The following is a 72089-nucleotide window of genomic DNA, read 5'->3' on the forward strand; positions in this document are numbered from 1 at the left end:
TAGTAGAACCTAAAATATTACTAAGCAGATGATGAATTAAGTTATAACATGTTAATGCGCTCATCTATTTCTCTAAAAAATTTATAAATACCATATAAAATTAAATAGTATTACATATGGATTCGGATATTTAGTACAGATGGGAGAGCTATCTATTAATATCCATACCTATTTTTCTAATAAACATAGATATGATATGGATATTAGTCGGATGCTCAAATTTTTATCCATATCTGGATAGATTCAGATACGAAAATAAATTCGAACGGATATTATCTGATCTATTTTCACCTTAATGAATAGAAACTCAAACAAATGATAAATTAAAAAAAAAAGGTTGAGATATGTTTATATTCCTTATTTCCTATCATTAATTAATAAACTTTTTAAAATTTGTTCTAGTAGTTGATCACTTATGTTATTCTCTTTATTTTGATGGAAGCATACCTACCCATTAGCAAACACTTAATTGGTTGCAACAGCCAATACACGTTTTCCGATCTCTCTTCAAAGATAGAAATTTGAGTATAATTTGTCAATATTTTAAATTACAAGGGTCACTAATCTTTCTTTCTCCACCATATCTCTCCTCGATGAATTTGATGTCTTATGTTTCTAGCTTAAAATAAACATTGGCTATTTGTGCACCAATATAATTTGCCAACAATTTTAGACTTTTCATTACTGAGATAGTTAAAATTTATGCATTCTAAAATTAATTTTGTTAACGAATAACTAACATTATAATGCATTATTTATAACCTATTGGGGCATATAATTTTATGTTACACAATATTGTTTATATGGTCTTCATAGCATCCCTAGGAAATTTACTAATTTATTGAGAAAGGTGGTTCATCAGACACACATTTTCTTTCAAAAGTACTTTCTTAAAAAAAAAAAAAAAAAGACTACTTCTATTAACAAGACTTTACCAAACATATTTTACTACTAGAGTCTTTATTTACGTAAGTACTGCCGTAGATCATGAGCTATTCATTAAGTACTTTTTTATAAGCTGAAGCAACATCAAATGCACCAGCACCTTTTTTTCACCCTTCGTCAATTTTTTTTGATAATATAAAATTATAACTATTTTTTAACTCACATAATTCAGTTATTTTTGCTCTTTTCCATCTGGGATGGGATGTGAAGGAGAATAGGCCTAGATCAATGCGCATGTGTGCTACTGGTGGGTACGGTAGAAAAGATGGAGGGAAGCAAGTTTTACTTTCTTGACCTTCAAGAATTGTACTGTTAGAGTGATGCCTTCTTACTAGGAAATGGTAACTATGGAATTATGATATAAAGCAAAAGATTAAAAGATAAATAAAGATAACAAAGGAGAAGCAGAATGATAAAATGAGATTTCTGGTATTCAATTGGCAAAGGATTTTTCCTAGAGTTATGGATTATGTTAGGGATAATTTGGAATGGATCGATGATATATGAAGATTTTAGTCCATTTTGACCCTTCGGATCTATATCAGTATTTCTCAAGCGGTCTAATTATTGCTGTTTGTTCGACCTCCTGTCGGCAAATATCTATCTCGGCTCTTGGTCGGAGGCTATTCTGTCTGATCTCTCATCGATATATTCTTGATTCGAATCCTGGGTGGAAAAGATTTGATCCGATCCATGGTCGGAAAACTATCAATTCCAACTCCTAGTCGGCATGCTTCGCTCTCTGATCTCTCTTCGAAAGCAGATTGATCGGATTTAGATTTAAAAGGCAGGCACCAACTAGCCATAGCTATCAATACTATCCAGCCATAGCTGTTCATACCATCTGGTCATAGCTGTCAATACTATCTAGGTGTAACCGTCTGATCCCGAGAATCTTTCAAGTGTAACCACCTGATCTTGAGAATCACAACCAAATAACCACATCAGATTTGAATAGCCTATCTACCAAAAATGGTTACACAGTCGTCTCCTCTATAAATACTCAAATCCTGAGGATCCAAGTAATAATCTATCTCAGAGAGCTAAAACTCCGCTTCTCTGTTTGCGTGTTTTGACTTGAGCATTGGAGGATCCTCATCGGAGTACAATCTTCTGGTCCAAACCTTTTTGCAGATTGCTCCAGCACTACATTTTTTAATTTTTCGATGTCAACTAGAAACAAGCCGCAACAAAATAAAGGAAGGACGGCTCAGCAATGTTCTCCTTCTCGAAAATGGACAGCTTGGAGACAATGTGAACTTCCTCATCATCTTCATCTTCATCTTCATAGTCCAAGGAAGTGAGATCAAGCTCCAAATGTTCCTCCTCTATTGACTTTCGACAGTCGACCCAATCTTCTTTGTGAGCTTGATGAAAAATCTTCTTGCTGAAGGTCAGATGGCTATTACGGTATTCTTCAGATGTCTTAAATGCCTCAACCGCTCGAACCATCTCCTCGACGAAGGCAGGTGATGCCTTGAAGTCCTCGACGGAGGAGCACTTGGCATCTTGAATGTGCTCCTCAGTCCTTCTCTCTGCCTCTTTCTCCCTCTCCAGGATAAGGGTGAGATTGGACTCCACCTGCCCAAGGACCCCTTGGAGATTCTTAGCCTCAGCCTCTAGTTCTTTAATTTTCACCAGAGCTATCTGGGCATCCGTCTCGGCTTTCTTCTCGACCTCTCATACCTGTGCCTCTCTAGTCGAGCGGTCCAATAGATTGATGAGAATATAGAGCAGCTGCATCTCAAATCGACTGAGTTAGAGAAAATATGATGATTAAAAGGGGGAGGGATGACAGAATAAAAGCTATATCTGGTGACCCATGGTCAAAGATAGTTTTCTCAGATTGAAAATGCTCATTCTATCCATCTGCTCCAACTCTACTAGAATTACGAAGTTCTCGATAGTTTTTTGAACGGCCTTTCAGTCTTGAAAAAATAGATCCTTCGAAATATTATCGAGAAAAGCCTCATCATCGTCAGCCTCCTTAAAAGATTCGACCCGAGCAGAGATCTTAGAAGGCTGAGGTTGCTCGATGATTTCTTCTCGGGAGTCGACGATCAGGGTCAGAATAGGTGCAGATATCGCCAAAATTACTCCAATCTCGAAAGAGACTGCTTGGTCGACAGTGGTAAACTTTTGGCTGAGTTCAAAAGATTTTAGCATTTTTTTCTCTCGATTCCGACGGCCTGAATCTTTCTCTTCTGTGGAAGAGAGGTCTTCAATTTCGCAATATCCTTTGCCGAGAGTTCTATTTCTACGATTATTAAAAAAATATCAGGTTAGAGAGCTATATATATACATATATATATATACATATATACATACATACATACATACATACATATATATATATATATATATATATACACATACATACATATATATATATATATATATATATATATATATATAAAAGAAGCAAGAAAGCATGAACGACCCTACTCACTCTTGGGGTCACTAAAGGAAAGCTCTATCGAGAAAAGAGATTCATCGAATAAAAGCTCATCCAGATGAGGAGTATTGTAATCCAGGAGATCCCTAAGCTCTTTTTTTTTCTTGGCGCTTAACTATACGGGCTTCAAGGATGAAGCTTCGATCCGACCCCAGTCTGGAAGCTCTCAGTCATCTATCAAAGCACAAGAAACAAAAAAGAAATGGCTCTTCGATTCATGAATGGATGAAGGAACGCCAAAGACCAAAGAAGAGATACCCCTTTGGGAGGAAACATATAGTCAGTCGGCGTATGGATGTTTTTTTAATGTGAAGAGAGCTCAAAAAAGAGGAATTAAAGGTCGGACTCCCATCTGAGAGCAAAGTATAAGAAGCCCTATGATGTATCTAAAGGAGTTTGGGGATACAGCATAGAAAGCAATCCTATAGAACCTCAAAAGCTCAAAGATGAAAGAAAAAATAGGAAATCTAAGATCTGTCCAAAGATTTTTCTCATACACTGCTAATCGACCTGGAGGTGAACTGTGAACTCGAGCATTGGAATCAGAAAGTTCAAGACAGAACTCATTCAGAATATAGTATTGGGTTCGGAGCAACTCCAAATCATTGAAGGTCAACTCGATTTGGACCTCTCCAGGTTTGATCGAAGAATTGATTTTAGACCTAGGGCTTTTTGGATCCTTCACTTTCTTTCTCACGGGGCTCTCACTCATAAAGTTTTCGAAACCCACTATGAAAACAGAAGCCTAAGGGAAAATGAAAGGAAGAAAAAATCAAGAAGAAGGTAAGAGGGACTTACCTTCGAGTAAGAAATCAAAAGGAAGTAATTATCTTTCGAAAGCTCTTCACACGATGGAGAAAGAAGGAAATTTGATTGTGGGAGCTTTGGAGTAAGAAAAATGATAAAGAAAGAAAAGATTTTATCAGAATCAGTAGAAGGAAAAATAAAACAAAGAAAACCGTCCCTTTAAATAGAAGGACGCATGTCTCTCGGAGGACGTCAAATCAGTATAAATTTCTGAAATGGACCATGCGTCAAGCCTTCATTAGCTCAAACTGGCCGATAGTCTTTACATTTAATGCATCTTAGCAGAGAAGAGTAGTGTATGCATAGATTTTAAAATTTTATCATTAGTTCAATAATTTTTTTGTCTGAAAAACTACGCACAGAAATTGGGTTTAAAAAAAGCTCTTTACATCTCTGATCATTTAGAATGCCAAGATAAATACTCCCATAGTCCGACCAAAGCTTGGACTAGGGAGTAGGAGGATATATGTTAGAAGTAATTTAGAATGGACTGATGATGTATGAAAATTCAAGCCCATTTTGACCCATCGAGTCCATATAAGCGCCTCTCAAGCGGCCTAATTGTTACGATTTGTCCGACCTCCGGTTGGCAAATGTCTATCTCAATCCTTGGTCGAAGGCTATTCTGTCCGATCTCTCGTCGGCATGATCTTGATCCGAATTCTAGGCAAAAAAAATTTGGTTCGATCCGTGATCGGAAAACTATCAGTCCCAACTTATAGTCGGCATGCTTCGCTCTCTGATCTCTCCTCGAAAGTAGATTGATCGGACTCAAATTCAAAAGACCGACGCCAACTAGCCATAGCTGTAAATACTATCTTGCCATAGCTATCAATACCATCTAGCCATAGTTGTCAATACTATCTGGGTATAACCGTCTGATCCTGAGAATCTTTCAGATGTAACCATCTGATCCTAAGAATCACAATCAAATAACCACACCAGATTCGGCCAATCTGTCTATCAAAAATGATTACACAGCCGTCTCCTCTATAAATACTTAAATCCAGAGGATCTAGATAAATAATCCATCTCGGAGAGCTAAAACTCTAATTCTCTGTTTGTGCGTTCTGATTTGAACGTCGGAGGATGTTCGCTAGAGTACAATCCTCCGACCTTAATTTTTTTGCAGATTGTTTCAGTACTGTATTTCTCAATTTTTTGACGTCAATCAAAAATAAATCATAATAAATTATTTATACAACTTTTCATTAACTTTCTAGCAACCATCTATTCTTAATATTAGTACTTATCATTTTCAGTTACTATTCTTTTTTCCACTTTCTTTTGGTGGTGGACACCGTCAAATCTAACTCCGCATCCCACTTCCCATATATATATATATATTTTTTGGTAAATGTCTCACGCGCTATTCCCACATCTTTGTCTTGTTCCAGAACAATCGCCAGAGTCATATGGAGAAGCCGCAGAACGTAAGTTGTCTTTTCAGTTTATGCTTCTCGGGTAAATCATATGTATAATCAAATAATTACTTAATCCGGTTCGTCCAACTGTTCTTATATGTCACTTAGCCTATCTCATTTTATACCACCATATCATATTATATCAAATTATCATATATATATATATATATATATATATATATATATATATATATATATATATATATATATATTATATAAAAAAATATTAAAATATTACCAATTTAGCTTCTTAAATAAATTTTATTTTATCATCTGAAAAAAAATCTCTTCATATTAAATTATATTATTAATATATAATATTATTATATTCTAACAATTAAAATATATTTACATAAGTAGTTGAAAATATTAAACGATCATAAAAATTTGAATAAATATTATTTTATTATTTATATATATATATTTTTTAATCTCATCAGATCTAAAAAAAATATTCATACATCCGATCCCATACAACATGCGGATCTTCGACTACTTAAGAAAAATAAGAGATCTCCCACTCAATTTAGTAACACTTCTTGGAGCACCATTTTTATTAATTAAATATAAAAGGCTATTCAAAATTTTTTTTCCATCACACCCTCAGGAAAGCAACGTTTGCATCTGACCAAGTTTTTTAGATATTCCATGCATGATTAAACCTCTTAGCAGCACTTTGGAGATGCCGCCTTTGTTTATTGGTGATTCAATTATAGGGATGGCAAAATTAACCCGACCCGATGGGTATACACCCTACCCGAACCCGGTTAAACCCGAAAAATAGGGTTTGACTGGGTTTGGGTTCGGGTTTGGGTAAAACCCGAAAACTATAGTACGGGTATGGGTAGGGTATGGGTAGTGCTATTTTCTACCCGAACCCGACCCGAACCTATGGATATGGGTAATATCCGAACCCATATCCGAATATATATATATATATATATATATATATATATATATATCTATATACACACATGCATATATACATATCTGAATATATATATACATATACATATACATATACATATACATATACATATACATATATATATATATATATATATATATATATATATATATATATATATATATATATATATATATATTCGGATATGTATATATGTATGTGTATATATATATATATATATATATATATATATATATATATACACATACATATATATATATATATATATATATATATATATATATATATATATATATATATATATATATATATATATATATATATATATATATATATATACACACACACACAAATACACACACATATATATGATCTCTCTCTCTTTCTCTCTCTCTCTCTATATATATATAATTATATATATGTATGTATGTATATGTATGCATGCATATATGTATGCATGTCTGTATGTGTGTGTGTTAGAAGTGTGTATGTGCGTATGTATGTATGTATATATATATAATTGATAATTTTATTTTTGATTGATAATATGCATAAAATTATTTTACTTTTTTTTTGGTATAGAATGGATGGGTATAGGTTGGGTATGGGGCGGGTATGGATTGGGTATGGGAAACTGGGTTACCCACGGATATCTCCGAACCCGTTGGGTATGGGGATGGGTATCTCTTTTCTTACCCGATTGGGTATCGGGTAGGGTTTGGGTATAGGGTATTAAGTTCGGGTTTGGGGATGGGTAGTATACTATCCGACCCAAACCCTACCCATTGCCATCCCTATTCAATTGGCCGACTCAGTGTTTGGTCTATCCTTCTAACTCTTTCGCCCTTCCAAATTGCTGACCATGCGGCATAAATCAAGTTGAGCTCTGACACTAATGAGGGTAACGGTGTAAGCAATCTTGTCCAATACTTCTGTTAGTGGCCTCCATGTTTGTCCTATTTAATCAAATTCAAAAGCTCAACCTATTTTTCATTACCGAGGCAAGAGCTTTTAGTTATTGCTCAATTTTTAGGATTGTCATGTGGCTATAATTCAATCAGACTTTAAGCATCATCATAGATTCTACTGTGGTGTAAAAAAAATATGTTAAGACTAAAAATTAAACGCTTTTGAAGTCTATGTAAACTGCCTCTTATGATTGAACTCAAATTTGAAATAATATTATAGCACGAATGCAGCTACATTTTGCAAAACTTATTTTTCTTAGAAAGGTGAAGGACCTACCAACCTTCCAATCAAAAAAGCGAATGAAACAAATAGATCAACAACAGTTATTTTGTTGAAAAAGAAAGTGTGTGAGGAAAAAGCAAGTTTATCCATATAGTTTACCCTTGTTTGAAGTTTGTCCATTATCTCATTTACTTGAGGCTAGATATATGGATGTTCTATATTTAACATCCTTCTCTTCTCGAGCTCATGTTGTATCAAAAATGATTGATATTTTTTCGTAATATCAATCATTGGATCATGCTCTGCATAGATTTCAAATTATGATTTCCACTTCATGATTTATGCTATGAATGGATGGAAGAAATTAGAGTGACTTTAAAAATTATGTAAAATATGATCTAATAATTAATATTATGAAAGAAGTTAATCAATATTTTGTGCAAAAGATACAACCTGAACACTCCCTTCCCTCAATGGAGAGTTCAATTCTCTCCCTATTATATATGATAAGAAGAATGATGCAAGTGGAAGACTGACCATGCGGGCATGGCGATACGTACTTTTGTCACGGTTTGTTCCAACTCGAGCCAACAGACTGTACTTTAGCTTGACGTTGTGGCCCACCTTGAACCTGGCCCAGTCTGGATACCACGGCATGCCTGAACCCTAAGACATCAATTCAGGTACAAAGCTATGACCCAAAGCAATCTATCTTGGCTTGTGGTATCAATACTAACTAGCTAATCTGCTGATAGATTACCCTTATGCAATACATGAGAGACTTGATAAGCATGCTAGTACCAACGAATCGAAATAATAAGTATGCATGATCGAGATAGATCATCGGAGGAGATCCAATATAACCATTGAAGAATCGTTACCGGTCTATTTTATTATATTAGAAGGGAATTCAATGATTGTGATTAGTTGGCTAACCAGACCAATGGCTCAAATTGATGTTGCTCATTTTGATGCAGTGTTGACAAATAAAAATAAGAATTCACATAATATGAAATCCTTCGAGGTATCAAGAAAAAATCTTAAATTTTTATTGGAGAAATAATCATGAGATTTTATTGATAAGAACGGAATAAATACAAAATAAAGCTATTTATAATGTTTTAATCTTAACAAAGGTAGTTCCATAAATAGTAAAATATTTGATAACATTAAAATAAAATCAATGATCTAACTAAAAATTAAATAAAAATTAAAAATATGAAACTAAATCAAAGATGGACTCCTGGATATAAAACATCCCCGAAACCCATTAAAATGATGAAATTTAGGTTTGAAAACCGACATGAATGGGTAAATACATTCATAATTATAGAGCTTGAAACAATCTTTTCGTTGACATTATGAGTTTCGTAATTTTTTTCAGATCAAAAGTAATGATCATTTTGAAATTTAGATTCCTATTTTGATGTTCCAACTTATTTATTTGGATTTTTATTGTTTTCTGTGCCCTATGGTTTCCAAACAACTTTCAGCTAAAAGTTTCGCATCACATCTTTTTCTTTAAAAAATTTAGAATATAAATTTTATCATTATTACTATTTGTGCATGTAGAACTAGACGATGCTTGATTTGCAATCAGAATCGAAATCGAAATGGCCCGATTCTCCTAAAGCATTTGATTCACGATCAGAATTAGAATCGAAATCAAAATTAAAATTAAAAATTAAAATTTAAAAAAAAATAAAAATTAAATTTTAGATATATTGAATCATTTCTATTCTATCTTAAAATCGAAATCAAAATAAAATTAATTTTAATTAAATAATTAAAATAAAAATCATCCATCTTTATTCTGAATCTGAATTTTAATTTTTCTCAACCAAGCATCTCCTGGATTCTATCCTCTGGAAATCCATCTGCGTGGCTTTGCTCAAGTCAACCGTGGTCTCTGCCTCTATTTTTTTTTTTCTTTTCATAGCATGGAATCGTATTTATGGAAGGTTGTTTAAATCAATCGTGTGGGGCCCGACATGGTTTGCATGTCAAAGCCATGCTCAAGAAAAGGCCACTTAAGAGGTCCCACCGGTTGGCTCCACGGATTTTAGGCCACACACCAGTCCTCTGGATGCCGGCTATCCCACGCCAACCAGTCACTGCCTGCCACGAGGACGAAGGGGTCCCCCACCAAACCCCTGTTCCTCCAATCCAGATGGCACTGTCAGTGACCATAGACCGGCACGTACCCCCAAATGTCAAAGTGCCAAAACAAACGGGAATATAGGGATTGCAATATTTCTTACATGGCACGCCCCCATTGGCGCAATTGCCGAGGAGTTGGGCTTGGCTATGGGATTCCCTGCAAACCACAACGACTACTACAGCTGTTTTTATTTTTCTCAAACTATATTATTTACAAATAAATTATAAAATTTTTTATAATTTTTATGTTTATCACACTTACATTTAATAATTGAAAAAGTCTAAATTTGCATCCAATTAAATTGACTGTATCAGTGTTAGATGAGAAAAAAAATGCACGTATCTTCCTATGTTTTATGTTTTTGGATAACTGTATGTCATTTAAAATTATTTTTATTTTTTAAATTTTTTTTTAATGCAGTTGTTAATATTTTGATAACTATTTGATTAAATTATGAGTTAAAATATTGGATGAAAATAAATCTTGACAAAGGTAGGTTCTTTAAAGTATTGAATATAAGTATAATTTATTTTTAATATTAAAAAATATTTATTAACTTTTAGTCTAAATAATTCTTATAATAAAAATTAAATAATAAATTGTTATTTTTCAACCGAGCAATTGTTCAAACAATAACTGCTATTTATGTTACAGCCAACCAATATAACATTAATCAATATTTCTCTCTTTATTGTGAATAATAATAACATAATAGTGGGGCTGAAACCACTACAGTAGCCACTATAATATTGTATCAGCTGTTATTTCAAACCATAGACCCCATGAGTCCTTGACAGGGTGCGACCCTTGGTGTAGTTAAGAAAGTATAATTTACATCTCATCCACGGGATCAAAAAGCGACTCCCTGTAGTTTCCATCTGTGACCTAAGTCTTTGTCAGTTCCTACACATCAGTTGGAGGGTCTAGATTTGGGTTTGTCAGAGCGAGTACATCTAAAATTTTGCCGTCTGGAGGACAACGTCACCCCTCTATTTCGGTATTTTCCCATGCCTCATCTCCTACCCTCCTCTTGTTTTTTTTAATCTCTCCCTCTATAATCGTCTCTTCTCCAGATACAAATTTCTTTTCAGATTCTTCTCTTTAACCAAGCTTTCAGTAGTTTATATATATTCCTACTGTCAGTATATCCGGTATATATTAATCCTCCTCCTTTCTCCTTCGTCTCGTTGTTGGTATTAGAGTGGTGGATAGTGGTCGTAGATGGATGGTTCAGGGGGAGGTTCGTGGTTGCGGGGGCGGCGGCTGGAGAGCTGCTTGGAAGCGAGCGTCTGGTCGAGGGGACCGGCGAAGCCCCGACCGGAAGATGCGGTCGGGCAGCGGAGTCCCAGGCCAGCTGCCGCGGCTGACTTCGTGGATGATGATAGATGGATAACTGTGATCCTGTCGGTGGTTAGGATTGTCGTTTGCTTTCTGTCGATGGCGGTTACCACGGCCTTGTGGGCCGTGATCATGCTGCTGCTGCTCCCTTGGCCGTATGCTCGGATTAGGCAGGGGAACTTGTATGGGCATGTTACGGGGAGGATGCTGGTAAAGAATCTTAGCTGTTGTTTTCTTTTTTTATTAAAAAAAAATCTTCCCTTTTTTTTTTGTGTGTGTGTGTGTGTGTTTTGTGTATTTTGTTGTGCCTTGTTATTGTCTGATCGGTTTATTTAGTGATTTATATCATATTTTGGTTTACTTTCGTGATTCTGTGGATAGATTTGTCTGGGCTCTAGCTTTGGATATACTTGTCTGAGTTCGGGCTGTAGGACGAGAAAAAGATATGATATCAGTATGTACTTTTGGATATGTGGATAATTCATCAGATTTTGATAGCAGCAAATAGATATAAATTGATTTGTTTTGTTGGCTGATTATTGCCTCGCAAGCATGAAGTATCTTACTTTCAAATGCCTTAAATTATTGATGTTTATCTACTTGTTTTGAGAATAAAATCTGGATGTTTCTTCTTCAGAATTGTGGTTGGTTGGTAATCTTATGTTCATGTGATGAGTTGTTTTTCTCTTTTCATTTTTTGATGCTACCAAGTCCTGAGCATATTGCTGTACATGCTGGCTTCGTAAATATTATGTGATCATCCTTAGTTGATTTTCTTATTGCTTGTGGAAGAATTGCTAGAAAGACCCTAATCTGGTTGTATCCTTGGTTTGCATTGTAATGATGGGTATTCTTCTGTGTGGCTATGTTGTTTGGCACTTATTTGTAAACACATGGTGAAGGGCAAAACTCTGCTTGTTAATTATTTCTGAACTTTTCCTAATTGGCCATTTCTTTTATATAATTGTAGTTATCATTTAGTTGATTTTCTTTGAGTTGAATCGGCTATGCAGGCTAGTCTCATTTAACTAATTCGCTTGCAGGACTTTCCTGCTCTATTTAACTTTCTCTTCATTTATCAATGAGAATGAAAAATGGCTTGTGTTGTGGTGTAGGAGGGAGGACATCATTAATCCCACATTGGTTGTGAGTCAAGGGAGACTCTAGCTTATATGGGATGGGACCTTCTCTTTCTGGTGAGGCGCCTTTTGAAGGGCAAAACCGTGAGGCCCCGTGCCATAGTGGCCAGAGGCTGAAGCGAACAATACCTCACATATGCAGGAGTGGAGACCAACCCACCTGAGCCACGAGCCCTTGACCACAACAGCTCGCAAACTGTTTTAATTGGTATTTGGCATAATTTTGGTGCAAATAAGTACACTTGAAGATTTTTTCATGAAAATTATTCTGTTGATTATCTGAAACTATTAGACATAAACATTAAGATATCCTTGTAGAGGACTTCACCTCTGTTTTGTACACTATGCCTGCAATATCTCTTCCAAAATGTTGCCTAAATTTTTGCATTTCTGAATTTATGGAATTTGGTCATGGATAATATTTACATGAATAGAGAATTATGTAATAGTTTCGAACTTCGGTACATAAGTTGTGCCTCAAAGATGAATTTGATTCCATCCATTTAACATGCCTTATTTTCTCTATGTATTGGCTCTTTCGGAGTCAATAAGAACCCTAGAGGGTTCCTCTTTTGTTCTTTGATGAGCTTAAACTATGTCTTGTTCATCTACTAATCTTTTAGCTTTCATAGTAGGCCCCACTTCTTCCTAGAGTTGTATTAGCTTGAAATTTGTCTCTACTTTAGAGGGTTCACATCAAGCTAAGAGCTGCCCATAGAACTTTCTTTAATTTTGATTAATCATTCCTTGGATCATAAAGTAATCCTGTATAGAGGTGATTGTGCTTGCTTATCAAGGTTAAGGCTATTTTTGACACCCATATCACATCATGTCATCTGATCTCACACTAAGATATATGTAAATGAACTTACATGCTTTTTCTTGGCTGCCACAATTATATGTGGGAAAGTGTAGTGTAGTGTAAATTTCTTTCCACATTACTCGAAAAATAAATATTAATGGAAGTTTGATGCCATCAACTTCTTTGAGGCTGTGGTCTACTTAAAGTCACCATGAATGTGTTTTCCTAGAGATGCTGGTGGTCTTGGTAGGATTTTACATTTTTTTTTTGTACCTAGGGTTTGTTATTTCAAAAGAGAGATATTATATTCCTATTGTATGATTATTTTTTCTGTAATAGTTGCTAATGCTGCGTGGAAATATGTAGCAAATATGAAAATAATGACAAAAAAATGATGGTTGATATTTGGTACAACAAAGGTTGGCTTCCTAGTCAAAACATGGACACACTGTAAGAGTCTTACCCTAGCATTCTATGTTTTGATGTAGTTTTTTTAGCCGTAAATGTTATTTCTTATTTCAAGCTTGAAGTCCTGCATATCCTTTGTTTTTAAGAAAATTTAGTTTGTTGTTTCTAACATGAAATTTGTTCATCAATGGTCACTTTATATAAAGAAGCGATTTTTTTCATCCTTATTTAGCTATGAATAGTGCAAGCACGTATGGAATTGCTCTAAATTTGAAAATTAAAGTTAGTTAACTTAGTGCAGGATTACATGTATCATTGTCCAGTATACACTTATACATTTTGTTTTATCTTCAAGATCACATGGAAGATATCATCATCTAGATCGGATAGAGTGTGTCTTGGCAAGAAGGTCAGCAGTTGATTTCCTCATATCCAAACATGTGAGACTTTAGAATCATCCAAGAAAGAAGCAATGCTCTAAACTTTCATAGAAGATTTTTTAAAATCCCACAGTGGTTTTAAATCTTATATTTATCAACCTGCCACATTCTGCTGCATTTACTCATCAATTGAACAGAATGAAAAGGCAATGTTGCTCCTCTTAGAAGTCCTTAGCTAGCTGTTTAATTCTATCCAACCATGAAAAGAGATAAGGAGCCGGTTGATGGAACAATTGCTAATTTTTTTTCATCAATTCCATCTGAAATCTCTGTTTTGAATTTATGTGCATCCAATAGATTGGAACAGCTGTAACACTTCTTTGAAAGGAATCTATATGTTAACTTCTTACCTGTGATATGCTCTTAAATTTGCTCATTCCAAAACTACCAAGCAGGAGATGAGAGAACAAATCCAGATGGGATTAAATCCAATCCCTGCATCTAAAATGATGTGTTCATTCTCTTGTAGATGATCTCTAGAACATCTTGGCCTTAAACCCATCTTTGAACAGCATAGCTTCCAATTATGTCTTTCTAGACCATTTCTCTATAGGATCAGTATCGGGCAAGTTAAATATGAATGCTTCATAAGATAAAAGGAGTTCTTTTTTGTCTCAACTGGCAGCTGCCTTATCTGTAGCTAATGAAAAAACGACCTCTATAGGGGGGAATCTATTGTATGGTCAATGTACTCTACTAAATTTAACTAAAAAGAACATCATGCCTCTTCTGGCCTTATCTTCTTCTTTCCACTTTTTCCTCTTAGGTTTGATTCTTTCCTACGAAGGTGCAATGCTTCTGCAGGAACTTTTCATGTTATACCTTTAACTCTGTTGTAGACACATAAAAATAGAGGTAAAGCTGATCTTAAGCAAAGAGATGGACAGCATCTGAAATGATGGCCCTGGAGAAAATACTGAGGTTTTTCTCACAGTCATTAACTCTTTTTTTCCTGATTCTAGCTTACATGCTATTTGATACAGTTAAAGATAAAGATAATTCAATATTGATTTATATCATGAGAACTTTAAAGAAAAGTCTGGAAAAGGATGCTCCATCTATTCGTGAAATCAAAAGAAAAACAAATAAAAGGACTAATCTCAAGTCCGATAAAATGATCATGAAATGTTTTTGAAGTAGGAGATGGGCTCTCCTTATGGCATCAATCTCCTTAAATAGGCTTCCTGTAGTAATTCATTTCCAATAACCAACTAAAGTCATTTTGGTTCGGTTTCCAAAATCATCCACCTTCTCATGGTAGTTAACATAAGAAGTTTCAATGCTTCTAAGACTGCTGGATGCTAGATTCGCAAGTCATCTCAAACTATTTAGTTTTAAAATTCCATGAAGCAGGATGTCAGCATAGTCAAATGTTTTTTTTCCTGAGCAAAAGCGTAATCAAATGGTCACCATGATACGTGTATATATAGAGAGGCTCTGTACACGCAGACCTATACATATGTATGTGTATATGTTTGTTTGTGTATGTGCAAGCACAGATGCATATACATATGCCAATGGTGGAATTTGAGATCATGACCATTGGTTCGAAATTATGGTTATGTTTTTCTTAGTCTAATTTCCACATTATGGTGGTATATAGTTGAAATTATGGTTATGTTTTGTTAGTCTAATTTCCACATTATGGAGGTATATAGACTTTATTAGTTTCTTCTCATTGTATAAGAGTATGATTTTGTCTAGCTACTGTATCTCTTTTTATTATTAGCATTTCTTATTTAATTTGTTGATAATTATTGTGCATCTTCTATTGTGACTTTGATCCATCTTATATCTACAGATGTGGATTTTAGGGAACCCAATAACAATAGAAGGCTCTGAATTCTCTAACACAAGGGCTATCTACATCTGTAATCATGCATCACCTTTAGACATTTTTCTTGTTATGTGGTTGACTCCAACGGGTACTGTTGGCATAGCTAAAAAAGAGGTCAGTTACATACATTCACTCAACTGCTATAATTTCATAACCCATCTGCTTTTGAAGAATGTATTGTCTGGTATATCAGGCTGTCTTCAATCCCTTATTTGTAATTTTCAAAGGAAACTTAAAAAATAACTCTTCTCCAAGCATCATTAGCTTCTATTGGGATACTGTGAACAAAAGTGGTTTTAATTTCCCCAGATCATTTGGTATCCACTCTTTGGACAGCTCTATGTGTTGGCAAACCATCTCCGAATAGATCGTTCCAACCCCACTGCTGCCATTGAATCAATTAAAGAGGTTACATTTCACATTGAATAGTCCAATTTTTTACCATGTCTTTCGCTATATTTCTAGCAAAATTTTTGTTCTTGAGCTCAGGTAGCTCGTGCGGTAGTCCAGAAAAATTTATCGCTGATCATTTTTCCAGAGGGTACTCGATCAAAAACAGGAAGGCTGCTCCCATTTAAGAAGGCAATGACTATAATGTGCTTGTTCATTTATATGTTCATCCATTTTATTTTGTCTGCTTGTTCTTCTGATTTCTTCATTCTCTGTTGCAGGGTTTTGTTCACATAGCACTTCAGACAAGGTTGCCGATAGTTCCAATGGTGCTGACAGGTACTCACCTAGCTTGGAGGAAGAACAGTTTGCGAGTCAGACCAGCACCTCTCACTGTGAAATACCTCCCACCCATAAAAACTGACGATTGGGAAGCAGAAAAGATGGACGATTATGTAGAAATGATACATGCCTTGTTTGTGGATCACCTGCCTGAGTCTCAAAAACCTTTGGTATCAGATGGGAGAGATGTCAGCAGAAGGTCAAATTCATAAATATTGGTCTCCTCCATGAATTATGTTGGTTATTATATGCTGTAAAGTAATAAACATTGTTGTAAATTTAGAAATATATCTGCGCCTTCCTTTTTTTCCTGGGTATTGAAATTTGAATACTTCATTGTGTACGGTTGGCAGCCAGCAGCAATAAATGTGATCCAGATCAAAGCTTCCATTTGAAGGTAAATTATGTTAAGCTTTCATGCTAACAATCAGAGTAGCTGACATTTTAAGATCGATAAGAAATGGTAAATTTGCAGTTCCAGGACAGCTGATCCGTGTACAATTATTGCAGGAGAAGACCATGCGATCATGTTTCTTGTGGAGGTTGGGTTAGCATCTTGGATAGAATTTTCAATGTAAGAGATCGCATGAGACTCATCATTCTCTTTTATAGCATAGGTGCAACTTAACCATGATGTCTTGTCTTCAGCCATGGAGCCATCTTTATGCGCCAATCTGTGTCTTTGCAACTTGTAAGCTTTTCATAGTTCTGATCAATGTTATTGAACACAAGATACGGTAAAACATTAGGTATTCCTGCTGACTTCTTTATCAGCATGAATATCATAATTTTATAAGCTTTTCCTATTAGAAAGAATCTTAAGTAGGATGGCAATTGAACAAAAATAGGCGATGGTTTGCTTGCAAGAAATGCCAGATGCATCCAATGTCCTCAAAAGGATGAGGTCGTAGCTCGCAAGAACGCCCCAAGGTGTGTTTGATTTGTGACCAGAATAGAAAATGGAAGGGGCATAAAAAATATCCATCTCTTTCGATACGTTTGGTTTGTAATTGAAACCAGAATCAAATCCGTATGAAATTTGAGTATTAGGAGAGATAAGGATTCGATTTTGGGATGTTTTCTTGGAATGAGAATAAGATTTGTCCCAATTTAAAATGAAAGTCATTCATTTTGATTTTGAAATCCAACTCCTCTCAACCAACCAGACGTGCCCTGACTATGGACAAAATGTTGTTAGAACTCTTTAAAAGAGTTTTGTATGGTTCCTAATATTAATTTAATAATGACCCTTGCTGAATTATTACTTCTAAAAATTTATCAAAATAAAAATAAAATTTGAACTGTAAGTTTCCATCGACCATATGAAGTGCTATCTTTTGATCACTTGTGCAAGAATGTTCTTTATGCATGCTTTGGATCTACTCTCAGCTTCTAAATTACGGATCTGATAGGAAGCATTAATGGCAAATCCGGCACGGAGGTGGCTTTGAATCAGCTTGAAACTATAGAATTAGTAATTGCCTTTTCATTTGTTACCTTTTGTACTTACATGTTTAGTGTTAGAGATTATTTCAGGCTTTAACATATTTTTTGATAGCAGTAATTTCTCATCTTTTCCAATATTTGAAATTTAACATAGAATATTTTTATGGACAACTGATAGATGTTAAATGTCACTTTGCATCACTTTGGAAATATTATCCATGTCAAGGCTATTGCTCGGTCCTTGCTTAGTGAACTATAACATATCTTAGCATATGCTTGTTGAAATGGAATATCAGTCGCAAAGCTGGACTTTATTCGAGAGCCTTTAGGATTAGTTAATCCTCTAATCCAATAAGATCAGGAAAAGTGAAAACCTGTTGACTGGAAAATTGAAAGGAACTCACAAGCAAACTTGCTCAAAACTGATTATTTAATTGAAAGCCAGATTTTTAACATTGAAGACCGCATAGTTTAAATCCAAGGGTTTAGGGTTTAGGACAATTTCTTTAAAGCTCCATCTGCAGGAGAAAAAGGATTAGCTAGAGAGGATAAAAAAAGTTGCAAATTGCACGTCCAATACCAAAGGATGTTTTGCAAAAGCAACCATCTACATCCTGTTACAAGAAAGTCATTTTTACTGGTTTTGCAGCAAAGGCCAGAACCCAATTTCTCTCGCCTTCCACCGCCTACCTATCTATCAACATTCAACCATCCAGAGAGGAGGGAGAGAGAGAACCTACAAACAAGGGAAAAAAAAAAAAAAAAGGCAGTAACATATCCAAGGTAGGCAAGCAGAAGCTGGCAGGCACCACTCAAACTAAACATCACACAAATTCTATATCAAACTTCAAGATACGAAATGGTCATACACGGCATAACATATGTTTCAATCTAAACTTCAACAAAACAGCCATCACAACACTGAATACATGGTCATTCCACTAACTAAAGCCCCCAGAGGTTCAGCCAGAATTACAAAGTTGAAAACTGAAACAAAGGAACCAAATCTCCTAGGGATTTGGACAAAGAGTAGAATCGGTTGCATTCGTATATGAGAATCCTCATAAACTGAGAATACCAAACAGCGGGGTAGAATAACAAGCCTATCCGATTGCTACCATCGAGACCAGAACTCAGCTTCATGTCTCTGAAGTTCACTGCACAGTCCGAATATATAGATTGGTTAGCTCCAACATGTGCGCCCCCCCCCCCCCACCAGAACAAAAAAAAAAAAAAAAAATCATATAGACAAGGATGCAATAAAGAATATATGTATTATATATAAAATAACAGAATAAGGACAATATGTGAAAATGTAAAATAACAAATCATTAAAACTTTATAGTCCCTGTTGGTTAGAAGTTCCCTAATATATATATATATATACATATATGCATATCTACACGCGCGCGCGCACCCACACATACATACATATATATACATACGCATATATATATACATACATACATATGTATGTATATGGTGCCCCTTTAAGAATTATAACGGCTGTCAATTTGGTTTTGTTCGTTAGTGAATGACATTATCCAGAAAATAGCATTCCTTCTCCATGCACCTCTTCATTTCCTGTCTAAATAACAGAATAGGAATTGCAGTTCCGATCTCCAACTTCCAATAACCATTCTGATTTTTTTTGATTCCTACGAACCAAACATAGCGCAAGTACTATCTTACACGCATCACTGTTGGAAAAATTCTGGGAGGGAATACAGAAATTGAGTTCCTAAATATCATGAAATGCAATTCCAGAACATTGAGATAGCATTCCTCATCAATTTATGCATAGGAAGCATTAAACCATGATTCTGAAATGGGTGTGCTGCTGCACATGGGGCATGCATGTGCGTGCGGTGCATGAATGTGAAGGACAATCTAAAGTGGGTGCATGCATACTTGATAGAAATCCAGATAAGGCATCACACAAGTATCAAGCAGGAAAAGACAATACGCATTAAAAAAACATTCAAAATATAGCCATCTGAAAACAGGTCAGGAAAGTAGGCGGCAAGGAGCATTGTTACCTGTTGTTGCTGATAGTTCCCGTAGCCTGGATAGGTTCCATAAGCATACATGTTAGGATCTTGTGGTGGTTGGGCATAACTGTACGCTTCATAGCCTTGCCCATAGCCATAATAGCTACCATTCCATTGGTTGGGGTCCGGTTGTGGCTGAAAACATCCACAAGACATGTTTTAAAACCTGTTAGACTCACTGGAACCAAAAGAAACAAATATGCTTGGAGGTGAGTAGCACTTAACCTGTTTGTTAGTAGGGCTTCGACCCCATGAAAGCCGTATATTTTGTCCCCCCAACTGGGTTCCCTGCAGCATTAGCAACGCCTCCTCCGCACAAGCCCTGAAAAGCATCATAGAATATATGAAAATGTAAAAAAAAAGGTAGTTCTGATATTTCTAGCATAAAGTTAGGTACAATTTGAATATTGCAAACCTGTTAGCGAATTGGACGAACCCGCAATGCTTGCCAACAGGTATCTTTACATGGACCAACTCACCATATGGGCTAAAAACCTGCCGCAAAACTTCTTCAGTAACATTTGAATCAAGCCCACCAACAAAAATCTGCACTCAGCATGGCACCTTATCAGAATACAGGGAATAAGTCACTGTTATCACATTAATAATTAAAAAGAAAGAAGCAAAAAGTACGCACAGTTGTATTATTTGGATCATTCTCGGACTGAGTTCCAGTAGCAGTCTGAAAAGAAGCTGCAGAAATGATATAAAAAAAAAAAATGCCTACTGTAAGACTTACAGAGAAAAGGTAAAGGTAGAATCTAATTTGCACCTGATGGGTTCAGTATACAGTCTCCTTCCAAAAGGTGTTACAAAATTTACCACACAGACAACAAAAATTGTTGCAGATACAGAATATAAGAGTTACATACTAGACATACTTCATTATAGAGAGGTCAGAAATATGGAAGAAGCATAAAAACTTCGAATATAAGAGCCACCACATGCTAATCTATTTTGATGATTCCATTAACACCAATGCAACCAAATGCAATACCATAGGCCACAAAATTTGAAGATAGCTGTAAATCACTTTGCAACCATGATAATTTACTCACAAGTTCAAGGAAAATGGCACTTCTCCATGAAACATCTTTTCTTCATCTCAAAATATCAATTTACAGCACAATAAGATTTTTTCTTCCACCTTCATTAGCCTCAAGAAGCAAATAAAGATAAACCAGTATGACAAAGAATGCAGGTAATGGAGGGAAATATTTTGCAGTATTACAATAATCTGAATAAGAAAGCTATGAGCAAATCAGGTGTAACCTGAAGTTAGGCTTCCAACACAAATGATGCTGAAAACATTCAATAATGCTATCATCCAGGACACATTCTAGCTAAGTTCCTCATCTTTGCATGGGTGCCCAACATGCTTAATTTATCAGCCATTGCATTGATAGTCATTCCATCTTAAGATGTACAAAGCTCTATATAGAGAGCTCAATAAAAGATGAGGTAGACGCATATAGATCATCAAAAATAACTGTCTAGTCCCATGGAACAAGACTTAGTACAGCTGACACAAATAACGAGACTGCTAGTGGAAAGATCATGAAAAACAAAGAATTTGTAAAGGAATGCATAAACATGACACTAATTAAAAAGGACTAAATATCACATATTAGTCACTCTGAAGACGACATAAAATCGATCATCAATCTTGAAAAGGAACTCCCATAAAACCAAAACCTAAAACATGAACCCAATCAACTATAAAAAAAAAAAACAAAGGAAACAGCTTCCTGCACAGACATGGAGTAAATCAAAGGAATTTTCTAAAAGATCCAGAGCAGCATCTCGAATGAATTAATTCAAAAATTAGAAGGAGATTGAAATTGGAATATATATACATATATATAACTTGGCCGGGAGCTCTTTAAACGTAAGAAACTGGGAAAAGAAGATCAAATGAGGAGCAGACAACTCTTTAATTCTAAGGAACTGACACAGAATTGAAAGTATAGAAGCACTAAAAATGTAACGAACTCAAAAGTTTAAGAAGAATGAGCAGCATAGGTTGCCACGAAATAGCTAACAACAAAATTATGACATAAACAATAACACTGACCTAACCGAGTCCACGCACTAAAGAAGATATGCATCTCAGCTGAATTCAGTTCCAGGCCCCTAAATGAAGAGAGCCTCTTGGCATCCTGCTTCGAGACAACATGAGTTTTTATAAGTTTTTTTAAGTTTTATTACTTACAACTGCATTAAATTAGCCCAATTCACAAAGGAAATGGGCTAGGAAGGAAATGACTTTGTACATGCCGCTTATCTTGAAGTGTATAACTGGGAAATAATATATCTTGGAGAAAGAAACCCCCCTGTTCGCCGCCTCTTTCCTCTGATTTTCCGGTGCCGACGGTCACGCCGACCGCCGGCCCTGATCTCTCCGAACCCAGGAGAGTCGGCCGTTGCCGCCGGCCACCTCCGGCCATGAGATGGCCGTGATCGGCCGATCAAGGCACGGGGACCTCTAGGTCCCCTGTTTCGGCCCAATGAAAGCCCGGGAAGAAAAGAAGAAGAAGAAAAAGAAAAGAAAAGAAAAAAGAAAAAGAAAAAGAAAAGAAAAAGGAAAAAGAAAAAGAAAGAAAAAAAAAGAAAAAGAGAAAAAGAAAAATAAAAATAAAATAAAAAAAAAGAAGAAGAGAGAAAATTTTCTCTCTCCTCTCTCTACCTTCTCTCTATATTTTCTCTCTCTAGATTCTCTCTCTATTTTCTCTCTCTAAATCTTTTTCTCTTTTTGTGAATTTTATCTCTCTAGAATCTTTCTACTCTCTCTCTGACTGCATCACGGACCCTAGGATAAATTTGAAATAAAAATATGATGATTTGAGATTGCTCCGAAATTCGTACGGTAGATCTGATCCCAGTCCGATCCTATTCGAAATTTGTAACACTTGATTCATATTGAGTCACCCTGATAGGACCTCTGATGATCTCGATCATGAATGCCTCATCGGAAGGATACAAAGATTTCTCTCTCCACTTTCTCTCTACTTTCTCTCTAGAATTTTCTCTCTCTTCATGAATTTTCTCTCTCTAGAAGTCTTATGGATCAGTGGAGGATCCAGATACTTAGGTAAATCCTAATTTTGGTTAATCCTAAGAGAGATCCTCGATCTGTGTTATTAGGATCGATTAGCAGTAATTTTCTCCATATATGATTTTTATATTGATCAGGATTATGAAGAGATGATTGTTTGCATATGATATCGAGTGGAATATTTTGTTAAAGAAATTCATAAATCAAAGAAGAACATTGATTTTTGTGCTTGGATCAGTCATCGGTAAAGGTAAGAATCTCTGTACATGATCACTATTATATATATGCTATTTTACTGTTGGTCTTGCATTATTGGTTTTGCATTGTCGGATTTGAGATCGATGAATTTATTATATCTGAGCTTAGAGCTTAGGTTATGTTCATTTGGAGACAATGATACAAGTGATTAGGATATGATAGAATAGTACTAGGGCCCAAGTCTAAGGTCACTAGGGATTGTCATATAAATGATATCAAAACTTGAGATTATAATCGATAGAGTCAGAGTTTAAGGTTATAATCATTAAGGATGTAGTAGAATGATATTATAGTTCAGGTTATGATCATTAAAAAATATGATTTAAGTGGTATTTAAGCTTAAGATTATAATTATTTGAAATTACGACTTTAGTGGTATTTAAACCTAGGTTATGATCATAAGGAACATGATTGACATAAAAGAAAGGAATCAATATTTGGATTTTGAATCAATAAATACTATGATGAAACTTTATATATAAATGGTATATGATGTCTATAATAAGTCTGATCTGATTCTAATGAAGAATCCTGATCCATGATTGTCAGACAGCGTACTGGCAACCACCTTAATCAGACCATGAATCTTTAGATTTGATCATCCATGATTTTCGATCTAGCCATGACTTGATTTGATCACATTGATTTCACCAATCGAGATATTGGACCCATCGTAATGTTGGATTGTGTCACCTGATCAATTCGAATTGTACCTCATGAATTCTCTCTCCTCTGATTTTCTCTCTCCACTTGATTTTTATGAAATCGATGAAGAAACCTTGATCCTATCACTTCGAATCCGATTTGATCTGATAGTCAAACTTTGGATCGTTTAGGTCCTAATTAAATTTTGATTAGATGAAATTAGATGATCGGACCCAATCTAAACCGTTGAAATATAGAATTCGTATTCTTTCTAATTATTCAAATTGATTCTGTATAGGATTGTGGATATTTGATCATGGGATATCGTGATATGATCTATGAACAGAATTTTTGGAAGAAAATTTATAAAATTTTATGGATTTATTGGAATGCGTTCGAGGTAAGTAATGTTTCACCTTTTCTAGATTCATCGGCAAATTATAGTGTATTCTTCTGATATGATTTATGAAACGATGCATGAATTGGATGAATGGTATTTTTGTTATGAAAATATCTTATTTGAAATGTTATGATGAAGCATGATTGAATATATTGATTTCATGATGCATTATATTGATTGATTTCGATACTACATGATTATATGTTTTATTATCGAAATTAGAATATGAAACATGATTTATGAAGAATTATGATATAAGAAACAATAAGAATTGATAACCTGACTGTGTTGAGGACCCCGCCAACGGGGGCATATACGTTGGCAATTGACTGTCCTGAGGATTTATGTCGCCAGTAAGACCAGCGACATGTCGCCAGATAGACCAGCGACAAAACCGCCAGTTAGACCAGCGGTTCCAAAGGACTTGGCTGCCAGATGATTCGCAGCCCACCGCAAGCAGATACGCGGTATTATGACCCTGCCACAGGGATAATGTGGTCATAGCTCATGGTTGACGAAAAAGAAATCGAAGAACAAAAGAAATTGAAATCCCGAAAGAAACTTAAAATTTCGAAAAAAAAGAAATGAATTTGGCATGAATTATATTGCATAATTGAAATTGATTTCGAATTGATGAACTCTATATGCTTATTTTCTATAAATGATTATTTACTTATATGCCTGATGAAATCTGTTGAGAAGTGATCGTTGCTTACTGGGTTGTCTAGCTCATTACCTCTTATTTTACTATTTTTACAGATGTTGAGGAATTAAGATGATACAAGATATGAATAGAAGAGTGATCAGAAGCAGAATCTTCGTACTTTTATTTTAGGTTGGAAGGCTTATTGAATTTGATGCAAAGCCTTTGAATTATTGTTGAATTTATTGAGATATTAAAAAAAAAATTATTTAACTGTTTGTGAAGATATCATGATGAGATGCCTTGCATGCTTATGGGAAAAGTATTCTATAAGTATGCGGCGGTTGCCATGACCCTCGACTCACAATCTCGAGTCGGGGGCGTGACAATTAATATGGTATCAGAGCATAAGTGGATGAATTATGAAACATAAAATCAAATATTGAATGGGTGTTAGTGGATAGACACCAGAGACATTATAGTGTAGATCTTTGATAATTGTAGTGGGAAAAATATTTATAAATTTTGATTAAAGATTTAAATTATGTATGAAAGGATCACAAGAGATTATGACATATGGAGTTTGAAATATGATGGATAATCTATAGATCATGATATGATTAGTTAGATCTTGATCGAAAGTAATTACAAAAGGATTGACATAAAATTTTATTATGCATTGTGGTTATTAATTTGATCATTGGTTATTCAAAGTGAATCGTAAGTTCAAATTCGATGTGAAAATAATACTATGATATTACTTCTAGTTGAGAAGTTGACTATTATTGGCAAGATAAAGATTTGATTTTTGAAGCTTGTATGATTGTTATGAAAGGATATTTGATAAATATTGAAGATTCTGATGATAGAAATTTTAGAAAAAAAAAATAATAACAATAATAATGATTTGAAATTCATATATATTCAGATTATGTCCAAATTTGATGGAGTATCGAAGAATTTTCTCATTGATTTGACTTATAAAGATTTTTGGTTTGAAAATTATCGAATTGAATTGATATGAGAATTGAGATTTGATTCATATTGATTATAGTAAATCTATATGATGGTTTAAATATGATATTGGACTCAAGGGTTAATCAAGATTATTGTACACCAGTAAAGGTATGAATGAGAATCGAAAGTTAATCTTTGATTTCAATTGAAATTTTAAATTTTCGGATAAAGAAATAATTTGATCAAATTTTTTTTTGGTGAACCTAAGAAATTTTGATTGTTAGATCAAAGTGCGCAGCGGAAGCATGGTAATCTGGATTACTTTGAGTAAGTCAGAAATGTTGACCCTTTGAGTTAAAGAATTATGATAGATGATATGGTTTGATACGAGAAATTTATTGATATTAGAAAGAATAATATTAAAAAAAATAATACAATAATAATTTGATAATGAATCGATTAATTAAGAGTTGTTAATGTTTAGATAAAGAAAATTGATATACTTACTTAGAATAGAGACATTGAAAAATATAGTTTTGATTTAGATCAATTTTTGAGTTATTGATTTTTATTATGGAATGACTTAATGATAAAATTTGCTTCAAGAATTAGAATATTTAAGAGTTTGAGGGTTTGAGTAAGAAAATTTCGATGACTAGAAAATAGTGATATTGATTCAATCAACAATGGTGATACTGATCTTTATGAAATGACATAATGATGAAGTTGTATCAAGAATTAAAATATCAAAAGTTCGAGAATGAGATGATAAATCTTCAACCTTTGAAAGTACGAATAAGAGAAAATATTTTTGAATTTTGATTGATTGGGATGTCATCATATGATTCATAGAAGTATGTTTTCCTATCTTATGATGGGTTGAAATTAAGAATGATTAATATTTTAAAATAAATAAATAAATAAATGAATGATGATGAATGAAGTTCTTATGCAAGAATAGAGATATTGACCTTTTTCTATTCACAAGAGATAGATTTGATTTTAATTTGAGTCATGAGATATTGAATATTAATTTTTACAGAAAATAAGATCATAATTTTGAAATCTTGAAACATTGAAAATCTTTGAGATGGTGATCTTGATAAATAAGAAAAAGGATGGTTCCGTTCAGATCAATATTTGATGTACCAACTTTTTCTTATGAAATGATTTAAGAATGAATTTATATCAAGAATTAGAATATTTGTGGATGAGATTCAAGTAAGAAACTATGAAGACTCAAGCAAGAAAAATTTCGAGGACGAAATTTCTTTTAGAGGGGAAGAATGTGATAGCCCGCTAGCCCAAACAAACCAAAAAAAAAAAAAAATGATGAAGACTCCCACAAGGAGTCTTCTTCTCCCGACCGGCTCCTAATCGGAGTCGGAAACCTCACCGGAGAGGAGTCAAACTCCTCTCCTTTGGTTCTATTTAAAGGGGAGACCCTTCTCCCTTCTTCCTACCAAAGAATCTCGGGGCAAAACGGCGGCAATCGTCGGAAATTTCTTCACGGAGACCCGTCCTTGTGCCATCCAATTTCTCATCGGAAAAGCCTCGCCGGCGACGGAGGTAAGCCTCCTCCCCTTCCTCTCTCCTCCCCCTTCCTTCCCGTGCCGATGTGCACACTCGCCGGCGACCGGAGTCGCCGGATTTTGTTGCGGTAGAATCTTCTTTTTGCCGTTTTTCCGTTGCCGGTGGTCACCGTCGACCACCGGTTTGGCCGCCCCTTGCCGTCGGAACGTCCCTCTCCTGTCGATGGTCGTCCCACGCCGGCTGCGCTGCCGGCCGACCACCCAACGAGGGGACCGTGAGGTCCCCTGTTTCAGCCCAAAATAAGTCCACGGGAAGAAGAAAAGAAAAAGAAGAAGAAGAAGAAGGAAAAGAAAAAGAAAAAGAAAAGAAGAAGAAGGAAAAGAAAAGAAAAAGAAAAGAAAAAGAAGAAAAAGAAAAGAAAAAAAAAAGAAAGAAAGAAGAAAAATAATATGATAATAATATAATAATTATAAATAGGATTTTCTCTCCTCTCTCTTCCGTGAAGAAAAAGAAAAAAAAAGAGAAAGAAAGAAAAGAAGAAAGAGAAAAATAAAATTAATTAATAAATAATGAGATAAATAATAGAATATGAGAAAGAGAGTTTCTCTCTCTTCCCTCTCTCTCTTCAGCTTGAATTAGTATTTTCTCTCTCTAGAATTGGACTTTCTCTCTCTACTTTCTCTCTCTAAAAATCAAGTTTATTCTAGGATTCATGATGCAATCAAAGAGAAAGAAAAAATCCTAGAGAGACAAAATTCGTAAAGAGAGGAAAAAGAGAAAGAAAGAAGAGAGAAAGGAGAGAGGAAAATTCTCTCCTTCTTCTTCTTTTTTATTTTATTTTATTTTATTTTTATTTTTATTTTTATTTTATATTAATTGTCACCCCCCGACTCGAGATTGTGAGTCGAGGGTCATGGCAACCGCCGCATACTTATAGAATACTTTTTCCATAAGCATGCAAGGCATCTCATCATGATATCTTCACAAACAGTTAAATAATTTTTTTTTTAATATCTTAATAAATTCAACAATAATTCAAAGGCTTTGCATCAAATTCAATAAGCCTTCCAACCTAAAATAAAAGTACGAAGATTCTGCTTCTGATCACTCTTCTATTCATATCTTGTATCATCTTAATTCCTCAACATCTTAAAAATAGTAAAATAAGAGGTAATGAGCTAGACAGCCCAGTAAGCAACGATCACTTCTCAACAGATTTCATCAGGCATATAAGTAAATAATCATTTATAGAAAATAAGCATATAGAGTTCATCAATTCGAAATCAATTTCAATTATGCAATATAATTCATGCCAAATTCATTTCTTTTTTTCGAAATTTCAAGTTTCTTTCGGGATTTCAATTTCTTTTGTTCTTCGATTTCTTTTCGTCAACCATGAGCTATGACCACATTATCCCTGTGGTAGGGTCATAATACCGCGTATCTGCTTGCGGTGGGCTGCGAATCATCTGGCAGCCAAGTCCTTTGGAACCGCTGGTCTAACTGGCGGTTTTGTCGCTAGTCTATCTGGCGACATGTCGCTGATCTTACTGGCGACATAAATCCTCAGGACAGTCAATTGCCAACGTATATGCCCCCGTTGGCGGGGTCCTCAACACAGTCAGGTTGTCAATTCTTATTGTTTCTTATATCATAATTCTTCATAAATCATGTTTCATATTCTAATTTCGATAATAAAACATATAATCATGTAGTATCGAAATCAATCAATATAATGCATCATGAAATCAATATATTCAATCATGCTTCATCATAACATTTCAAATAAGATATTTTCATAACAAAAATACCATTCATCCAATCCATGCATCGTTTCATAAATCATATCAGAAGAATACACTATAATTTGCCGATGAATCTAGAAAAGGTGAAACATTACTTACCTCGAACGCATTCCAATAAATCCATAAAATTTTATAAATTTTCTTCCAAAAATTCTGTTCATAGATCATATCGCGATATCCCATGATCAAATATCCACAATCCTATACAGAATCAATTTGAATAATTAGAAAGAATACGAATTCTATATTTCAACGGTTTAGATTGGGTCCGATCATCTAATTTCATCTAATCAAAATCTAATTAGGACCTAAACGATCCAAAGTTTGACTATCAGATCAAATCGGATTCGAAGTGATAGGACCAAGGTTTCTTCATCGATTTCATAAAATCAAGTGGAGAGAGAAAATCAGAGGAGAGAGAATTCATGAGGTACAATTCGAATTGATCAGGTGACACAATCCAACATTACGATGGGTTCAATATCTCGATTGGTGAAATCAATGTGATCAAATCAAGTCATGGCTAGATCGAAAATCATGGATGATCAAATCTAAAGATTCATGGTCTGATTAAGGTGGTTGCCAGTACGCTGTCTGACAATCATGGATCAGGATTCTTCATTAGAATCAGATCAGACTTATTAAAAGAAATATTCTTCATTCACTAACCTTTTTTTAGAGAGAGAATCAATCAAGAGAGAAAATATTTTAGAGAGAGAAAATTCTAGAGAGAGAAAACTCATCTTGAATTCTTCAGACAATATGATTCAACAAATTCTGATCGATCAGATCAAATCATGCTAAAATTATCATGTGGACAATTCAATAAGATCATGAGAAATAAAATCTAAAAATACTTGATCTGATCAAAGTGGATGTCGGTGTACCGTCCGACGATCACGGATCAAAAATCTATCACGAGGATCATTTAAATTCATCATCATTCTTCTCAAAATTCTAAAAATCTTAGGAGAGATAATCTAGAGAGAGAATTCTAGAGAGAGAAAGTAGAGAGAGAAAGTCCAATTCTAGAGAGAGAAAATACTAGTTCAGGCTGAAGAGAGAGGGGGAAGAGAGAGAAACTCTCTTTCTCATATTTTATTATTTATATCATTATTTATTAATTAATTTAATAATTTTTCTTTTCTTTTCTTTTCTCTCTCTTTTTTTTTTTCACGGAAGAGAGAGGAGAGAAAATCTTATTTATTATTATTATTATTATTATTATTTTATTTTTCTTTTTTTTTTTTCCTTTTCTTTTTTTTTCTTTTCTTTTTCTTCTTTTTCTTTTCTTTTTCTTTTCTTTTCCTTCTTCTTTTCTTTTTCTTTTTCTTTTCCTTCTTCTTCTTCTTCTTTTCTTCCCGGGCTTTCATTGGGCCGAAACAGGGGACCTAGAGGTCCCCGTGCCTTGATCGGCCGATCACGGCCATCTCATGGCCGGAGGTGGCCGGCGGCAACGGCCGACTCTCCCGGGTTCGGAGAGATCAGGGCCGGCGGTCGGCGTGACCGTCGGCGCCGGAAAATCAGAGGAAAGAGGCGGCGAACAGGGGGGTTTCTTTCTCCAACTAAATCCGGCGACATCCGTCGCCGGCCATCGTGCACACAGGCACGGGAAAGAAGGGAGAGAAGAGAGGGAGAGGAGGGAGACCTTACCACAACCTCCGGTGACCCCCACCGGCGAGAAATCGCGGCGAACACGGGTCGAGGAGTCGCGGCTTCAAACGGGAAAATCGGAGAAAAATCTCCGGCAATCGACGGCGACGGAAGGGTCTACCCATAGAGGAGAGGGGAAGGGTTCTTATAGAGCTCGTCCTAGGGTCTTTCAATGGCCCTAGGACTCCGATTCTTGATCGGAGAAGAGGAAGACTCCGATCGGGAGTCTTCCTGCTCTGTTTTTCTTTTCTTTCTTTTTTTTTTTTTGTTTTGGGCTTAGGATTCGTTGCTTGGGCCAGGCCTCACATTCTTTCCCTCTAAAAGAAATTTTGTCCTCGAAATTTTTCCTTGCTTGAGTCTTCATAGTTTCTTATTTGAATCTCATCCACAAATATTTTAATTCTTGATATAAATTCATTCTTAAATCATTTCATAAGAAAAAAAAATCGGTACATCAAATATCGATCTGAACGGAACCATCCATTTTCTTATTTATCAAGATCAACATCTCAAAGATTTTCGATATTTCAAGATTTCAAAATTATGATCTCATTTCCTGTAAAAAAATCATATTCAATATCTCATGACTCAAATTAAAATCAAATCTATCTTTTGTGAATAGAAGAAGATCAATGTCTCTATTCTTGCATAAGAACTTCATTCATCATCATCATTCATTTTATTTCAAAATATTAATCACTCTTAATTTCAACCCATCATAAGATAGGAAATCATACTTCTATGAGTCATATGATGACATCCCAATCAATCAAAAATTCAAAAATATTTTCTCTTATTCGTACTTTCAAAGGTTGAAGATTTATCATTTCAATCTCATTCTCGAGCTTTTGATATTTTAATTCTCGATACAACTTCATCATTAAGTTATTTCATAAAGATCAATATCACCATTGTTGATTGAATCAATATCATTATTTCTAGTCATCGAAATTTTCTTACTCAAACCCTCAAACTCTTAAATATTCTAATTCTTGAAGCAAATTTTATCATTAAGTCATTCCATAATAAAATCAATAACTCAAAAATTGATCTAAATCAAAACTATATTTTTCTTATAATCAAAATCAATGTCTCTATTCTAAGTAAGCATATCAATTTTCTTTATCTAAACATTAACAACTCTTAATTAATCAATTCATTATCAAATTATGAATAACTCCAATCCATCTTTTGTAGAACAATCGTCAATATCAATAGATAACCTTAATCTTTTTCATTCAGTCGGAGAAATAATAATAATCAAAAGAGTTCAAACTTCAAATTTCATTATACTCTGGAGATAATTATTTGAGTATACTAATCTAAGATCAAAATCATCATTCGATAAACAATCTCAAATTCTTCTTAATAAATAAAGAATTATAAAATTTAATTCTAGAATAGAGAAAATTTATCTCTAAATATTCTAAATCAAAAATCAAAAATCAAAGGTCCACTCATCCTAGAATTAGGATGCTAATTATTTTTGTAGCATAGTAGGTGGAAGCACTACTTTTAAAAGTCACATTAGGATATCTAAAATGATTCAAAATTTTAAGATATTATTCTTTCTAATGTCAATAAATTTTCTTGCATCAAACCATATCATCTATCACAATTCTTTGACTCAAAGAATCAAGATTCCTGACTTACTCAAAGTAATCCAAATTACCATGCTTCCGCTGCGCACTCTGATCTAACAGTCAAAATTTCTTAGCTTCACCAAAAAAGTTTGATCAAATTATTTCTTTACCTTATCAATAGAAAAGATCTAAATTTCAAATTTCAATTGAAGTCAAAGATTAACTTTCGATTCTCATTCATACTTTTACTGGTGTACAAAAATTTTGATTAACCCTTGAGTCCAATATCATATTTAAAACCATCATATAGATTTACTATAATCAATATGAATCAAATCTTAATTCTCATATCACTTCAATTCGATAATTTTCAAACCAAAAATCTTTATAAGTCAAATCAACGAGAAAATCCTTCGATGCTCCACCAAATTTGGACACATTCAGAATATATATGGATTTCAAATCATTATATTTTTTTTTTCTTCCTAAAATTTCTATCATCAGGATCTTCAATATCTATTAAATATCCTTTCATAACAATTATACAAGCTTCAAAAAAATCAAATCTCCATTTAATAGTAGATTCAATTAGGAACCTCGTTAACAAAAGCAAAGGAACTCCATATCAATTCTTAAATCCAAAATTTTTAAATTGTAAATTCACATGGATCTCTTAATCTGAGATAAATATAAATCATATCTTTTATCTTAATCTGAAGATATCAATTTTTTCATTAACAACCTCAACAATAATATCAGAAAATCTCTTGATCAACTTAGATACGAAATCTTTAAATTAAAATTTCATACACATTATGTAGTCTCTAAGAGACATAATAAGATCTATTATCTAGATCTAAGGATGATGATTAAAGATTCCGGTACGATGAATATTCTACAACCTCATAATCGATTTCATCAATAAAAAAATAGGTTTCTTTGCAATATCTCCAAATACGCCTTCATCCTAATATGCCATTTTATATATGATCCACATACCAAGTTCACTTTCGATAAATATTCCAATCAAGGACCATAAAAAAAAATTTTTCTTAGCCCATTCTGGAACAACATTTTATCGTCAAATCTTTATCTTGCCAATAATAGTCAACTTCTCAACTAGAAGTAATATCATAGTATTATTTTCACATCGAATTTGAACTTACGATTCACTTGAATAACCAATGATCAAATTAATAACCACAATGCATAATAAAATTTTATGTCAATCCTTTTGTGATTACTTTCGATCAAGATCTAACTAATCATATCATGATCAATAGATCATCCATCATATTTTAAATTCTATATGTCATAATCTCTTGCGATCTTTTTATACATAATCTCAATGTTTAATCAAAATTTTTAAATATTTCTCCCACTATAATCATTAAAGATCTACACTATAATGTCCCTGGTGTCTATCCACTTACACCCATTCTATATCTGATTCTATGTTTCATAATTCATCTACTTATGCTCTGATACCATATTAATTGTCACGCCCCCGACTCGAGATTGTGAGTCGAGGGTCATGGCAACCGCCGCATACTTATAGAATACTTTTTCCATAAGCATGCAAGGCATCTCATCATGATATCTTCACAAACAGTTAAATAATTTTTCTTTTAATATCTCAATAAATTCAACAATAATTCAAAGGCTTTGCATCAAATTCAATAAGCCTTCCAACCTAAAATAAAAGTACGAAGATTCTGCTTCTGATCACTCTTCTATTCATATCTTGTATCATCTTAATTCCTCAACATCTGTAAAAATAGTAAAATAAGAGGTAATGAGCTAGACAGCCCAGTAAGCAACGATCACTTCTCAACAGATTTCATCAGGCATATAAGTAAATAATCATTTATAGAAAATAAGCATATAGAGTTCATCAATTCGAAATCAATTTCAATTATGCAATATAATTCATGCCAAATTCATTTCTTTTTTTCGAAATTTCAAGTTTCTTTCGGGATTTCAATTTCTTTTGTTCTTCGATTTCTTTTCGTCAACCATGAGCTATGACCACATTATCCCTGTGGTAGGGTCATAATACCGCGTATCTGCTTGCGGTGGGCTGCGAATCATCTGGCAGCCAAGTCCTTTGGAACCGCTGGTCTAACTGGCGGTTTTGTCGCTGGTCTATCTGGCGACATGTCGCTGGTCTTACTGGCGACATAAATCCTCAGGACAGTCAATTGCCAACGTATATGCCCCCGTTGGCGGGGTCCTCAACACAGTCAGGTTGTCAATTCTTATTGTTTCTTATATCATAATTCTTCATAAATCATGTTTCATATTCTAATTTCGATAATAAAACATATAATCATGTAGTATCGAAATCAATCAATATAATGCATCATGAAATCAATATATTCAATCATGCTTCATCATAACATTTCAAATAAGATATTTTCATAACAAAAATACCATTCATCCAATTCATGCATCGTTTCATAAATCATATCAGAAGAATACACTATAATTTGCCGATGAATCTAGAAAAGGTGAAACATTACTTACCTCGAACGCATTCCAATAAATCCATAAAATTTTATAAATTTTCTTCCAAAAATTCTGTTCATAGATCATATCGCGATATCCCATGATCAAATATCCACAATCCTATACAGAATCAATTTGAATAATTAGAAAGAATAAGAATTCTATATTTCAACTGTTTAGATTGGGTCCGATCATCTAATTTCATCTAATCAAAATCTAATTAGGACCTAAACGATCCAAAGTTTGACTATCAAATCAAATCGGATTCGAAGTGATAGGACCAAGGTTTCTTCATCGATTTCATAAAATCAAGTGGAGAGAGAAAATCAGAGGAGAGAGAATTCATGAGGTACAATTCGAATTGATCAGGTGACACAATCCAACATTACGATGGGTCCAATATCTCGATTGGTGAAATCAATGTGATCAAATCAAGTCATGGCTAGATCGAAAATCATGGATGATCAAATCTAAAGATTCATGGTCTGATTAAGGTGGTTGCCAGTACGCTGTCTGACAATCATGGATCAGGATTCTTCATTAGAATCAGATCAGACTTATTAAAAGAAATATTCTTCATTCACTAACCTTTTTTTAGAGAGAGAATCAATCAAGAGAGAAAATATTTTAGAGAGAGAAAATTCTAGAGAGAGAAAATTCTAGAGAGAGAAAACTCATCTTGAATTCTTCAGACAATATGATTCAACAAATTCTGATCGATCAGATCAAATCATGCTAAAATTATCATGTGGACAATTCAATAAGATCATGAGAAATAAAATCTAAAAATACTTGATCTGATCAAAGTGGATGTCGGTGTACCGTCCGACGATCATGGATCAAAAATCCATCACGAGGATCATTTAAATTCATCATCATTCTTCTCAAAATTCTAGAAATCTTAGGAGAGATAATCTAGAGAGAGAATTATAGAGAGAGAAAGTAGAGAGAGAAAGTCCAATTCTAGAGAGAGAAAATACTAGTTCAGGCTGAAGAGAGAGAGGGAAGAGAGAGAAACTCTCTTTCTCATATTTTATTATTTATATCATTATTTATTAATTAATTTAATAAAAAAAATTTTCTTTTCTTTTCTCTCTCTTTTTTTTTTTTCACGGAAGAGAGAGGAGAGAAAATCTTATTTATTATTATTATTATTATTTTATTTTTCTTTTTTTTTTCCCTTTTCTTTTTTTTTCTTTTCTTTTTCTTCTTTTTCTTTTCTTTTTCTTTTCTTTTCCTTCTTCTTTTCTTTTTCTTTTTCTTTTCCTTCTTCTTCTTCTTCTTTTCTTCCCGGGCTTTCATTGGGCCGAAACAGGGGACCTAGAGGTCCCCGTGCCTTGATCGGCCGATCACGGCCATCTCATGGCCGGAGGTGGCCGGCGGCAACGGCCGACTCTCCCGGGTTCGGAGAGATCAGGGCCGGCGGTCGGCGTGACCGTCGGCGTCGGAAAATCAGAGGAAAGAGGCGGTGAACAGGGGGGTTTCTTTCTCCAACTAAATCCGGCGACACCCGTCGCCGGCCATCGTGCACACAGGCACGGGAAAGAAGGGAGAGAAGAGAGGGAGAGGAGGGAGACCTTACCACAACCTCCGGTGACCCCCACCGGCGAGAAATCGCGGCGAATACGGGTCGAGGAGTCGCGGCTTCAAACGGGAAAATCGGAGAAAAATCTCCGGCAATCGACGGCGACGGAAGGGTCTACCCATAGAGGAGAGGGGAAGGGTTCTTATAGAGCTCGTCCTAGGGTCTTTCAATGGCCCTAGGACTCCGATTCTTGATCGGAGAAGAGGAAGACTCCGATCGGGAGTCTTTCTGCTCTGTTTTTCTTTTCTTTCTTTTTTTTTTTTTTTGTTTTGGGCTTAGGATTCGTTGCTTGGGCCAGGCCTCACATTTAATAAACGTGAAAAAAAGAAAAACATCTTTGCCTACCTTTTTGTGGGGCTCCCACAGTTTTCTTGGATGTGGCAGGACCAATCCTCATAGGCCTTGTCGAACAGAACATCCCATTCAAGCAGTGTGTAACGAAAGACACATATGGGAATGATATATTCCAAAACCGGCAGTCCGGACCCCACTCCTTGCATGCAAAATTTCCAGTCAAATCAACAGAGGAGAAATGAGAATGCTTATCCCACCTCCTCCACACATTCAAATCTGGAGCCTTCTCCAACGGTCACCACATCCACTTTAACTCCAAAACACAACCACACCAAGCTCTATCCCATGGCTTCACCTCACCTCCTTCCCAAATCCCTCTCTTCCTTCCTCCCCTCTCGCCCTCCAATCCCACCAACCCACCTCTCCAACCCCCTTTTCACCCCACCCCACAAAGCTCCCCATCCCAATAGGCCCACCTTCTCCACCTTCGCCAAGAAGAAGAACCCGTGGCTCGATCCCTTCGACGACGGCGAGGACCCGGGCGCAGAATACACCTCCCTCTTCGCCGATGGCAAGCAGGAAGAGGACCCGAGGCCGCCCGACGATCCCGGAAACCCATATGGCTTCCTCAAGTTCCCTTCTGGGTTCAACGTGGAGCTCGCCTCTCTGGCCTCCAAGGTGCGGGGGGATGTCCGGAGGTGCTGCTGTATCATCTCAGGAGGGGTTTATGAGAACCTCCTCTTCTTCCCTGCCATCCAACTGATCAAGGATCGGTACCCGGGCGTTCTGATCGATGTCGTCGCATCGCCGAGGGGGAAGCAGACCTACGAGTTGAACAAGAATGTGAGATATGCCAATGCTTATGATCCTGATGATGACTTCCCCGAGCCAGCCGAGTATGCTGACATGGTCGGAGCGCTCAAGGTCAATAGTTCTTATTTTTATTTCAGTTTTTTTTAGCTTCATCATATTATGGAACCATATTATGTTCTTTGTGGAGGCTAGATTACTTTGCCTTAATCTGTAGTTCTCAATATTCTTTCTGGCAATGATCCTGAATCGGCCTATATTATATTCCTTATATGGAGTTTGTACACTAGTATATATAAACCTGAGAGATGTATCCAATGTGATTGGAGCAGAAATACAAATTCCTCTCTCCCTCTATCTTTCATTTTCCGCTTCTTCTCCAAATATTTTCACATCTTTCACTCTTCATGTTGATAGAATAGGTATTATGATTTGATCTTATCGACAAAGCTTGCGGGGCTCGGTCATGCAGCATTTTTGTTCTTGACATCAGCTCGAGACAAAGTAAGCTATGTCTACCCAAATGTGAATGCAGCTGGTGCAGGATTGCTTTTAACAGAGACATTCACCTCACCAGGGATGAACCTCTCAGAGGGTGGATATAACATGTGAGATCATCATTAGCTATACCTTATTCATTGAAGACTCCTGTTTGATTCCATAGTTTAACATGTTTACTAATGTTGAACAATTCAGCTGAAGCTCTCCATTATTATACAGCTCTAGGTAGACAATTTCATGGCACCATCTTGCATGACTTGTAAAAGAAATCAGATGGAGAAAATTAGATTTCATATTCTTATTTTGCTGCATATTGATGATAATAATATTACAGGTATCATCTGATGGAGGAATGGTTGGGGAGACCAGCTCGTAACGTCCCAAGGCATCCTGTGCCTCAGCTGAGAATTTCGATTTCAAAGAAGCTCAAGGCTCATGTAGAACAAAGATGTAAAAAGGCTGGTGTAGAGAAAGGAAAATATATAGTTATCCATGGAATAGAGACTGATTCTGTGGCTTCAATGCAATCAAGGGGGGACAAAGATAGTTTGCTACCTATCCAACTCTGGTCTGAAATAGTGAAGGACATAAGGTATGCATAGCTAAGCACAGTAGCAGAATGACCAAGATCTTTGAAATTGAGAGAACTAAGAGATCTAAGAATGAGACCTTATATTATCACACAAGCACATACCTTTCCAGAAAGTCTGTCCTTTTATAATTTGGATCATGTTGTCATGTTTTCACCATCATAGTAAAATCAAAATTTTAGTGGATAAAAATCTATGTTCAAACTCAAGAGGCAGATATATGTACATTAGGTTCTTAATTTGTAGGAACTAATAAGGCTAGATTATAAAAAAAGTGAACCTAAAAAATAATTATATTTGTTATACGAATAATCATTAAGTAATTAATGCAGCTATAAAAATTAAACCAAATTACAGGCCCTGGTTCTAATGAATTTATGGAAATAAAAGTTGTTGCTATGCATGATATAACTTGCTTATGGAAACAGGGGTGTCAAGCCTCTCTTTGTAATCCCACATGAAAAGGTGAGGGATGATGTAGAGGAAACAGTGGGAGAAGATTCGAGCATTTTATTCACCACCACACCAGGCCAGGTCTTTTCTTCTTTCACTCTAGTCTCCATGGCTGAGTTCTGTGCTTGATAGATTAATCCTATGGGAACCTGCATTTCATTTCTTCTATTTGAATCCATGCATCAGCTGGCAGCTGTCATCAATGACTCGGTCGGAGTGGTAGCCACAAACACAGCAGCAATCCAACTTGCAAATGCTCGTGATAAACCAAGGTTCAATTTCTGATACTGCCAGAGATTGTGTTAAATATGCGTTGTTGTTTATTGCTTACTTTGTATGCTCAAATAGCAGACCTAGGATATTTACTTTGATGAAGTTTGATTTTCCTGGCATAAGATGTTATTTTTGTCCTGTTTGCAGCATTGCATTATTTTCTTCTGAAGAGAAAGGGCAACTTTTTGTTCCTAATGCAGAAGAAAACAGATGTGAAATCATATCATCAAAAACAGGAAAGCTCGTTGACATTGATGTTGAGGCTGTAAAGAATGCAGTGCAAACTCTTGAAAGATCTCCGGTTTTTGCTTAGAGAAGGATGGTTCTACTGCACTCTATTTTTGGTTAACTTGTAGATAGTATATCAGTACAGCAATCTGAAATATAAATTGTTATTAAAATAGATGATGTTAAAAGTCAAGGCTTCATGCTCTATCTTACAGCATCTTTATGCCAAATCTTCTTTTGTGATGTTGGAAAATTTGTATCACATCGTTCCCGACTAGCTCAATATTCCTAGTGCTCCAATGATTTCACCAAGTACCAGAAGTAAAACAGAGGCAAGGATTACACAAGATAATTCAATAGATATGTCTCATGGCAGCATCTAAAGGGTTAGGTTTGAATAAATACTTCTTAAGACTAAAAATTGACAAATAAACTTCCATGGTCCCAGTAAGAACTAGAATAAAATTAGTCAATATACCAATATGATTTCTGTTTGTCCTGTGGACATATAACAGAATGTTTCAACTCACTTGCTATTTGTTCTAGATCATTGTATGACCTACCATTTGTCCTGATAGATAATCAACAAAGTAGACTACATGGATACTAGTGTTGTCTTACTTACGCTGTTCTTGCATCCGTCCATATTGCATATCAGCTAGGCAGCTGGCCAAACACAAAAGCCACGACTTAGAAGCACCGATAGGATTGAATATTAGAGCATAGCTTAACTTGCAACTACACTGGATTGAGTATGACAATAACCTCTGAGAAAACTTAAATATTCAAGAGGTCATACCATGTTCAATATATAAGCCATAAACCATACAGGCTAGTCATTCAAACCGTTCATCAAGCAAGCCTATTTTATGATTCGAACTCTGGAACATAGATGTGGATAAGGGTTTACATAGATTATACATGATGTTTCTACTATGATAACGATAGCAACTTTACGACGTTAATATTATTAATGAACTACACTATACAAGATATGAAAACATAGCACAATAAGTGCGAGAAATGGAAGGTTATCAAAATGAAACAAGTAAATTTAAGTTTCCCTGCAACAGAGAACAAAATTGAAATCGCATTAAAATGCTGCAAGACCTACGAGAAAAAATCATTATGCAGCACAAACAGACAAAGATACCCACAAAGAAAACCCAATGGAATATAAAACGAAAATCTGGACCCTAATCACCGACTAGGAATACGCAAATCGCTTTCAATAACCGCAAAGAAGTAATAGCAATAAATGGCAAAAAAACATAACGAAAATTGCAAAATGGTACAACATATCAAACGAAAGTTCCCTTGTCCATGATAACTCAACGACCCGGCAACTCGGACTCACGCAAGCGAATGACCGCCTCTGGGGCGGGTTGGGTGCGTACACCGGCGCAGCTTCTAATAATTGTGTATGATCCCACTGTACAAACATTCTACGTGTATCACAAAGATATCCAAACTTTATTAGCTCTTACATTGCTTCACAAATTACCATACATTATAATAATATAAAAGAGTTATAATTGTTTTATTGCAAAAATTGTGATGAATCTAATATTTTAAATATGAGATAGAAACCAATTATCTTTCACTAAATAATATATTAAAAATAGAAACTGACGTGCAATATTATAAAAGAACTTATATATGTAATTCATATCTAAATATTAAACAAGGAGAATAAATTTAAAACTATTTTTTATATATTTAAAATTAGCAAACCTATATTTAAGAAAATATATATTAAAGAAATATTATATTATAATTTTATTAGTATAATGCTAATTAATGTAGGTTTTTACATCGCAATTATCAAGTTTATAGACAGAAGACACTAGATATAGAGAAAGCTATAAAGAAGTATAATTGCTGGACAATTTCTTGCATAATCCCTAGATAACCATCTTATAAGTTTCAATATATATAAATATTTTTGAATCCATTTATCTTATGCTTGCTTAATGCCAAACTGAATAGTTCTTAATAAAATACAGTATAATGGTTAGAAGTAATATACTTCTCTATGTAGCAAATATGAAATAATAGTTAATGAAGTATAATCACACACTCTCTAATTGACACTTAATAGCTGTATAATAGTTATCCATTTGAATGTACAATAATAAAAAAAAAACAATCTAATTATCATCGATGATTTACTTTTTAGTATCCAGCCATCTCCTACTATTTTCTCTAAAATCCTATAGTTTTGTTTCAGAGAACTTGAACCCTTTTATCAGGAATCTATCCCATTTAGGGAAATAACATTTTATTTTTGCAAGCAAGATAAAATGATAATTCAAAATAAAACAGCATAGAAATCTATCAAAATAATTTACACTTAAAAAAATAGTAAAAAAGAGAAGGGGAGATTATCATATAGTAATCTAGAAGTGCAGCATTAAAATGATTTTCCTTCTCCTCTTGATAAATTATACAATAACTTGAAAGTGTAATTATTGAGTATAAACATTTTAAATACTATTTATTATAAAATTTCAACATATATACATTCACACACAAGGTGCAGAGTAGGCCATGGTGGTTCTTTTCGTTATTCCACTAAGATGACTATTTGGTATACTTACTAATAGGCCAATAGTGTTGCGGCTTGAGTGATTTCTTTTGTTGCCAAGCATTATAGAGATTGGACTTGGCGTCCAGATGACATTTGCCCTTAGATCCTGAAAGATATTTTGTATTCCGACTCTTTGAACTGCTCTCGCACTAGAATGATGTGACCGTCTATTTGTATCCTAAAAAAAAAAAAAGAAGCTATGGTGGTTATTATATAATATAATATAGTAAATTAATATGAAATAATTTTAATGCCATCTACTAGAAATTTATCAAAATAAAAGTAAAATTTGAACTGTAAGTTTCCATCGACCGTATGAAGTGCTATCTTTTGGTCACTTGTGCAAGAATGTTCTTCATGCATGCTTTGGATCTACTCTCAGCTTCTAAATTACGGGTCTGAGAAGAAGCATTAATGGCAAATCCGGCACGGAGGTGGCTTTGAATCAGCTTGAAACTATAGAATTAGTAATTGCCTTTTCATTTGTTACCTTTCGTACTTACATGTTTAGTGTTAGAGATTATTTCAGGCTTTAACATATTTTTTGATAGCAGTAATTTCTCATCTTTTCCAATATTTGAAATTTAACATAGAATATTTTTATGGACAACTGATAGATGTTAAATGTCACTTTGCATCACTTTGGAAATATTATCCATGTCAAGGCTATTGCTCGGTCCTTGCTTAGTGAACTATAACATATCTTAGCATATGCTTGTTGAAATGGAATATCAGTCGCAAAGCTGGACTTTATTCGAGAGCCTTTAGGATTAGTTAGTCCTCTAATCCAATAAGATCAGGAAAAGTGAAAACCTGATGACTGGAAAATTGAAAGGAACTCACAAGCAAACTTGCTCAAAACTGATTATTTAATTGAAAGCCAGATTTTTAACATTGAAGACCGCATAGTTTAAATCCAAGGGTTTAGGGTTTAGGACAATTTCTTTAAAGCTCCATCTGCAGGAGAAAAAGGATTAGCTAGAGAGGATAAAAAAAGTTGCAAATTGCACGTCCAATACCAAAGGATGTTTTGCAAAAGCAACCATCTACATCCTGTTACAAGAAAGTCATTTTTACTGGTTTTGCAGCAAAGGCCAGAACCCAATTTCTCTCGCCTTCCACCGCCTACCTATCTATCAACATTCAACCATCCAGAGAGGAGGGAGAGAGAGAACCTACAAACAAGGGAAAAAAAAAAAAAAGGCAGTAACATATCCAAGGTAGGCAAGCAGAAGCTGGCAGGCACCACTCAAACTAAACATCACACAAATTCTATATCAAACTTCAAGATACGAAATGGTCATACACAGCATAACATATGTTTCAATCTAAACTTCAACAAAACAGCCATCACAACACTGAATACATGGTCATTCCACTAACTAAAGCCCCCAGAGGTTCAGCCAGAATTACAAAGTTGAAAACTGAAACAAAGGAACCAAATCTCCTAGGGATTTGGACAAAGAGTAGAATCGGTTGCATTCGTATATGAGAATCCTCATAAACTGAGAATACCAAGCAGCGGGGTAGAATAACAAGCCTATCCGATTGCTACCATCGAGACCAGAACTCAGCTTCATGTCTCTGAAGTTCACTGCACAGTCCGAATATATAGATTGGTTAGCTCCAACAAGTGCCCCCCTTCCCCCACCACAAAAAAAAAAAAAAAAATCATATAGACAAGGATGCAATAAAGAATATATGTATTATATATAAATAACAGAATAAGGACAATATGTGAAAATGTAAAATAACAAATCATCAAAACTTTATAGTCCCTGTTGGTTAGAAGTTCCCTAATATATATGTATATATATACATATATGCATATCTACACGCGCGCGCGCACCCACACATACATACATATATATACATATGCATATATATATACATACATACATATGTATGTATGTATGTATATGGTGCCCCTTTAAGAATTATAACGGCTGTCAATTTGGTTTTGTTCGTTAGTGAATGACATTATCCAGAAAATAGCATTCCTTCTCCATGCACCTCTTCATTTCCTGTCTAAATAACAGAATAGGAATTGCAGTTCCGATCTCCAACTTCCAATAACCATTCTGATTTTTTTGATTCCTACGAACCAAACATAGCGCAAGTACTATCATACACGCATCACTGTTGGAAAAATTCTGGGAGGGAATACAGAAATTGAGTTCCTAAATATCATGAAATGCAATTCCAGAACATTGAGATAGCATTCCTCATCAATTTATGCATAGGAAGCATTAAACCATGATTCTGAAATGGGTGTGCTGCTGCACATGGGGCATGCATGTGCGTGCGGTGCATGAATGTGAAGGACAATCTAAAGTGGGTGCATGCATACTTGATAGAAATCCAGATAAGGCATCACACAAGTATCAAGCAGGAAAAGACAATACGCATTAAAAAAACATTCAAAATATAGCCATCTGAAAACAGGTCAGGAAAGTAGGCGGCAAGGAGCATTGTTACCTGTTGTTGCTGATAGTTCCCGTAGCCTGGATAGGTTCCATAAGCATACATGTTAGGATCTTGTGGTGGTTGGGCATAACTGTACGCTTCATAGCCTTGCCCATAGCCATAATAGCTACCATTCCATTGGTTGGGGTCCGGTTGTGGCTGAAAACATCCACAAGACATGTTTTAAAACCTGTTAGACTCACTGGAACCAAAAGAAACAAATATGCTTGGAGGTGAGTAGCACTTAACCTGTTTGTTAGTAGGGCTTCGACCCCATGAAAGCCGTATATTTTGTCCCCCCAACTGGGTTCCCTGCAGCATTAGCAACGCCTCCTCCGCACAAGCCCTGAAAAGCATCATAGAATATATGAAAATGTAAAAAAAAAGGTAGTTCTGATATTTCTAGCATAAAGTTAGGTACAATTTGAATATTGCAAACCTGTTAGCGAATTGGACGAACCCGCAATGCTTGCCAACAGGTATCTTTACATGGACCAACTCACCATATGGGCTAAAAACCTGCCGCAAAACTTCTTCAGTAACATTTGAATCAAGCCCACCAACAAAAATCTGCACTCAGCATGGCACCTTATCAGAATACAGGGAATAAGTCACTGTTATCACATTAATAATTAAAAAGAAAGAAGCAAAAAGTACGCACAGTTGTATTATTTGGATCATTCTCGGACTGAGTTCCAGTAGCAGTCTGAAAAGAAGCTGCAGAAATGATATAAAAAAAAAAAATGCCTACTGTAAGACTTACAGAGAAAAGGTAAAGGTAGAATCTAATTTGCACCTGATGGGTTCAGTATACAGTCTCCTTCCAAAAGGTGTTACAAAATTTACCACACAGACAACAAAAATTGTTGCAGATACAGAATATAAGAGTTACATACTAGACATACTTCATTATAGAGAGGTCAGAAATATGGAAGAAGCATAAAAACTTCGAATATAAGAGCCACCACATGCTAATCTATTTTGATGATTCCATTAACACCAATGCAACCAAATGCAATACCATAGGCCACAAAATTTGAAGATAGCTGTAAATCACTTTGCAACCATGATAATTTACTCACAAGTTCAAGGAAAATGGCACTTCTCCATGAAACATCTTTTCTTCATCTCAAAATATCAATTTACAGCACAATAAGATTTTTTCTTCCACCTTCATTAGCCTCAAGAAGCAAATAAAGATAAACCAGTATGACAAAGAATGCAGGTAATGGAGGGAAATATTTTGCAGTATTACAATAATCTGAATAAGAAAGCTATGAGCAAATCAGGTGTAACCTGAAGTTAGGCTTCCAACACAAATGATGCTGAAAACATTCAATAATGCTATCATCCAGGACACATTCTAGCTAAGTTCCTCATCTTTGCATGGGTGCCCAACATGCTTAATTTATCAGCCATTGCATTGATAGTCATTCCATCTTAAGATGTACAAAGCTCTATATAGAGAGCTCAATAAAAGATGAGGTAGACGCATATAGATCATCAAAAATAACTGTCTAGTCCCATGGAACAAGACTTAGTACAGCTGACACAAATAACGAGACTGCTAGTGGAAAGATCATGAAAAACAAAGAATTTGTAAAGGAATGCATAAACATGACACTAATTAAAAAGGACTAAATATCACATATTAGTCACTCTGAAGACGACATAAAATCGATCATCAATCTTGAAAAGGAACTCCCATAAAACCAAAACCTAAAACATGAACCCAATCAACTATAAAAAAAAAAAACAAAGGAAACAGCTTCCTGCACAGACATGGAGTAAATCAAAGGAATTTTCTAAAAGATCCAGAGCAGCATCTCGAATGAATTAATTCAAAAATTAGAAGGAGATTGAAATTGGAATATATATACATATATATAACTTGGCCGGGAGCTCTTTAAACGTAAGAAACTGGGAAAAGAAGATCAAATGAGGAGCAGACAACTCTTTAATTCTAAGGAACTGACACAGAATTGAAAGTATAGAAGCACTAAAAATGTAACGAACTCAAAAGTTTAAGAAGAATGAGCAGCATAGGTTGCCACGAAATAGCTAACAACAAAATTATGACATAAACAATAACACTGACCTAACCGAGTCCACGCACTAAAGAAGATATGCATCTCAGCTGAATTCAGTTCCAGGCCCCTAAATGAAGAGAGCCTCTTGGCATCCTGCTTCGAGACAACATGAGTTTTTATAAGTTTTTTTAAGTTTTATTACTTACAACTGCATTAAATTAGCCCAATTCACAAAGGAAATGGGCTAGGAAGGAAATGACTTTGTACATGCCGCTTATCTTGAAGTGTATAACTGGGAAATAAAAACAAGCTAAGGTAGTAGATTCCGCTCTATGAAAATCTAAAAACTAAACATTCAAAGGATTACTACAAATGTAAATGCAGGATATATGAACATTGAATTGAATAATGCTTCAATGATTCACATCAGTAAGTGAACAAATTGTTACTAGTTCCTGCAAAACAGCCTCCAATCAATGACACAGGAAGAAATGTAATATAATAAATGTGATAGCCCGCCAGCCCAAACAAACCAAAAAAAAAAAAAAAATGATGAAGACTCCCACAAGGAGTCTTCTTCTCCCGACCGGCTCCTAATCGAAGTCGGAAACCTCACCGGAGAGGGGTCAAACTCCTCTCCTTTGGTTCTATTTAAAGGGGAGACCCTTCTCCCTTCTTCCTACCAAAGAATCCCGGGGCAAAACGGCGGCAATCGTCGGAAATTTCTTCACGGAGACCCGTCCTTGTGCCATCCAATTTCTCATCGGAAAAGCCTCGCCGGCGACGGAGGTAAGCCTCCTCCCCTTCCTCTCTCCTCCCCCTTCCTTCCCGTGCCGATGTGCACACTCGCCGGCGACCGGAGTCGCCGGATTTTGTTGCGGTAGAATCTTCTTTTTGCCGTTTTTCCGTTGCCGGTGGTCACCGTCGACCACCGGTTTGGCCGCCCCTTGCCGCCGGAACGTCCCTCTCCTGCCGATGGTCGTCCCACGCCGGCTGCGCCGCCGGCCGGCCACCCAACGAGGGGACCGTGAGGTCCCCTGTTTCAGCCCAAAATAAGTCCACGGGAAGAAGAAAAGAAAAAGAAGAAGAAGAAGAAGGAAAAGAAAAAGAAAAAGAAAAGAAGAAGAAGGAAAAGAAAAGAAAAAGAAAAGAAAAAGAAGAAAAAGAAAAAAAAAAAAAACAAAGAAAGAAGAAAAATAATATGATAATAATATAATAATTATAAATAGGATTTTCTCTCCTCTCTCTTCCGTGAAGAAAAAGAAAAAAAAAGAGAAAGAAAGAAAAGAAGAAAGAGAAAAATAAAATTAATTAATAAATAATGAGATAAATAATAAAATATGAGAAAGAGAGTTTCTCTCTCTTCCCTCTCTCTCTTCAGCTTGAATTAGTATTTTCTCTCTCTAGAATTGGACTTTCTCTCTCTACTTTCTCTCTCTAGAATCCTCTCTCTAGATTATTTCTCTCTCCTAAGATTTTTAATTTTGAGAAAAAAGATGATGAATTTAAATGATTCTCGTAATGAATTTTTGATCTGTGATCGTCGGACGATACACCGACATCCACTTTGATCAGATCAGGTATTTTTAGATTTTATTTCTCATGATTTTATTTAATTATCCACATGATAATTTTAGCATGATTTGATCTGATCGATCAGAATTTGTTAAATCATATTGTCTGAAGAATTCAACATGAGTTTTCTCTCTCTAAAATTTTCTCTCTCTAGAATTTTCTCTCTCTAAAATATTCTCTCTCTTGATTGATTCTCTCTCTAAAAAAGGTTAGTGAATGAAGAAATTTCTTTTAATAAGTCTGATCTGATTCTAATGAAGAATCCTGATCCATGATTGTCAGACAGCGTACTGGCACCCACCTTAATCAGACCATGAATCTTTAGATTTTATTATCCATGATTCCGATCTAGCCATGATTTGATTTGATCATGTTGGTTTCACCAATTGAGATATTGGACCAATCGTAATGTTGGATTGTGTCACCTGATCAATTTGAATTGTACCTCATAAATTTTCTCTCCTCTGATTTTCTCTCTCCACTTGATTTTATGAAATCGATGAAGAAACCTCGATCCTATCACTTCGAATCTGATTTGATCTGATAGTCAAACTTTGGATCATTTAGGTCCTAATTAGATTTTGATTAGATAAAATTAGATGATCGGATCCAATCTAAACCGTTGAAATATGGTATTCGTATTCTTTCTAATTATTGAAATTGACTCTGTATAGGATTGTGGATGTTTGATCATGGGATATCGCGATATGATCTACGAACAGAATTTTTGGAAGAAAATTTATAGAATTATGTGGATTTATTGGAATACGTTTGAGGTAAGTAGTATTTACTTTTACTGAATTTATCTGGTATATTATGAATTAAATAAATTTATGCATGCTTGTGATTGAAATTATTTATTGAAATAATTGTTGAAAATTATTTATGATTAAAGTTAATTGTAGAAAATTATTTATGATTGAAGTTATTTGTGGAGCAATTATTATGATGATATATGATCTCAAAGAATATTATAATTGATTTGACTCGAATATCAATTAATTTTATTATTCTTGAAAATAATATATGAATTGGAAGACAATATGAAATTGACAACCTGACTGTGTTGAGGACCCCACCAATGGGGGCATATACGTTGGCAATTGACTGTCCTGAGGATTTATGTCGCCAGTGAGACCAGCGATATGTCGCCAGATAGACCAGCGACAAAACCGCCAGTTAGACCAGCGGTTCCAAAGGACTTGGCTGCCAGATGATTCGCAGCCCACCGCAAGCAGATACGCGGTATTATGACCCTGCCACAGGGATAATGTGGTCATAGTCATGGTTGGTAAGAAGAATTTTACGAAATTGATGAATTTAAGAAGAAAAGTATAATTAGAAATTATGATGAATTGACTTTTATATATGATTGACAGTATGAATATGATTTCATGAAATTACATATTGATTTGTTATGCATAGTATTATTTGCCTGATTATTCAGTTAAAGGTATACACTGCTTACTGGGCTATTTAGCTCATGATAAGTTTTATGTTTTTCTTACAGATCTAGAAAATTAGCATGATGTGGGATTTCAGTTGGGAGAGCGATTAGAGATGGAGTTAACTCATTGATTTAGGATTTTTCTCAGAATTGATTCAAGACTTTTAGTTTTGTTTTAGTGTTGACTTTGTCAGACAGTTATTTTCTTTTGAACACTAAGTTTTAATTTGTTATTTGAATTAAGGTTTGATTATTGAATAAAAAAAAATTTATTTAACTGTTTGTGAAGATGTCATGATGAGATGCCTTGCATGCTTATGGGAAAAGTATTCTATAAGCATGCGGCGGTTGCCATGACCCTCGATTCAAATCTTGGGTCGGGGGCGTGACAAATGTTATAGACCAAAACGGAAAAAAAAAAAAAACAGAGGATAAAAAACCGAGAAGAAGACTCCCGGTAGGAGTCTTCTTCTCCGGCGAGTCCCGGGCAAATCAGGACTCCTAGGACCCCTCGGAGTCCTAGGGTTCTCTATAAGAAGACTCTCTCCCTCTTGAGACCCAACATCGACCTCCTTCCTCTCTCCTTCTCTCCGATTTCCTCGAATTAGAGCCGCGGACACCGTCCGATTTCTCGCCGTAATTTCTCGCCGGCGAGGTCTCCGGAGGCTGAGGTGAGTCTCCTTCTTCTTTCCCTCCTTCTTCTCCTTCCTCCCATGCTCCTGTGCACGGCTGCCGGCGACGAGTATCGCCGATCTTTCGGTCGGGAAAGACATCCTGTTTTGGGGCCTTTTTCTTTGGATTTTCCGGCACCGGCGATCGGAAGTGATCGCCGGCCATGTCTCCTCCGTGACCGGGGGAGTGGCCCCCGTCGGCCGCTGGCCTCCGCCGTGGCGGCCGTGGCCCGAATGGCCGGTCAAGGCCGGAGGACTATCGTCCTCTGTTCCGGCACGGGAAGAACCAAGAAAAAGAAGAAAAGAAGAAAAAGAAGAAAAAGAAAAAGAAGAAAAAAAAAGAAAAGAGAAAGAAGGAAAAAGAGAAAAAAAAGAAAAAAAAAAGAAGAGAAAAAAAGAAACGAAGAAAAAGAAAAGAAAAGAAAAGAAAAAAAAATAATATATATATATATATAAGTAAGTAAATAAATAAATAAATAAAAAAATTGAAATTGATGAGAGAGAGAGTTTCTCTCTCTTCTTTCAGTCTGAACCCTGACTTTCTCTCTCTGAAATTGGACTTTCTCTCTCTACTTTCTCTCTCTAGAATTTTCTCTCTCTAGCTTATTTCTCTCTCTCTTGATGGATTCTTCTCTCTCTAAAGTTATTCCTCTAGGATTAGCGTAGTGGGAGGTCTCATCTGATGATTTTGATCGAGTTTAGAGATGAGTCTGATTTTAAGCGAGATTTTAATTTTGGAATTTGTTAGATTTAATTTTGAATTAAATTAATGTAAAAATATAATTTTGGATAATAGGCGCGGAAGAATCTACTAGAAGTTAGTCGATCTATTCGTTCAGTGCTCCGTGAAAGGTAAGTAATGAATCATCTTCTCGAGATATTCTATATTTATTCTGAAAATAAATAATTATTCTCTGAAAATTATGCATGATTTATGAAATTATGTTTTGAAAGAAAAGTGCTTTTGAAATATTTTGGTATGTCGATTTATGCACATGTTCAGTAAAATATTTATGATATATATTGTGGTACTAAGTATTTTGATATAGATCGGATTTATGCTCTCAGCCTAACTATGTTTCAGTGGGCTCCGCCAATGAGGATTATACGTTGGTACTTTGTGGACCCTGCCAGTGGGGGTTGTGCGCTGGTGTTTGTGGACCCTGCTAGTGGGGGTTGTGCGCTGGTATTTGTGGACCCTACCAGTGGGGGTTGTGCGCTGGTATCATGTGGACCCCGCCAATGGGGGTTAAACGTTGGTCATAGTCAAGGCTGTTGAGTTACGAGTATTTTGAATCGAATCGAATTTATGATTATATTATATGTGAATATTTGAAAATATTAAAGAAAAATTATTAAATTAATTATGTTTCTTCGACTGAATGAAAAAGATTAAGGTTATCTATTGATATTGACGATTGTTCTACAAAAGATGGATTGGAGTTATTCATAATTTGATAATGAATTGATTAATTAAGAGTTGTTAATGTTTAGATAAAGAAAATTGATATGCTTACTTAGAATAGAGACATTGATTTTGATTATAAGAAAAATATAGTTTTGATTTAGATCAATTTTTGAGTTATTGATTTTATTATGGAATGACTTAATGATAAAATTTGCTTCAAGAATTAGAATATTTAAGAGTTTGAGGGTTTGAGTAAGAAAATTTCGATGACTAGAAATAATGATATTGATTCAATCAACAATGGTGATATTGATCTTTATGAAATAACTTAATGATGAAGTTGTATCGAGAATTAAAATATCAAAAGCTCGAGAATGAGATTGAAATGATAAATCTTCAACCTTTGAAAGTACGAATAAGAGAAAATATTTTTGAATTTTTGATTGATTGGGATGTCATCATATGACTCATAGAAGTATGATTTCCTATCTTATGATGGGTTGAAATTAAGAGTGATTAATATTTTGAAATAAAATGAATGATGATGATGAATGAAGTTCTTATGCAAGAATAGAGACATTGATCTTCTTCTATTCACAAAAGATAGATTTGATTTTAATTTGAGTCATGAGATATTGAATATGATTTTTTTACAGGAAATGAGATCATAATTTTGAAATCTTGAAATATCGAAAATCTTTGAGATGTTGATCTTGATAAATAAGAAAATGGATGGTTCCGTTCAGATCGATATTTGATGTACCGATTTTTTTTTCTTATGAAATGATTTAAGAATGAATTTATATCAAGAATTAAAATATTTGTGGATGAGATTCAAATAAGAAACTATGAAGACTCAAGCAAGGAAAATTTCGAGGACAAAATTTCTTTTAGAGGGGAAGAATGTGAGGCCTGGCCCAAGCAACGAATCCTAAGCCCAAAACAAAAAAAAAAAAAAGAAAGAAAAGAAAAACAGAGCAGGAAGACTCCCGATCGGAGTCTTCCTCTTCTCCGATCAAGAATCGGAGTCCTAGGGCCATTGAAAGACCCTAGGACGAGCTCTATAAGAACCCTTCCCCTCTCCTCTATGGGTAGACCCTTCCGTCGCCGTCGATTGCCGGAGATTTTTCTCCGATTTTCCCGTTTGAAGCCGCGACTCCTCGACCCGTGTTCGCCGCGATTTCTCGCCGGTGGGGGTCACCGGAGGTTGTGGTAAGGTCTCCCTCCTCTCCCTCTCTTCTCTCCCTTCTTTCCCGTGCCTGTGTGCACGATGGCCGGCGATAGGTGTCGCCGGATTTAGTTGGAGAAAGAAACCCCCCTGTTCGCCGCCTCTTTCCTCTGATTTTCCGGTGCCGACGGTCACGCCGACCGCCGGCCCTGATCTCTCCGAACTCGGGAGAGTCGGCCGTTGCCGCCGGCCACCTCCGGCCATGAGATGGCCGTGATCGGCCGATCAAGGCACGGGGACCTCTAGGTCCCCTGTTTCGGCCCAATGAAAGCCCGGGAAGAAAAGAAGAAGAAGAAAAAGAAAAGAAAAGAAAAAAGAAAAAGAAAAAGAAAAGAAAAAGGAAAAAGAAAAAGAAAGAAAAAAAAAGAAAAAGAGAAAAAGAAAAATAAAAATAAAATAAAAAAAAAAGAAGAAGAGAGAAAATTTTCTCTCTCCTCTCTCTACCTTCTCTCTATATTTTCTCTCTCTAGATTCTCTCTCTATTTTCTCTCTCTAAATCTTTTTCTCTTTTTGTGAATTTTATCTCTCTAGAATCTTTCTACTCTCTCTCTGACTGCATCACGGACCCTAGGATAAATTTGAAATAAAAATATGATGATTTGAGATTGCTCCGAAATTCGTACGGTAGATCTGATCCCAGTCCGATCCTATTCGAAATTTGTAACACTTGATTCATATTGAGTCACCCTGATAGGACCTCTGATGATCTCGATCATGAATGCCTCATCGGAAGGATACAAAGATTTCTCTCTCCACTTTCTCTCTACTTTCTCTCTAGAATTTTCTCTCTCTTCATGAATTTTCTCTCTCTAGAAGTCTTATGGATCAGTGGAGGATCCAGATACTTAGGTAAATCCTAATTTTGGTTAATCCTAAGAGAGATCCTCGATCTGTGTTATTAGGATCGATTAGCAGTAATTTTCTCCATATATGATTTTTATATTGATCAGGATCATGAAGAGATGATTGTTTGCATATGATATCGAGTGGAATATTTTGTTAAAGAAATTCATAAATCAAAGAAGAACATTGATTTTTGTGCTTGGATCAGTCATCGGTAAAGGTAAGAATCTCTGTACATGATCACTATTATATATATGCTATTTTACTGTTGGTCTTGCATTATTGGTTTTGCATTGTCGGATTTGAGATCGATGAATTTATTATATCTGAGCTTAGAGCTTAGGTTATGTTCATTTGGAGACAATGATACAAGTGATTAGGATATGATAGAATAGTACTAGGGCCCAAGTCTAAGGTCACTAGGGATTGTCATATAAATGATATCAAAACTTGAGATTATAATCGATAGAGTCAGAGTTTAAGGTTATAATCATTAAGGATGTAGTAGAATGATATTATAGTTCAGGTTATGATCATTAAAAAATATGATTTAAGTGGTATTTAAGCTTAAGATTATAATTATTTGAAATTACGACTTTAGTGGTATTTAAACCTAGGTTATGATCATAAGGAACATGATTGACATAAAAGAAAGGAATCAATATTTGGATTTTGAATCAATAAATACTATGATGAAACTTTATATATAAGTGGTATATGATGTCTATAATAAGTCTGATCTGATTCTAATGAAGAATCCTGATCCATGATTGTCAGACAGCGTACTGGCAACCACCTTAATCAGACCATGAATCTTTAGATTTGATCATCCATGATTTTCGATCTAGCCATGACTTGATTTGATCACATTGATTTCACCAATCGAGATATTGGACCCATCGTAATGTTGGATTGTGTCACCTGATCAATTCGAATTGTACCTCATGAATTCTCTCTCCTCTGATTTTCTCTCTCCACTTGATTTTTATGAAATCGATGAAGAAACCTTGATCCTATCACTTCGAATCCGATTTGATCTGATAGTCAAACTTTGGATCGTTTAGGTCCTAATTAAATTTTGATTAGATGAAATTAGATGATCGGACCCAATCTAAACCGTTGAAATATAGAATTCGTATTCTTTCTAATTATTCAAATTGATTCTGTATAGGATTGTGGATATTTGATCATGGGATATCGTGATATGATCTATGAACAGAATTTTTGGAAGAAAATTTATAAAATTTTATGGATTTATTGGAATGCGTTCGAGGTAAGTAATGTTTCACCTTTTCTAGATTCATCGGCAAATTATAGTGTATTCTTCTGATATGATTTATGAAACGATGCATGAATTGGATGAATGGTATTTTTGTTATGAAAATATCTTATTTGAAATGTTATGATGAAGCATGATTGAATATATTGATTTCATGATGCATTATATTGATTGATTTCGATACTACATGATTATATGTTTTATTATCGAAATTAGAATATGAAACATGATTTATGAAGAATTATGATATAAGAAACAATAAGAATTGATAACCTGACTGTGTTGAGGACCCCGCCAACGGGGGCATATACGTTGGCAATTGACTGTCCTGAGGATTTATGTCGCCAGTAAGACCAGCGACATGTCGCCAGATAGACCAGCGACAAAACCGCCAGTTAGACCAGCGGTTCCAAAGGACTTGGCTGCCAGATGATTCGCAGCCCACCGCAAGCAGATACGCGGTATTATGACCCTGCCACAGGGATAATGTGGTCATAGCTCATGGTTGACGAAAAAGAAATCGAAGAACAAAAGAAATTGAAATCCCGAAAGAAACTTAAAATTTCGAAAAAAAAGAAATGAATTTGGCATGAATTATATTGCATAATTGAAATTGATTTCGAATTGATGAACTCTATATGCTTATTTTCTATAAATGATTATTTACTTATATGCCTGATGAAATCTGTTGAGAAGTGATCGTTGCTTACTGGGTTGTCTAGCTCATTACCTCTTATTTTACTATTTTTACAGATGTTGAGGAATTAAGATGATACAAGATATGAATAGAAGAGTGATCAGAAGCAGAATCTTCGTACTTTTATTTTAGGTTGGAAGGCTTATTGAATTTGATGCAAAGCCTTTGAATTATTGTTGAATTTATTGAGATATTAAAAAAAAAATTATTTAACTGTTTGTGAAGATATCATGATGAGATGCCTTGCATGCTTATGGGAAAAGTATTCTATAAGTATGCGGCGGTTGCCATGACCCTCGACTCACAATCTCGAGTCGGGGGCGTGACAATTAATATGGTATCAGAGCATAAGTGGATGAATTATGAAACATAAAATCAAATATTGAATGGGTGTTAGTGGATAGACACCAGAGACATTATAGTGTAGATCTTTGATAATTGTAGTGGGAAAAATATTTATAAATTTTGATTAAAGATTTAAATTATGTATGAAAGGATCACAAGAGATTATGACATATGGAGTTTGAAATATGATGGATAATCTATAGATCATGATATGATTAGTTAGATCTTGATCGAAAGTAATTACAAAAGGATTGACATAAAATTTTATTATGCATTGTGGTTATTAATTTGATCATTGGTTATTCAAAGTGAATCGTAAGTTCAAATTCGATGTGAAAATAATACTATGATATTACTTCTAGTTGAGAAGTTGACTATTATTGGCAAGATAAAGATTTGATTTTTGAAGCTTGTATGATTGTTATGAAAGGATATTTGATAAATATTGAAGATTCTGATGATAGAAATTTTAGAAAAAAAAAATAATAACAATAATAATGATTTGAAATTCATATATATTCAGATTATGTCCAAATTTGATGGAGTATCGAAGAATTTTCTCATTGATTTGACTTATAAAGATTTTTGGTTTGAAAATTATCGAATTGAATTGATATGAGAATTGAGATTTGATTCATATTGATTATAGTAAATCTATATGATGGTTTAAATATGATATTGGACTCAAGGGTTAATCAAGATTATTGTACACCAGTAAAGGTATGAATGAGAATCGAAAGTTAATCTTTGATTTCAATTGAAATTTTAAATTTTCGGATAAAGAAATAATTTGATCAAATTTTTTTTTGGTGAACCTAAGAAATTTTGATTGTTAGATCAAAGTGCGCAGCGGAAGCATGGTAATCTGGATTACTTTGAGTAAGTCAGAAATGTTGACCCTTTGAGTTAAAGAATTATGATAGATGATATGGTTTGATACGAGAAATTTATTGATATTAGAAAGAATAATATTAAAAAAAATAATACAATAATAATTTGATAATGAATCGATTAATTAAGAGTTGTTAATGTTTAGATAAAGAAAATTGATATACTTACTTAGAATAGAGACATTGAAAAATATAGTTTTGATTTAGATCAATTTTTGAGTTATTGATTTTTATTATGGAATGACTTAATGATAAAATTTGCTTCAAGAATTAGAATATTTAAGAGTTTGAGGGTTTGAGTAAGAAAATTTCGATGACTAGAAAATAGTGATATTGATTCAATCAACAATGGTGATACTGATCTTTATGAAATGACATAATGATGAAGTTGTATCAAGAATTAAAATATCAAAAGTTCGAGAATGAGATGATAAATCTTCAACCTTTGAAAGTACGAATAAGAGAAAATATTTTTGAATTTTGATTGATTGGGATGTCATCATATGATTCATAGAAGTATGTTTTCCTATCTTATGATGGGTTGAAATTAAGAATGATTAATATTTTAAAATAAATAAATAAATAAATGAATGATGATGAATGAAGTTCTTATGCAAGAATAGAGATATTGACCTTTTTCTATTCACAAGAGATAGATTTGATTTTAATTTGAGTCATGAGATATTGAATATTAATTTTTACAGAAAATAAGATCATAATTTTGAAATCTTGAAACATTGAAAATCTTTGAGATGGTGATCTTGATAAATAAGAAAAAGGATGGTTCCGTTCAGATCAATATTTGATGTACCAACTTTTTCTTATGAAATGATTTAAGAATGAATTTATATCAAGAATTAGAATATTTGTGGATGAGATTCAAGTAAGAAACTATGAAGACTCAAGCAAGAAAAATTTCGAGGACGAAATTTCTTTTAGAGGGGAAGAATGTGATAGCCCGCTAGCCCAAACAAACCAAAAAAAAAAAAAATGATGAAGACTCCCACAAGGAGTCTTCTTCTCCCGACCGGCTCCTAATCGGAGTCGGAAACCTCACCGGAGAGGAGTCAAACTCCTCTCCTTTGGTTCTATTTAAAGGGGAGACCCTTCTCCCTTCTTCCTACCAAAGAATCTCGGGGCAAAACGGCGGCAATCGTCGGAAATTTCTTCACGGAGACCCGTCCTTGTGCCATCCAATTTCTCATCGGAAAAGCCTCGCCGGCGACGGAGGTAAGCCTCCTCCCCTTCCTCTCTCCTCCCCCTTCCTTCCCGTGCCGATGTGCACACTCGCCGGCGACCGGAGTCGCCGGATTTTGTTGCGGTAGAATCTTCTTTTTGCCGTTTTTCCGTTGCCGGTGGTCACCGTCGACCATCGGTTTGGCCGCCCCTTGCCGTCGGAACGTCCCTCTCCTGTCGATGGTCGTCCCACGCCGGCTGCGCTGCCGGCCGACCACCCAACGAGGGGACCGTGAGGTCCCCTGTTTCAGCCCAAAATAAGTCCACGGGAAGAAGAAAAGAAAAAGAAGAAGAAGAAGAAGGAAAAGAAAAAGAAAAAGAAAAGAAGAAGAAGGAAAAGAAAAGAAAAAGAAAAGAAAAAGAAGAAAAAGAAAAGAAAAAAAAAAAGAAAGAAAGAAGAAAAATAATATGATAATAATATAATAATTATAAATAGGATTTTCTCTCCTCTCTCTTCCGTGAAGAAAAAGAAAAAAAAGAGAAAGAAAGAAAAGAAGAAAGAAAAAAATAAAATTAATTAATAAATAATGAGATAAATAATAGAATATGAGAAAGAGAGTTTCTCTCTCTTCCCTCTCTCTCTTCAGCTTGAATTAGTATTTTCTCTCTCTAGAATTGGACTTTCTCTCTCTACTTTCTCTCTCTAGAATCCTCTCTCTAGATTATTTCTCTCTCCTAAGATTTTTAATTTTGAGAAAAAAGATGATGAATTTAAATGATTCTCGTAATGAATTTTTGATCTGTGATCGTCGGACGATACACCGACATCCACTTTGATCAGATCAGGTATTTTTAGATTTTATTTCTCATGATTTTATTTAATTATCCACATGATAATTTTAGCATGATTTGATCTGATCGATCAGAATTTGTTAAATCATATTGTCTGAAGAATTCAACATGAGTTTTCTCTCTCTAAAATTTTCTCTCTCTAGAATTTTCTCTCTCTAAAATATTCTCTCTCTTGATTGATTCTCTCTCTAAAAAAGGTTAGTGAATGAAGAAATTTCTTTTAATAAGTCTGATCTGATTCTAATGAAGAATCCTGATCTATGATTGTCAGACAGCGTACTGGCACCCACCTTAATCAGACCATGAATCTTTAGATTTTATTATCCATGATTTCGATCTAGCCATGATTTGATTTGATCATGTTGGTTTTACCAATTGAGATATTGGACCAATCGTAATGTTGGATTGTGTCACCTGATCAATTTGAATTGTACCTCATAAATTTTCTCTCCTCTGATTTTCTCTCTCCACTTGATTTTATGAAATCGATGAAGAAACCTCGATCCTATCACTTCGAATCTGATTTGATCTGATAGTCAAACTTTGGATCATTTAGGTCCTAATTAGATTTTGATTAGATAAAATTAGATGATCGGACCCAATCTAAACCGTTGAAATATGGTATTCGTATTCTTTCTAATTATTGAAATTGACTCTGTATAGGATTGTGGATGTTTGATCATGGGATATCGCGATATGATCTACGAACAGAATTTTTGAAAGAAAATTTATAGAATTATGTGGATTTATTGGAATACGTTTGAGGTAAGTAGTGTTTACTTTTACTGAATTTATCTAGTAAATTATGAATTAAATAAATTTATGCATGCTTGCGATTGTAATTATTTATTGAAATAATTGTTGAAAATTATTTATGATGAAAGTTAATTGTAAAAAATTATTTATGTTTGAAGTTATTTGTGGAGCAATTATTATGATGATATATGATCTCAAAGAATATTATAATTGATTTGACTCGAATATCAATTAATTTTATTATTCTTGAAAATAATATATGAATTGGAAGACAATATGAAATTGACAACCTGACTGTGTTGAGGACCCCGCCAATGGGGGCATATACGTTGGCAATTGACTGTCCTGAGGATTTATGTCGCCAGTGAGACCAGCGACATGTCGTCAGATAGACCAGCGACAAAACCGCCAGTTAGACCAGCGGTTCCAAAGGACTTGGCTGCCAGATGATTCGCAGCCCACCGCAAGCAGATACGCGGTATTATGACCCTGCCACAGGGATAATGTGGTCATAGTCATGGTTGGTAAGAAGAATTTTACTAAATTGATGAATTTAAGAAGAAAAGTATAATTAGAAATTATGATGAATTGACTTTTATATATGATTGACAGTATGAATATGATTTCATGAAATTACATATTGATTTGTTATGCATAGTATTATTTGCCTGATTATTCAGTTAAAGGTATACACTGCTTACTGGGCTATTTAGCTCTGATACCATTCTGTCACGCCCCGAACCCAACACCCGGGTCGGATACGTGATGGCCGCACACTCCTTAGAGCAAGCCCTAAAGAATATGCAAGGCCAAAATAAATCATTACAATCTTATCAACCATAATATTTAATTTCAACAGTAATTCATAAAACTTGCATAATAACAATTAACATTCCTTCAATTCTCTGATCAGATACTATGACACTCTATTTATCCTTCTGCTCACCCGTAAATCCAAGCCATAGCCAATCTAAGTCATCCTGCAACTCTGAGAAGAAAAAGAAAGATGAAGGGGTGTGAGCTTTACAGCCCAGTAAGAATTCCCATATCACACTGATATAGTAATATAGTCTGAAAATAAGGATAAGCAATAAAATATAAAATCTCATGTTCAATGTCCAGAATAATGCAAACATTCATAAATTTTCTGTCTTGTCAAAATAGATGCATCATCATATGTTAACCGGTGAAACACTTTTGTTCAACAATTGTTTCATTTCTTATCTTTCATTTTTCCTTTCATAATCATATGATTTTAACATTTTCTTTCTGGCTCTGGACTATCCAAGTCTATACCTCAGTCATCATCCGGATCGAATCCACTTTAAAAAGTCTTTCAAGACTGTCCCAGGATGAGCTCCTGGCCGGCTGTCCCACGTACCAAAGCCCGTGAGAGGCTGTCCCAGGCATAAGCTCCTGGCGGGCTGTCCCAGGCATGAGCTCCTGGCCGGCTGATCCACCTGTAAGCCAGTGGGGGCTGTCCCAGGCATAAGCTCCTGGCGGGCTGTCCCAGGCATAAGCTCCTGGCCGGCTGTTCCACATGACAAGGCTAGTCCATACCATATATCTCTTTCTTTTCATTTAATCATTATGTGTTGATTTCATCAATCAATTCTGTCTTGCATTATGATCAATTCAGATATGTCATATCCATATAATCATGCCATCAATCTCTGATACATATATATTGACATAACATACTCATGCTCAAAATCAAATAACAGTATCTCAGATATAATAAATTCATCGATCTCAAATCCGATAATGCAAAACCAACGATGCAAGACCAATAGTAAAATAGCAAATATAATAGTGATCATGTACAGGGATTCTTACCTTTACCGGTGACTGATCCAAACACAGAAATCAATGTTCTTCTTTGATTTATGAATTTCTCTAACAAGATATTCCACTCGATATCATATGCAGACAATCATCTCTTCATAACCCTGATCAATATAAAAATCACATATATGGAGAAAATTACCGATAATCGATCTGATAACACAAATCTAGGATCTCTCTTAGGATTAACCAAAATTAGGATTTACCTAAGTATCTGGATCCTCCACTGATCCATAAGACTTTTAGAGAGAGAAAATCCATGAAGAGAGAGAAAATTCTAGAGAGAGAAAGTAGAGAGAGAAACTTTCGTATCCTTCCGATGAGGCACTCATGATCGAGATCATCAGAGGTCCTATCAGGGTAACTCAATATGAATCAAGTGTTACAAATTTTGAATAGGATCGAACTGGGATCAGATCTACTGCACGAATTTCAGAGCAACCTCAGATCATCTTATTTTCATCTTCAAGTTTATTCTAGGATTCATGATGCAATCAGAGAGAAAGAAAAGATCCTAGAGAGACAAAATCCGTAAAGAGAGGAAAAAGAGAAAGAAAGAAGAGAGAAAGGAGAGAGAGGAAAATTCTCTCCTTCTTCTTCTTTTTTATTTTATTTTATTTTATTTTTATTTTTATTTTTATTTTATATTAATTGTCACGCCCCCGACTCGAGATTGTGAGTCGAGGGTCATGGCAACCGCCGCATACTTATAGAATACTTTTCCCATAAGCATGCAAGGCATCTTATCATGATATCTTCACAAATAGTTAAATAATTTTTTTTTTAATATCTCAATAAATTCAACAATAATTCAAAGGCTTTGCATCAAATTCAATAAGCCTTCCAACCTAAAATAAAAGTACGAAGATTCTGCTTCTGATCACTCTTCTATTCATATCTTGTATCATCTTAATTCCTCAACATCTTAAAAATAGTAAAATAAGAGGTAATGAGCTAGACAGCCCAGTAAGCAACGATCACTTCTCAACAGATTTCATCAGGCATATAAATAAATAATTATTTATAGAAAATAAGCATATAGAGTTCATCAATTCGAAATCAATTTCAATTATGCAATATAATTCATGCCAAATTCATTTCTTTTTTTCGAAATTTCAAGTTTCTTTCGGGATTTCAATTTCTTTTGTTCTTCGATTTCTTTTCGTCAACCATGAGCTATGACCACATTATCCCTGTGGTAGGGTCATAATACCGCGTATCTGCTTGCAGTGGGCTGCGAATCATCTGGCAGCCAAGTCCTTTGGAACCGCTGGTCTAACTGGCGGTTTTGTCGCTGGTCTATCTGGCGACATGTCGCTGGTCTTACTGGCGACATAAATCCTCAGGACAGTCAATTGCCAACGTATATGCCCCCGTTGGCGGGGTCCTCAACACAGTCAGGTTGTCAATTCTTATTGTTTCTTATATCATAATTCTTCATAAATCATGTTTCATATTCTAATTTCGATAATAAAACATATAATCATGTAGTATCGAAATCAATCAATATAATGCATCATGAAATCAATATATTCAATCATGCTTCATCATAACATTTCAAATAAGATATTTTCATAACAAAAATACCATTCATCCAATCCATGCATCGTTTCATAAATCATATCAGAAGAATACACTATAATTTGCCGATGAATCTAGAAAAGGTGAAACATTACTTACCTCGAACGCATTCCAATAAATCCATAAAATTTTATAAATTTTCTTCCAAAAATTCTGTTCATAGATCATATCGCGATATCCCATGATCAAATATCCACAATCCTATACAGAATCAATTTGAATAATTAGAAAGAATACGAATTCTATATTTCAACGGTTTAGATTGGGTCCGATCATCTAATTTCATCTAATCAAAATCTAATTAGGACCTAAACGATCCAAAGTTTGACTATCAGATCAAATCGGATTCGAAGTGATAGGACCAAGGTTTCTTCATCGATTTCATAAAATCAAGTGGAGAGAGAAAATCAGAGGAGAGAGAATTCATGAGGTACAATTCGAATTGATCAGGTGACACAATCCAACATTACGATGGGTCCAATATCTCGATTGGTGAAATCAATGTGATCAAATCAAGTCATGGCTAGATCGAAAATCATGGATGATCAAATCTAAAGATTCATGGTCTGATTAAGGTGGTTGCCAGTACGCTGTCTGACAATCATGGATCAGGATTCTTCATTAGAATCAGATCAGACTTATTAAAAGAAATTTCTTCATTCACTAACCTTTTTTTAGAGAGAGAATCAATCAAGAGAGAAAATATTTTAGAGAGAGAAAATTCTAGAGAGAGAAAACTCATCTTGAATTCTTCAGACAATATGATTCAACAAATTCTGATCGATCAGATCAAATCATGCTAAAATTATCATGTGGACAATTCAATAAGATCATGAGAAATAAAATCTAAAAATACTTGATCTGATCAAAGTGGATGTCGGTGTACCGTCCGACGATCACGGATCAAAAATCCATCACGATGATCATTTAAATTCATCATCATTCTTCTCAAAATTCTAGAAATCTTAGGAGAGATAATCTAGAGAGAGAATTCTAGAGAGAGAAAGTAGAGAGAGAAAGTCCAATTCTAGAGAGAGAAAATACTAGTTCAGGCTGAAGAGAAAGAGGGAAGAGAGAGAAACTCTCTTTCTCATATTTTATTATTTATATCATTATTTATTAATTAATTTAATAAAAAAAATTTTCTTTTCTTTTCTCTCTCTTTTTTTTTTTTCACGGAAGAGAGAGGAGAGAAAATCTTATTTATTATTATTATTATTATTATTTTATTTTTCTTTTTTTTTTTCCTTTTCTTTTTTTTTCTTTTCTTTTTCTTCTTTTTCTTTTCTTTTTCTTTTCTTTTCCTTCTTCTTTTCTTTTTCTTTTTCTTTTCCTTCTTCTTCTTCTTCTTTTCTTCCCGGGCTTTCATTGGGCCGAAACAGGGGACCTAGAGGTCCCCGTGCCTTGATCGGCCGATCACGGCCATCTCATGGCCGGAGGTGGCCGGCGGCAACGGCCGACTCTCCCGGGTTCGGAGAGATCAGGGCCGGCGGTCGGCGTGACCGTCGGCGCCGGAAAATCAGAGGAAAGAGGCGGCGAACAGGGGGGTTTCTTTCTCCAACTAAATCCGGCGACATCCGTCGCCGGCCATCGTGCACACAGGCACGGGAAAGAAGGGAGAGAAGAGAGGGAGAGGAGGGAGACCTTACCACAACCTCCGGTGACCCCCACCGGCGAGAAATCGCGGCGAACACGGGTCGAGGAGTCGCGGCTTCAAACGGAAAAATCGGAGAAAAATCTCCGGCAATCGACGGCGACGGAAGGGTCTACCCATAGAGGAGAGGGGAAGGGTTCTTATAGAGCTCGTCCTAGGGTCTTTCAATGGCCCTAGGACTCCGATTCTTGATCGGAGAAGAGGAAGACTCCGATCGGGAGTCTTTCTGCTCTGTTTTTCTTTTCTTTCTTTTTTTTTTTTTTTGTTTTGGGCTTAGGATTCGTTGCTTGGGCCAGGCCTCACATTTAATAAACGTGAAAAAAAGAAAAACATCTTTGCCTACCTTTTTGTGGGGCTCCCACAGTTTTCTTGGATGTGGCAGGACCAATCCTCATAGGCCTTGTCGAACAGAACATCCCATTCAAGCAGTGTGTAACGAAAGACACATATGGGAATGATATATTCCAAAACCGGCAGTCCGGACCCCAGTCCTTGCAGGCAAAATTTTCAGTCAAATCAACAGAGGAGAAATGAGAATGCTTATCCCACCTCCTCCACACATTCAAATCTGGAGCCTTCTCCAACGGTCACCACATCCACTTTAACTCCAAAACACAACCACACCAAGCTCTCTCCCATGGCTTCACCTCATCTCCTTCCCAAATCCCTCTCTTCCTTCCTCCCCTCTCGCCCTCCAATCCCACCAACGCACCTCTCCAACCCCCTCTTCACCCCACCCCACAAAGCTCCCCATCCCAATAGGCCCACCTTCTCCACCTTCGCCAAGAAGAAGAACCCGTGGCTCGATCCCTTCGACGACGGCGAGGACCCGGGCGCAGAATACACCTCCCACTTCGTCGATGGCAAGCAGGAAGAGGACCCGAGGCCGCCCGACAATCCCGGAAACCCATATGGCTTCCTCAAGTTCCCTTCTGGGTTCAACGTGGAGCTCGCCTCTCTGGCCTCCAAGGTGCGGGGGGATGTCCGGAGGTGCTGCTGTATCATCTCAGGAGGGGTTTATGAGAACCTCCTCTTCTTCCCTGCCATCCAACTGAACAAGGATCGGTACCCGGGCGTTCTAATCGATGTCGTCGCATCGCCGCGGGGGAAGCAGACCTACGAGTTGAACAAGAATGTGAGATATGCCAATGCTTATGATCCTGATGATGACTTCCCCGAGCCAGCCGAGTATGCTGACATGGTCGGAGTGCTCAAGGTCAATAGTTTTTATTTTTATTTCAGCTCTTTTTAGCTTCATCATGTTATGGAACCATATTATGTTCTTTGTGGAGGCTAGATTACTTTGCCTTAATCTGCAGTTCTCAATATTTTTTCTTGCAATGATCCTGAATCGGCCTATATTATATTCCTCATATGGAGTTTGTACACTAGTATATATAACCCTGAGAGATGTATCCAATGTGATTGGAGCAGAAATACAAATTCCTCTCTCCCTCTATCTTTCATTTTCCGCTTCTTCTCCAAATATTTTCACATCTTTCACTCTTCATGTCGATAGAATAGGTATTATGATTTGATCTTATCGACAAAGCTTGCGGGGCTCGGTCATGCAGCATTTTTGTTCTTGACATCAGCTCGAGACAAAGTAAGCTATGTCTACCCAAATGTGAATGCAGCTGGTGCAGGATTGCTTTTAACAGAGACATTCACCTCACCAGGGATGAACCTCTCAGAGGGTGGATATAACATGTGAGATCATCATTAGCTATACCTTATTCATTGAAGACTCCTGTTTGATTCCATTGTTTAACATGTTTACTAATGTTGAACAATTCAGCCGAAGATCTCCATTATTATACAGCTCTAGGTAGACAATTTCATGGCACCATCTTGCATGACTTGTAAAAGAAATCAGATGGAGAAAATTAGATTTCATATTCTTATTTTGCTGCATATTGATGATAATAATATTACAGGTATCATCTGATGGAGGAATGGTTGGGGAGACCAGCTCGTAACGTCCCAAGGCATCCTGTGCCTCAGCTGAGAATTTCGATTTCAAAGAAGCTCAAGGCTCATGTAGAACAAAGATGTAAAAAGGCTGGTGTGGAGAAAGGAAAATATATAGTTATCCATGGAATAGAGACTGATTCTGTGGCTTCAATGCAATCAAGGGGGGACAAAGATAGTTTGCTACCTATCCAACTCTGGTCTGAAATAGTGAAGGACATAAGGTATGCATAGCTAAGCACAGTAGCAGAATGACCAAGATCTTTGAAATTGAGAGAACTAAGAGATCAAAGAATGAGACCTTATATTATCACACAAGCACATACCTTTCCAGAAAGTCTGTCCTTTTATAATTTGGATCATGTTGTCATGTTTTCACCATCATAGTAAAATCAAAATTTTAGTGGATAAAAATCTATGTTCAAACTCAAGAGGCAGATATATGTACATTAGGTTCTTAATTTGTAGGAACTAGTAAGGCTAGATTATAAAAAAAGTGAACCTAAAAAATAATTATATTTGTTATACGAATAATCATTAAGTAATTAATGCAGCTATAAAAATTAAACCAAATTACAGGCCCTGGTTCTAATGAATTTATGGAAATAAAAGTTGTTGCTATGCATGATATAACTTGCTTATGGAAACAGGGGTGTCAAGCCTCTCTTTGTAATCCCACATGAAAAGGTGAGGGATGATGTAGAGGAAACAGTGGGAGAAGATTCGAGCATTTTATTCACCACCACACCAGGCCAGGTCTTTTCTTCTTTCACTCTAGTCTCCATGGCTGAGTTCTGTGCTTGATAGATTAATCCTATGGGAACCTGCATTTCATTTCTTCTATTTGAATCCATGCATCAGCTGGCAGCTGTCATCAATGACTCGGTAGGAGTGGTAGCCACAAACACAGCAGCAATCCAACTTGCAAATGCTCGTGATAAACCAAGGTTCAATTTCTGATACTGCCAGAGATTGTGTTAAATATGCGTTGTTGTTTATTGCTTACTTTGTATGCTCAAATAGCAGACCTAGGATATTTACTTTGATGAAGTTTGATTTTCCTGGCATAAGATGTTATTTTTGTCCTGTTTGCAGCATTGCATTATTTTCTTCTGAAGAGAAAGGGCAACTTTTTGTTCCTAATGCAGAAGAAAACAGATGTGAAATCATATCATCAAAAACAGGAAAGCTCGTTGACATTGATGTTGAGGCTATAAAGAATGCAGTGCAAACTCTTGAAAGATCTCCGGTTTTTGCTTAGAGAAGGATGGTTCTACTGCACTCTATTTTTGGTTAACTTGTAGATAGTATATCAGTACAGCTATCTGAAATATAAATTGTTATTAAAATAGATGATGTTAAAAGTCAAGGCTTCATGCTCCATCTTACAGCATCTTTATGCCAAATCTTCTTTTGTGATGTTGGAAAATTTGTATCACATCGTTCCCGACTAGCTCAATATTCCTAGTGCTCCAATGATTTCACCAAGTACCAGAAGTAAAACAGAGGCAAGGATTACACAAGATAATTCAATAGATATGTGTCATGGCAGCATCTAAAGGGTTAGGTTTGAATAAATACTTCTTAAGACTAAAAATTGACAAATAAACTTCCATGGTCCCAGTAAGAACTAGAATAAAATTAGTCAATATACCAATATGATTTCTGTTTGTCCTGTGGACATATAACAGAATGTTTCAACTCACTTGCTATTTGCTCTAGCTCATTGTATGACCTACCATTTGTCCTGATAGATAATCAACAAAGTAGACTACATGGATACCAGTGTTGTCTTACATACGCTGTTCTTGCACCCGTCCATATTGCATATCAGCTAGGCAGCTGGCCAAACACAAAAGCCACGACTTAGAAGCACCGATAGGATTGAATATTAGAGCATAGCTTAACTTGCAACTACACTGGATTGAGTATGTCAATAACCTCTGAAAAAACATAATATTCAAGAGGTCATACCATGTTCAATATATAAGCCATAAACCATATAGGTCATTCAAACCGTTCATCAAGCAAGCCTATTTTATGATTCGAACTCTGGAACATTAAAATGTTCATGATAAACTATGATATAGGGGTGATACATTAGGTAGATAAAGTATATAAAAAACACACATTCTGGCATATTGGAGGTCCTCGCCATTGTTCAAGTCCCTGTTCACATCATCCTTAAATTATTTGAATGCACTGTAAAACCTTGTCAACAACCATAGCCAAAAGAAGGGGAAGAAAAGAAACTACAAGGATTTGTTTAACCTAGGCAGAACTACTATAAGGCAGTCAATTGCCATTGCCCATATGACAGATGTTACTTGATTAGAAGCTTCTATACCCCAGTCTGAACCTGGGATGCTGCCACTTCGGCAGCTGGAACTGAGAGATTTTGTTGGTCCGTCTTGTTTTGCAATTCCTCAGGCAGCTGTCTGTCTTCAGATACTTGTGTACTAAGTTGCAGCACCTCACCTGCCGAATCCATCTCTCCACCTATCTTGTTGCCCATCAAATTCTTATCAGATAGCAGTGCCTGGCAAGCAATATCTGAGTTGCCACCACCTGTCTCACTGTCCATCAAAGTCTTATCAGACTGTAGTGCCTGGTCGGTATAATTTAGCTTTCCACCACTTGTCTCACTGCCTGTCAAGGTCTCATCAGATTGTTCAATCCTGCTAATGTTACCTGATGATCCTTCAGTTTGGTTTGAACTTCCGTATCCTCTTGTTACCTCAACCAACCTTTCAGTTTCATCTCCAGAAGAAGCTTCGATGGTTGCTGGCATGGTCTCGTTCATAACATGAGATGATCCTGGTGATGGTCCTGTTTGCATACTTCTCGGGAAAGCCTGCTGAGGCGCAGCAAGTTCAGATTTTGGGGGGTCATTGTTTGCCTTTTTCCTGAACAATGTATCCAGAAGTTTGTTTTTTAAATCAGTTTGTAAAGCAGGGCGAACGTCCTGAGGGAGCTGGTTGGCATTGCTCTTCACTAATTCCTTTGTACCTGGAGCAGTCTGAGGAAGCCTGGAAGATTCGAGCAAATGGTTTACAGATGGGGAAGGAGTAGCATGTTCTCTTATCTGAAGAGGCGGTGCGCCTGTAACTGTTTCCGATACAGGAAGGATTGGTGTTGAAACTGGTGCCTGTGACGGTGCTTGGGGCACTGGCTGTAGGATCTCATTGCTTCTTGACATTGGAAGAAATGGTGCGATATCATTCTCCTCTGTAAGAGGAACAGCTCGGCGTGGATCAAACACCAAACCCCTGAAGACAGGTCCAGTCTCACCCACTCGGACAGTGAGATGATATCCAGCATCAAATGTCCCCTCCAGAATACCAGAGACTTTCTGACCTACAAGGCCATGAGGCCCACGACTGGAACTGGCAATTGGATTAGCATGTGTTGAAGAAGCCTGTGTTGGAATAGCTTGCATTGCATTAGCTTGATGAGACTGTCTGCTTCTCCTATGTTGTTCATTCCAGGACCATCATACTTTCGAGGACGACCACGCTTGCGCCTCAAAGGAAAGCTTGCTGGATCAACAGGGATGATTTCTTGATTCTGTTGAGCCATGCTGTCGTGTCGGGTGAAGTTGGACCAGAAGTGGTTAATTTATTACGGCAAGAGAAAAATCATTGTTTCCTCAGCCCCATTTCTTGAGAAAAAATATGGAAATAAAATTGCACATAACAGAAAACCAAAAGGGTGATGATGGAGATTCAAGCTGAACAATGCCAATCATAAATAGCAAGATCAGGAAAAAGAACATTAATAAACATAGATGCTGGACAAATATTTCACTCCAATAATGTGTCTTCAGTACATTCATCCATATAACTATAAATTTTGCAGTAGCTATTTTATTAGCAGAAGAAGGTACATGGAGAGGATCCTTCGTTATAGTGCAAAAAACACTATTAATTAGGCTCACAGAAAAGCAGTCAATTTGGTAGAAAGCTGTGAATTGGTCAAAGACAAGTCTTTGTTACCACCACTAATAACTCATACCTATATCTGTGATGCTGGGGGGACAAAAAGTCCATATATCTAATATGTTGAGTCATAGTCACAGACAACCATTTCATGATGGACAAAAGCTTTGAAATACATGACTGAGAAGACAAAGTGGAAGATTAGTTCAAGAGGTAAAGATGCTCATACATTAAAATCTGCATGTCTATTAAACTTACATTTGCCAATACAGAAAAACATATGCATGCACGCCAGCTAACCACCCCTCACCATAGGTTCCAGATTTCACTCCAACACCCATGTCCATGTCACTGTGCAGCAAATGTGTTGGCAGGGATCATAATGTGACTTAGAGAGGAATCTGATGATGCTGCAGCCACATATATGGTTCATGCCCTCTTCTTCTAGTGGTTGTTTATTTGGTTTCTCATTTGAAAAATGCAATACAGACAGTTACAAGACCAGACGAGGTAACAGTGCAGATGTAATAACAATTGTTCCCTTTTACCAAGCCACATACTCTTAGATGATTGCAGCTGATGATTATAATAAATCTTGTTGCTAAAGGAAATGTAAGAAAACTCACCAGAAAAGTTGCTGATTTTTAATTGCTTTCACAGTAACTGATCAGCTTTTTGCATTGCTAGGGGCTAGGGGCTTCATTGTGACATGTCCAAGCACTTTCACATTGTTGTTGTAGTAACCAAACAAAGGCTGGAAAGTGCTATTTTAGGTGGTTAGTCTAGAAAGTAGTGAGGTTTCCATCAAATCCCCATGTTCATGTTAAATCTTCTAAATCGTAACAAAGGCCTGAGCATGTGAGGGCTGATAGAGCAGATTTAGAATAAAGATGGAGGACTTCATAAAGAGGATTGCCTACGAGGTGGTTAATCAAGAGGCAATCATCAAACGAAGATGAAGGATCTACA

The 72089-nt window shown here is 35.7% G+C and overlaps 5 protein-coding genes and 1 pseudogene across 5 annotated transcripts; 3 read left to right on the forward strand and 3 right to left on the reverse strand.

Annotated features, from left to right (window-relative positions):
• Positions 1–10947: 10947 nt before the first annotated feature.
• LOC105052627 (1-acyl-sn-glycerol-3-phosphate acyltransferase) lies at positions 10948–17003 on the forward strand. Its single transcript, XM_029266883.2, has 6 exons — positions 10948–11459; positions 15840–15989; positions 16185–16283; positions 16365–16457; positions 16547–16806; positions 16961–17003. Exons 1-6 carry the CDS (start codon positions 11133–11135, stop codon positions 16971–16973), a joined length of 942 nt encoding a protein of 313 aa, XP_029122716.1. The 5' UTR covers positions 10948–11132; the 3' UTR covers positions 16974–17003.
• A 1462-nt stretch (positions 17004–18465) lies between these two features.
• LOC105036451 (polyadenylate-binding protein RBP45) lies at positions 18466–37179 on the reverse strand. The gene is made up of 6 exons (XM_073244226.1): positions 37075–37179; positions 20742–20797; positions 20520–20650; positions 20330–20426; positions 20093–20239; positions 18466–18789 (listed from the first exon to the last, which is right to left on the reverse strand). The coding sequence occupies exons 1-6, from the start codon at positions 37145–37147 to the stop codon at positions 18751–18753; spliced, it is 543 nt and encodes a 180-aa protein (XP_073100327.1). The 5' UTR covers positions 37148–37179; the 3' UTR covers positions 18466–18750.
• A 164-nt stretch (positions 37180–37343) lies between these two features.
• LOC140851935 (photosynthetic NDH subunit of subcomplex B 1, chloroplastic-like) lies at positions 37344–40108 on the forward strand. Its single transcript, XM_073244225.1, has 6 exons — positions 37344–37947; positions 38251–38441; positions 38669–38926; positions 39353–39458; positions 39564–39649; positions 39798–40108. The coding sequence occupies exons 1-6, from the start codon at positions 37369–37371 to the stop codon at positions 39961–39963; spliced, it is 1386 nt and encodes a 461-aa protein (XP_073100326.1). The 5' UTR covers positions 37344–37368; the 3' UTR covers positions 39964–40108.
• Positions 40109–43319: 3211 nt separating this feature from the next.
• On the reverse strand, positions 43320–48033 carry LOC140851977 (RNA-binding protein L-like). Its single transcript, XM_073244487.1, has 7 exons — positions 47648–48033; positions 47033–47117; positions 45596–45651; positions 45374–45504; positions 45184–45280; positions 44947–45093; positions 43320–43643 (listed from the first exon to the last, which is right to left on the reverse strand). The coding sequence occupies exons 1-7, from the start codon at positions 47726–47728 to the stop codon at positions 43605–43607; spliced, it is 636 nt and encodes a 211-aa protein (XP_073100588.1). The 5' UTR covers positions 47729–48033; the 3' UTR covers positions 43320–43604.
• A 17796-nt stretch (positions 48034–65829) lies between these two features.
• LOC140851975 (photosynthetic NDH subunit of subcomplex B 1, chloroplastic-like) lies at positions 65830–68588 on the forward strand. Its single transcript, XM_073244486.1, has 6 exons — positions 65830–66427; positions 66731–66921; positions 67149–67406; positions 67833–67938; positions 68044–68129; positions 68278–68588. Exons 1-6 carry the CDS (start codon positions 65849–65851, stop codon positions 68441–68443), a joined length of 1386 nt encoding a protein of 461 aa, XP_073100587.1. The 5' UTR covers positions 65830–65848; the 3' UTR covers positions 68444–68588.
• Positions 68589–69339: 751 nt separating this feature from the next.
• LOC140851976 (uncharacterized) overlaps positions 69340–72089 on the reverse strand; it is a 39293-nt pseudogene continuing 36543 nt past the window's right edge.

This window comes from Elaeis guineensis, chromosome 10, assembly GCF_000442705.2.
Source record: "Elaeis guineensis isolate ETL-2024a chromosome 10, EG11, whole genome shotgun sequence".
NCBI classification, from domain to species: Eukaryota; Viridiplantae; Streptophyta; class Magnoliopsida; order Arecales; family Arecaceae; genus Elaeis; species Elaeis guineensis.

Bases quoted from the DNA above. Each gene is read 5' to 3' on its own strand.
- LOC105052627 (XM_029266883.2), top strand. From the start codon at position 11,133: ATGGATGGTTCAGGGGGAGGTTCGTGGTTGCGGGGGCGGCGGCTGGAG. The intron at 11,460-15,839 runs GTAAAGAATCTT...TTATATCTACAG, and splicing joins ATGTTACGGGGAGGATGCTG to ATGTGGATTTTAGGGAACCC. The intron at 16,458-16,546 runs GCAATGACTATA...TCTCTGTTGCAG, and splicing joins GGCTGCTCCCATTTAAGAAG to GGTTTTGTTCACATAGCACT.
- LOC105036451 (XM_073244226.1), bottom strand. From the start codon at position 37,147: ATGTTCTGTTCGACAAGGCCTATGAGGATTGGTCCTGCCACATCCAAG. The intron at 20,427-20,519 runs GTTTGCAATATT...GATGCTTTTCAG, and splicing joins TTCGTCCAATTCGCTAACAG to GGCTTGTGCGGAGGAGGCGT. The intron at 20,240-20,329 runs GTTAAGTGCTAC...GGATGTTTTCAG, and splicing joins GAAGCCCTACTAACAAACAG to CCACAACCGGACCCCAACCA.
- LOC140851935 (XM_073244225.1), top strand. From the start codon at position 37,369: ATGGCTTCACCTCACCTCCTTCCCAAATCCCTCTCTTCCTTCCTCCCC. The intron at 38,927-39,352 runs GTATGCATAGCT...TTATGGAAACAG, and splicing joins GAAATAGTGAAGGACATAAG to GGGTGTCAAGCCTCTCTTTG. The intron at 39,650-39,797 runs GTTCAATTTCTG...TCCTGTTTGCAG, and splicing joins AATGCTCGTGATAAACCAAG to CATTGCATTATTTTCTTCTG.
- LOC140851977 (XM_073244487.1), bottom strand. From the start codon at position 47,728: ATGAGAAATTGGATGGCACAAGGACGGGTCTCCGTGAAGAAATTTCCG. The intron at 45,652-47,032 runs GTCAGTGTTATT...TCATTTCTGCAG, and splicing joins TAGTGCGTGGACTCGGTTAG to CTTCTTTTCAGACTGCTACT. The intron at 45,281-45,373 runs GTTTGCAATATT...GATGCTTTTCAG, and splicing joins TTCGTCCAATTCGCTAACAG to GGCTTGTGCGGAGGAGGCGT.
- LOC140851975 (XM_073244486.1), top strand. From the start codon at position 65,849: ATGGCTTCACCTCATCTCCTTCCCAAATCCCTCTCTTCCTTCCTCCCC. The intron at 67,407-67,832 runs GTATGCATAGCT...TTATGGAAACAG, and splicing joins GAAATAGTGAAGGACATAAG to GGGTGTCAAGCCTCTCTTTG. The intron at 68,130-68,277 runs GTTCAATTTCTG...TCCTGTTTGCAG, and splicing joins AATGCTCGTGATAAACCAAG to CATTGCATTATTTTCTTCTG.